This window comes from Apium graveolens, chromosome 5 (assembly GCF_009905375.1).
Source record: "Apium graveolens cultivar Ventura chromosome 5, ASM990537v1, whole genome shotgun sequence".
NCBI classification, from domain to species: domain Eukaryota; kingdom Viridiplantae; phylum Streptophyta; class Magnoliopsida; order Apiales; family Apiaceae; genus Apium; species Apium graveolens.
The window spans coordinates 9,525,645-9,597,733 of record NC_133651.1 but is presented as its reverse complement, the minus strand read 5'-3'; the positions used below and the strand labels follow the sequence as shown (position 1 = coordinate 9,597,733).

The 72,089-nt window shown below is 34.4% G+C and overlaps 2 long non-coding RNA genes across 2 annotated transcripts; both read left to right on the top strand.

Moving 5' to 3' along the window:
• Positions 1 to 49,409: 49,409 nt before the first annotated feature.
• LOC141723321 (uncharacterized) lies at positions 49,410 to 50,710 on the top strand. Its single transcript, XR_012576236.1, has 4 exons — positions 49,410 to 49,557; positions 49,651 to 49,751; positions 50,103 to 50,249; positions 50,386 to 50,710. It is a non-coding gene; the product is annotated as an uncharacterized LOC141723321 (long non-coding RNA).
• A 17,980-nt stretch (positions 50,711 to 68,690) lies between these two features.
• On the top strand, positions 68,691 to 69,990 carry LOC141723339 (uncharacterized). The gene is made up of 4 exons (XR_012576240.1): positions 68,691 to 68,838; positions 68,932 to 69,032; positions 69,384 to 69,530; positions 69,666 to 69,990. It is a non-coding gene; the product is annotated as an uncharacterized LOC141723339 (long non-coding RNA).
• Positions 69,991 to 72,089: the final 2,099 nt, after the last annotated feature.

Sequence of the window (72,089 nt, the reverse complement as noted above, 5' to 3'; positions counted from 1 at the left end):
TTGTTATTACAAATATATCACATCGTCATAACACCATTATCTAACTTCAAGAAATCCCCAGATCCATAATCTCCTCTAATTCCCTTTTCAATACTCATCTAATCCATTACACAACTAATCACGGTAGACCTAATCACTAATAGCTTCTTGTAACATGATAATAGCTATCCTCCGGAACACTTGAATCTTTTTCCTAAACTTCTTCTTACCTTTATTTGTATCTCAATACTCACCATTCAATACAACTCCCGAATCCATACTCATAGGTACAATTACTTCATAGGACAAGTTCTAAACTGGGGGTATAGAACAGGGTGTAGAGTAAACTGAAGAGATATACTCACAACCGAAAGTCCAGTAAAATAAGAATAAACGAATAGAGGTTCTTAAATAGGTAGTCTCATAACAAGAGGTGGTAGAATAGCGTAGAATAACTCAAAGAGGTGCACTGTCATAATAGAAGGTAGTACAATTAATACGGGTGGAGGAACAAGGTGCAAATCCAATCTGAGAGAAGATGACAATCCTCGAACGGAAAGCTCCAAACGATCAAATGACACCGGCAATTTAAGATCTGCCATTGTCGTTGTCTGGAAATCATGTCACAAGCTGAGAATCCCGAATCGCAATATGAATCATGCCGGAGACCTACTATACCATCGCACTCAACCTCACAACATCTTATCTTTTTATTTCCTATTCCTAATCCTAACCCTCTACCCAATCCCGATAATCTAGGCTTGTTTCAGTGACTTAAACCTGTAGCTATGATACCAATCTGTGGCGCCCTCCAAACCCGGGTCAGAAGTTTGGGGTCCATAACATAAACACAATATATCAACCTGCATATGAAATATTAATTGCAATGACCCTGCTTTATATAACCACGGATCACAACAGGTTAAAGTATGAAAGCAAGCCATGACCTTAACTTTAATTACAACGTATCAAATCCCAACTAATTTAACTTATAACTGACAATAAAATTATCCTTACAATCTTACTATTTCACTACCACAATAAGCTCCTGCTAGCTCGATCCAACTCAATCTGGAATCCTAGCTCGTACATTGAACTGGGAAACTTCGCTATCAACCATATCCTTCTTAACTATAGAATACATAAAAAGATTCGCAAGAGTGAGCTAACTAGCTCAGGAAGGCATAATAACGATAATTGAGGTTAAACAATGATCAAGTGAGATAATTCAGATGAATCAAGTTTCTTTTTAACTAATTATTAAAATTGGATACTCATTTTAAGTTTTAAAAACCAAGGTTAGGCTGCTGATTAGTCACGCACTAACCCCGAGCAAAGCACACAGCTCTGCTCTACGAACTGAATCCAAGGCACACATTGGCCTAATTCGACCACGAACCTGGTCTAACCACGAATCTGGTCCATATAAAGAAAACTATCCAATTCTAAAGCAATTTAGTATAATAAACAATGTAATTCAATAAGCCAGATCATAATCAACAGTAATAAAGCATTGGAATAAAAATGCAATGTGATTCACGAGTATCATAAAGGTATATCAAGGTATGTACGAGAAAGGCTTTTCAACCTGTAAAAGGATTAGGTATTAGACAAATAATGGTTTTCAAGGTATAATTCTATGATGTTATAAAGAATGGTTGGAGTATAAAAGTTTTTGTGTTTTCAAACAATTTTGCTTCAGTGTTTGGTGTTTGGTAGTTATAAATTTGGGGAGCAGTGTCATATTTGGGTGGCTTGGGATCCGAGAATCAATAAATGATGGTTTACAAAGAACAAGGCTTATGGCTCAAGATCAAAAAAATCGGGGTTCAAGGTTAAATAGTTTAAAACACTTGCAATATAAAACATGATTTATTTTGAGTAATAACAACATGTTATGAGAAAGTTCATAAATATTTACAATATATCTCGAAGAAAGGTTCAGAAGTACTTGCCTTACATGGCTTTACAACTATTACTGATCAACTCTGGGCCGACTCTGCCGTTCAGGCTTTATTGTCTATCCCCTAGATCCCATTGGATTCGACTTCGACACTCAGGTTTTTCTGTTGAAACTCTACCGAGCTTGCCGACTGATCACTAGGTTATCTTTAGTCCATCGTCCACTTTCAGGTTCCCGACTATAACCTACAGGGTCGAAATACCCTACGTTAGACGTCTATGTATGCTTGACATATCCTCGATACAAATTTTACCCCACGATATTCAAACCCGACTCGTAATTATGTATATTATATTAACACACATAACAAATAGGGTCCACAATCTCAAAAATCAGTTCGGTGTTCGTTTTCGGAAAATAGGGTTCACAATCTCAAAAATCGGTTCGGTGTTTGTTTGATTGGAATATGAATGTAGTAAAATTTCTATGTAGTAATTTTATGTCTTCTACATCTCATATGAAAGTGGAAAACTACTTATAGACTTATAGTATTACGTGATAAGCTGGGCAATGAAAAACAAATTAAAATAGTCGGGAAAATGGGGAATTTTGAGAATTAAACTCGGAACCTCTCACTACCTAAGAGAGAATCATACAACTAGACCAAATGTCATCATGTGTGCAAACCAAAAAATAGTTTAGAACATCTCTATCACCCCCAAAAGCGGAACAAGTAACAAAAAAAAAATTTGAATAATCCCATTGTCTGGTTTTTGTCTTTAATCCAAAGAGTTTATGTCAGAGAGCATTAATTTTGTAGCAAACAACATTAATTTGGCAGTAAACACTTTTCTAGTTGTTTTTCCTTTTTAGACGATTACTGGACAAACTATTTTTGTAGGAAACTTTCTATCTGTGTTTTGTTTAAGTTTTGGAGTGAGTATCAATAAAATCTTTAAGTTGTTCAACACTTACATTCTCTGTTTTACAATCATACATTATGAATATTGTTTGTGTTTAAATTGTAGAGGCAATATGTGTAACAGGTTTTATAAATTTTCATTTGACATGTAATTATGGACTACCAGATAATGAGTTTTACTTATGAAACTAAAAATATAACTTGACAACATAATATTTCAACCAAACAAACATCAAAATATAGGAATTGTCTAATATAAGGAAAGCAAAATCTAAGTAATATAAAAATTTAAGGTGAAAACAAAACCAGTTCACTTGCAAACAAAGCACTAGCAACTACTTACTAAATCTCTTAAATTAAGCTGACTTGAAAAATAAGAAATTTTTTTATCTCGCGGCCTTAAAGAAAATCTTACGTTGAAATTCTTAAATGGTGTCTCTGTTTTAACCCCCTTTACGCACCAAGCACCCTTAGCACATGTTATGGTCACAATCATTTAGGGCAGTACAATATTGACACTGCCAGGCATGTGTCAATTGGACATGTTTTTCTTTCACTAGAGTAACATCAACTTCAGATAGCCCATTTTCTAATCCTTTTGGAAAATTTGAAAAATATCATCCAGTTACCTTAGTTAAGTTTATAAGCTCCTTACAAATTTTTTTATTAAATTCTTCTGAGCTAGCCTCATCCCTAAAGTATTTTAGCAGCTTATTCTCTGTATAATCATGGAGCCTTTCTAAAGCCACCTCAGACTCACCTTGTGGTTACTCAAATAGTTTTGTTTTCGTATATGCTTCTGGTGGCATAGAATATCCATAAATATAAGTCCATTTTAACACTAGCCTTTATTCAAAAATCTGCTCCCAAGCTTCGGTAAAAAAGCTTAGGTGTTCTCGCTCACAAGTTTTTTTTCTCGAGTTTCTGAAGTTTCTTATTTTATATCTCGCTTAGATCTGCTAATGCTATCTCTCTTGACTTTTGATTTAAAGCCCACCTTTCACAATAATAAGTATATCTCTTGATGTATTCGAGAGCCGATGCTCTAAGCCTAACAACTTCACATTCTCCTCTCCTCACAGTCTCCTAATAACCGTTACACACCTTAGGATCATGTGCATTCCATGGTCCTAGTCATATCTAACAAAACTCGTGCTTGCAAGGACGCTTATAAGTACTCAGTACTCCAGCTGTACATACAAACATCAAAAGATAGTGTTCTCTTATTTAGATGACAGATGCATCTAACATGTTTTGAAAACTTGAGGTGTATCATTATTGATTTCTGTATTCTCTCGACAATAACAAGAAAGATTCTATGATTAAACAACAATGCCATCATAAAATCTTACATAAGTTATCACCATTTCCCTGTATATATGATAATTAAAAGACTTGGCCATACTTGTTGGAATTAATCTAAATGTTTTATTTGTTTTATTATTTAAATAAATCAGCTGGTCACTAGTATTAGTATTACAGTAAGACTAGGACTCTAGAGTTATTAGGATGTGTAGTCAGGAGAATAAGTCTTGGGGAAAACTAAGGTGTTTAGCCCTGGTTTAAATCTATCAGTTTAGGCTCAGTAGTTTTAGATAAATTTGCTTCAGTTGCATTTGTTTTTAGTTAACTCTCTCAGATTGTAAAACTCATCAGTTATCAATATAGCTGCTTTCATTTATGTTTAACAGTATTGTTCTTGTCTATATTTTACGCCTGGTATCAGAGCTTCACTCGATCGCAAGCCACACTTCAAGCAAATGGAGACAAATAAGGGAAAAGAAAGTTCTTTTGGTTTAAGCTACCCAATTCTAACTAAGACAAATTACACAACATTGGCTATGAAAATGTGTGTGTTCATGTAGGCCCATGGTGTATGGGATGCGGTTGAACCCAAAGACGTAAATACTGCAATTGAAGACAAAATGGATAAGAGAGCTTTGGCTATTATATATCAGGGGATAGGTGAAGATCTGTTAATGTCAATAGCTAACAAAATGACCTCAAAGACAGCTTGGGAGGCAATAAAAATAGTTCACCTTGGAGCAAACAAAGTTAAAAAGGTGAAGGCTCAAATTCTTAAGGCTGAATTTGAGTCTCTTGTCCTGAAAGATACAGAACAGCTATATGATTTCTGCATGAAGATGAATAGCATGGTGACTAACATCCGGATGTTAGGAGAGAAGGTTGAGGAGACGTATGTCGTCAAAAAGCTCTTGAGAGCAGTACCTGTGAAGTTTCTTCAAATTGCATCAGCGATTGAGCAATTTGGAGATTTGGAGAAAATGTTCGTTGAAGAAGTTGTGAGATCCCTCAAGGCACACGAGGAGAGAATATGTGGACATAATGAAGTGAATAATGGCCAGCTCATGCTTACTGAAGAGGAGTGGTCACGACGTGAAGGCACTGAGACCAAACTGTTGTTTACACGGGATGAATGGTTGAAGCGAGCTAACAAAGGAGGAAATGGGGGCAATGGAGATTACTGTAATGAAGGTCGAATGTTTCGTGACAGGAGCAGAGTCAAATGTTTTAACTGCCATAATCATGGACATTTCGCTTCTGAATGCCGTAAGCCAAGGAGAGAGAGAGAACAACGAGCTGAGGCAAATCTGACTCAAATCACTGATGATGAGCCTGCATTGCTTGTGGCTGAATTCAACAAGATCGACAATAGCAGAGGCACTAAACTTAATACGGAGGAGGATAACACGTGGTATCTAGACAATGGTGCCAGCAGTCATATGACTGGGCATCGTGGAAAGTTCAAAGATTTAGATGAAACTGTTATGGGTTAAGTGAAGTTCGGTGACAGGTCTATGGTACACATAAAAGGCAGAGGAACTGTGAAGCTTGTGTGTAAAAATGGTGAAGAACGTGAACTGAAAGACGTATACTATATACCAACCCTCAGAAACAACATAATTAGCCTGGGTCAGTTATTCGAGGAAGGTAATCGAGTTGTTATTGATGGAAACATGTTGTGGGTATACACCGCAAATGGGAAACTCTTAATCAAGGTACAAAGAGGTACGAACAGATTGTACAAGCTATGTGTCAAGGGAGTTCGAGGTGACTGTTTACTATCAAAGGTGGAAGAGGAGACACGACTTTGGCATCTATGCCTTGGTCACGTCAACTTTCCAGCTATGCAACTTATGTCCCAGAAATAAATGGTTTGTGGCCTACCCAAGGTGATGCAACCAGCAGGAGCATGTAGTGGCTGCCTCATGTCGAAACAATCACGTAAGCCATTCCCTTCTCACTCTGTTTTTTCTGTGAAGCGTGTTTTGGAATTAATGCATGAAGATTTATGTGGCCCTATCACTCCCATAACACCAGCGGGGAATAAATATTTTATGTTGCTAGTTGATGATTTTACTAGAATGATGTGGGTTTACATGCTCAAAGCAAAATCTGAAGCACTGACAGCTTTCAAGGGTTTTAAAGCTCTAGTTGAGAATGGTGTTACATCAGGAATCCAAGTATTACGGACTGACAACGGAGGAGAGTTCTGCTCAACAGAGTTCAATAAATTTTGTGAAGAGATGGGCATTTTGAGACAGCACACAACACCATATTCTCCGCAACAGAACGGGGTGGTCGAAAGGTGTAATAGAACAGTGGTAGCTATGGGCAGGAATATGCTAAAAGAGTGGAATGTTCCATCTGAAATATGGGGAGAAGCAATTAGACACACAGTTTATGTACTCAACAAATTGCCCACTCGAACCCTCTCAGAAATCACGCCTCACGAGGCCTGGTATGGTGAAAAACCTCATGTTGATCAGCTTCGTGTGTTTGGGTGCGTAGCTTACATGAAAATTCCAAATGTCTATGTTACAAATTTGGACGACAGAAGCAAACGAGTTGTGTACTTCAGTAGAGAACCGGGCACAAAGTCCCATCGGCTGTATGACCCAACCACAGGAGTTATACATGTCAGTCGGGATGTCTATTTTGAAGAAGAGAAAAGCTGGTCCTGGAATTATAGTGAATCGACAAGTGCCGAAGTAGGAAAGTTCATAGTGGTGGGAATAGAAGATATTGAACCTGAGGATGAAACCATAGACAGTGAAGACACCATTGTGACCACACCGCAATCAAGCAGTCGTACCTCGAGTCAGAGTCAGATGGTAACTCCTCAAACTCTTGCGTCTGTCATTCAGAGTACTGAATCTAGATCTGAAACAAATGAAGGAAGTATCTCAGCTACCTCGAGCAAAAGCAGTGTATCTCTGAGGTTCAGAAATCTGAATGATATTTATGCTCAAGATAAAGACTTAGAGTTAACAGAGGAATTGCACTTGTTGAGCATCGATGAACCTGTGTTATATGAGCAGGCTGCTAAGAGTCGAATCTGGAAGGACGCAATGAAAGCTGAACTCGATGCTATCGAGAAAAACCATACTTGGGTTCTTATAGACCTGCCTAAGGGGCATAAAGCCATCGACTTAAAGTGGGTTTTCAAGGCTAAGAAGGATACTAATGGCGAGGTTGTAAAATATAAAGCTCGGTTAGTGGAAAAGGGCTATGTTCAGAAACATGGGATAGATTATGAGGAGGTTTTCACCCCGGTTACACGGCTTGAAACAGTAAGACTTTTACTAGCTCTTACGGCAAAGAATTCTTGGGGAGTACACCATCTTGATGTAAAATCAGCTTTCCTCAATGAAGAATTACAGGAAGAGGTGTATGTTGTGCAGCCTAAAGGGTATATTAAAAGAGGACAAGAGTCAAAGGTGTACAGGTTGTTAAAGGCCCTTTATGGTTTATATCAGGCACCGAGGGCCTGGTATGCCCAGCTCGATAAATGTTTTCACAAGTTGGGGTTTGTTAAATGTCCGTTTGAGCACGCTGTTTACACCAGAAGAGATGGAACCGAGTCACTGGTCATTGGTGTCTACGTTGATAATCTTTTGATCACCGGCACCAGTACTTCACACATAATCAACTTCAAGGAGCAAATGGGCAGGGAATTTGAGATGTCTGATTTGGGACGGCTCACTTATTATCTTGGTCTGGAAGTCGAGCAAGGCCAGGGGTTTATTAAACTAAAACAAACGGCTTACGCTAAGAAAATTCTGGAGAAGGCGAGTATGAGTGACTGTAATCCCGTCAGATATCCTATGGAACCAAAACTGCTATTGCACAAAGATGAAAATGGTGAACCTGTGAACCCGACATAATTTAAATCCATAATTGGAGGTTTGTGCTACCTAGTGCACAACAGGCCTGATATCGTCCATGCAGTAGGAGTGGTCAGTCAGTTTATAGAATGCCCAACTATGTTACATCTCTCTACAACTAATAGAATATTGCGTTATGTACGAGGAACCTTGGATTTTGGATTACTATACAAGGCTGGAAAAGGTAACTATTTGCTGGTAGGTTATTCAGATAGCGACTTGGAAGGATGTGTGGACGATCGTAAGAGCAGTGGTGGAGTAGCATTTTACTTGGATGACAGTCTCATAACTTGGATTTCTCAGAAACAAAGATGTGTTGCATTATCGTCGTGTGAAGCAGAATTTATGGCAGCCACAGCAGCTGCTTGTTAAGGGATATGGCTGTAATGAGTTCTTAGTTACATTTCAGATGTTGAGCCCGGGCCTGTCATGTTATATATCGATAATCGTTCTGCTGTTGATCTCGCCAAGAATCTGGTCTTCCATGGCAGGAGCAAGCACATAGACATTCGCTATCATTTTATACGAGAATGCGTGGAACAAGGTCTGATCAAAATTAAATATGTTAGCACAAATGAGCAGCGTGCAGACATTTTCACTAAAGCACTGTCCGTAGCAAAGTTTGAGAAAATGAGGAACCTGTTGGGTGTTAAGCAGCTCAATGTGTAGTCACGAGAATAAGTCGTGGAGAAAACTAAGGTGTTTAGCCCTGGTTTGTATCTATCAGTTCAGGCTCAGTAGTTTTAGATAAATCTCACAGATTGTAAAACTCATCAGTTATCAATATAGGTGCTTTCATTTCTTTTTAACACTATTGTTCTTATCTATATTTTACAATACTTGAATACCCAGATACATTTATTTGAATTTCTAATTTGTAAAATATATTATATTAATTATGTGTTAAGTTGTATAAAAAAGCTATTAGAAGAACTAATGCAACGCTTCATCAGGGTAATCTTTAACGTAAATAATGGCAAATTGGGAATGATTACTAAAATATAGCTTGTAAAGAAGCTAAAGAGGCTTGAGAAGCTTGATAGGTAAATAGTTATAATATCAGTGATTGATTAAGCCTTCAAAATGTTAGAGACCATCCAATTTTTAGAGGCATATGTCTATAACTTGTGTGGAAAATTTGGCATTGGTGACTTGATGCAGCTAAATTTTATGGTTTGAGGCTCATAAATATAGGATTAAGTAACAATCAAATCTTAATTTATTGAGAATTAAAAGATATTTAAGTTTTAATTAAACAACTTTGCAAACTTAAAGGACTATTCAATTTATTTCTAAAGAGATTAAAATAATATTGTATTTTGACAATTAACAATTAGTCATTTACCCTTCCATTAGGGACACTTGTATAGTCCACTGTCAAAATAGCTCATATGTCCTTTTGGTGAACCACCAACAAATCATGAGTATTCATATATCTTAATAATCTAAAAATCATTGTTTCACTTTAAAAGTATATTATGGATAAATATACATATTCATATATTACTACTTTTTTAATATTTTTCCTTATCCTTTTTGTAAAAAAATGTGCCCCTTACTACTAAAATAATTTATTTCTGGATATAATATCTCTTACTATCCAAAATTGCATAATATTTAAAAATGTTTATTTTATATTGTAGTTAAGTTACATTGTACATAACATTAAAAAAAGTATATTGTGCATTATATTCAAATAATTTATTTTTAAATATATAAATACCTCTCATCAATTAAAATTGCATAATATTTAATAAAAATGTGTCTTTCATATTATGGTCATAACAAAAAAGTCCAACTATATTATATATAAATATATGTAAAAAATTGTACTTTATTTTTCCAATTGTATACGATATCACAAATTAAATGAGTATTTATGAAATTTGTATTTAGTGGATGTTATCCAACTGTAAACATACCTTATACTTTGAAATCAATGGTAATGTTATTGACTTATTTTTTCATATGCCTGTATTCTACTATAAATACGAGCACAATCTATTTTCCTCATACACAAATTACAAATCAAAGAGTGTCCTTTTTTTTGTATTCTTGTATAGAATGATAGTAAGAGGACTTCTCATATGATTATAGTGTAAAAATAATTAAATTTGTAAACAAAAATGTGTTATAGTTTATCAAATTCATATAATTTGAGCATGTTCATGGTATATCATTATATTGAAAATAAGTTTTTTAAGATGAAAATGTTTCATGAACAATGCTAAGATTATATAGATTTGGTTTTTTAATAGTTGTATTCATAGAAAATTAGTGATACAATTTTCTTTTATATTATTGGTTAGTTATATTATCCAGGATTTGTGAATGCAATGAGTTGTTTCAATAATTTGGAAACTTGAGCTAATCTGATCCTTAACCATATGTATGGGAGATGGGATTGCAAAGTCTTTTTGCCAAAAATTTTATTGTTGTGTTTATCAATTTTAATGATGTATGTTTATATTCATAGGTGAATATAATAGTGGGGTAACAGTGATACATCATTATATCAAAATTCATATATTTAAGTGATGATTTATCATACTTTAGTTTCAAATATAAATATGTATCAATGGTAGAAAAATAATTAGCTAATTTTGTTAATGTGGCTTTTAAGTACTTTTATTACAATCTATTTTTCATTTGATGAAAAGGTCTTTGGAAAAACATCTAATCTCATTATTGCCTATATGCTATCTCTATCTGACACCCGTAATTTCATTTTAATCGGCTGATGTGTGTGTAATGGGTTTTATAAATTTTCATTTGACATGTAATAGTGGACTACCAGATAATGAGTTTTACTTATGATACTAAAAAATATAGCTTGACAACTTTCAAATGTGGTATAGGAGTGTTACAAGCTACTATTTAAAAATGCTAGTTTATTATGACTACTTGTGAAATGAGAATTTTTGAAATCAATTATCCACGGGTCTACATATTAGAATGAACTCGGGTGCCTGATACTAAATAACACTAGGAGCTACAGGGGATTGAAGTTTCTACTTCATGATGGTGATATGTAAGTAAACCGCATATATATAATGACTTGTAATTTAGAAATTCAGTTTAATTAAATTGATTTGATGGACCTTTCTTAGTAAAATGAATAATGATACCATGAATAGAGGAGATAACTCAAAATTATAGGGAATGCTAGGATTGATTTGCAATTGTTGTGATGGAACCATTGGAGAAGCCGTGTGCATAAACTACACGGGTTCAGTCTTGCTCTAGTCTGCATTGTAATCCATGGAAGCGACCAAGACCAATTTATACTTATGGTCCCTTTACAATTTTCTCTAAAAAAATTGGTTGAAACATTAAAGAAGCACATATATGTGACTGAATGCATAAATTGTATAACATTATATGGTAGATTCTTCACTTTATTTAACAGCCTCGCGTATATTCCTTTCTATTTTTGCCTATGTTCATTGGTGCTTTGAATTATGTTTGTATTCTCAAGCGAGTCTGGATATGAAATTTAATAATAAAAAAGAATATGAAATTGATGGATTTCATTTATGACTATACAAATATGTACTAATGGTATGTCACCATTTACATGTATAATAATTTGAATTGTGAGTAGGGAATTGGACATCTATCGTATGAGGATGTTTCTGTTTCTATTAAATGAACGTGTTCGAAGTGGATTGGTAGCTCCATTTGTGGTTCGAGATGTAATGGGCGTTTGCAGCTCTTCGGCTCCTCATCAAAAATCAATTTCTTAATGTCTATATTCAATTATAATTTACAATAATATTTTAGCTCCTAATACGCTTGACCCCCAGGCCACAACTAACGGTTAGAAATTAAGAGGTGTAAGGTAAGTGCAGTGCCGGTGAATTACAAAAGAAACTATGATGAATACTTTAAAATAGTTTGTGCAATAATCGTCTAAAAAGGAAAGACAGATAGACAAGTATTTTGCTACCAAATTAATGTTGTTTGCTACAAAATCATTGCTCTCCGATATAAACTCTGTAGATTAAAGACAAAAATCAGACAGCGAGATTCTTCAAATCTTTTTGTGTTACTTGTTCCTCTTTTGGGGATGATAGAGATTTTCTAAACTATTTTTTGGTTTGTACCCATGATGGCATTTAGTCTAGTTGTATGATTCTCTCTTAGGGCGCGATAGGTTCTTAGTTCAATTCCCGGAATTCCCTATTTTCCTGACTATTTTAATTTGTTTTTCATTGCCCAGCTTATCACATAATACTATAAGTCTATAAGTAGTTTTTCACTTTCATATGAGATGTAGAAGACTTATAATTGAAGAATCAGAACTATATATTTAAACTCTTTAATAGACAAAATAGATATAGCTGAAGAGCTCAATATGATACTCCTCTTTTGTTATTGAGAACTAAAGATTACAAGAAGTACTTAAACATAAACAAGAGTTAGTGGTTCCTAAAAAATAGCAACTTCATTCCTACTCCTGATCTACTACTCCACGATCCTATAAAACAGGAAACAAACACCTGACTAGGCCTTAGCTACAGACTTGGCTTAATATCTAATTTATTTAAAAACAAACTTCAAAATATAAAAACCAAATTTAAATTAAAACCAACAAATACCTCCTTAATCTAAATTTGGTTTCTGCAAGTTCTTCATGCCAAGCAGTGCCCGTAGTCTCTCGAAATTGACAGTGGCCATAGCTTTAGTCAAGACATCTGCACGCTGATCCCCAGTTCTAATATGCTCAACCTTTATCTCGCCTTGCTCAACACATTCACGAATAAAATGGTATTGTATATCAATGTGTTTACTTCTCCCGTGGAACACAGGATTCTTAGCTTAATCGATCGCTGACTTGTTGTCTATATACAGGACCTACCTTCTCTTCTGTAATATTTCCCAACAAATTTCGTAACCATATACCTTGACAAGCAGCCGACGTAGCTGCCATAAATTCTGCTTCACATGATGATAGAGCTACGCAACGCTGTTTCTGAGACACCAATGTAATCAAACTCTCATTTAAATAGAAAGCCATTCCCCCAGTAGATTTCCTATCATCTATTGACCCGCTAGATCACTATCAGAGTAACCCGAGAATATGTTATTTCCACTTCCCTTTGAATAGATTAGACCAAAACCAAGCGTACCTTTTAAATAATGGAGAATTCTCTTCACAACATTCCAGTGCATGACCGTGGGTCGCTCCATGTTGCGGCTTACAATTCCAACAGGATAGGAGATATCTGATCGCGTATGAACTAGATATCTCAGACCTCCCACAACACTTTTAAACTTAGTTGAGTCTATTGGCTTTCCGTTTACATCCTTATGCAGCTGTAACGTTGGCTCCATTGGATATTTTGTAGGCTTACATTCACCCATACCACACCTCTGTAGCAGTTTCTTTTCATATGAAGTCTGCTTTGCCTCAATGAACTCTTTTCCTTGGCTTACTTCTATTCCGAGATAATGAGACAATCTGCCAAGATCGCTCATATCAAATATCTGACTCATATGTTCCTTGAACGAGTTTATGAGTGATATGCTGGTTCCTGTAACCAATAAGTCATCTACATATACTTCAATTATCATTGTTTCATTGCCTACCCGCTTCGTATATATTGCATGCTCATATGGGCATTTAGTGAAGCCCAGAATTTTCACGCCCAGAATATCAAAGTCCATACAACGCTTTCAGTAACTCGTACACCATCTATTCCATGCCTTTTTACACAAAACCCTCTGGCTGCATAACATATAAGTCTTCTTGCAAATCACCATTCAAAAAGGCTGACTTAACATCAAGATGGTGGACTTCCTCACAATTTTTTACTGCTAACGCCAACAATAAACACACAGTTTCAAGACGGGTTATTTCTCACAAATACCTCCTCAAAATCGACTCCCTATTTCTTCACATATCTTTTTGCGACAAGCCTCGCTTTTTCCTTCACCACGTCTCTTTCAACATTTTTCTTTATTTTGTAGACACATTTTGAACCTATTGGTTTCTGGCCAATGGGAAGCTCGACTAACCGCCATGTATTATTTCTTTCAATAGCTTCTATTTCGATTCACATAGCATCATTTCAAGCCTGTTCTTTGGTGGCCTGAATATATGTAACTGGCTCCTCCACCCCCAAGAATAACAAGTGATCATCTTCTGCCTCTATTTCTTCTGTAGTGCCATAGATTGAAGACAACGTTCTGAAACATTTTGGTGTGTTGCTTGCACCTGATGTCTGAGAACTGCTGCTACCTGTCGATATTGATCCACTGAATGGGAGTGTCTCACTCGATTGGATTGATATAGTCTGGGATAATGGTGTTGCAGGTTCTTCTACCACCTTTGTATCAGCTTCACTAAAAATATGTTCATTAGCCGTGTCGATAGTAAAGAACTGAGTATGGACTTCATTTGTTTTTCCCATGATGTTCCAAACCCACGAGTTTGACTCCACGAATTTTACATCTCTGCTGACAGACACCTTCTTTTTTCCTGGGTCATACAGTCGATGGGCTTTTATGTCGGGCTCCCGTCCAAAGTACACAACATATTGACGGCGATCATCCAATTTTTGAGTAAGCACCGATGGTACCTTCATATATGCACAAGAACCAAACACTCTGAGATGAGAGATATCAGGTTTACTCCCTGTCCAAGCTTCATATGGTGTATAGATTGACAAGGCTCATGCAGGAAATCTGTTTAGCACGTATACTGAGTGCCTTACTGCTTCGCCCCAGAATTCTGACGGAACGCCCTTCTCCTTTAAAAAAACTTCGTGCCGTGGCTATAACTGTTCTATTTCTTCGTTACACCGCACCATTTTGTTGTAGAGAATAAGGAGCAGTGTATTGCCTAAAAATTCCAGCATGTTCATAAAATCTTTTTAATTTCAGGGAACAAAAAACACCACCTCTATCAGTACGGAGAGTTTTAATTTTCTTGTCTGAATCATTTTCAACCGGTACTTTAAATTTTTTAAAACTTTCAAAAGCTTTATATTTGGTTGACAGAAAGGAAACCCACATCATACGACTGAAATCATCGACTGCAAGTAATAAATACCTCTTTCTAAATGGGGTCGGTGGAGAGATTGGTCCGCATAAGTCACCGCAGGCGAGCTCTAACCCTTTGCTAGATGTATAGTTCGTCTGAGAGGGAAACCGAGTCCGTGTTTGCTTCGCCATCAGACATCCCTTGCATGCTTCAGTAGGTTAAAGTAATCTGGGTAGACCCACAACCATATCATTTTACTTCATGGTGGACATTGAATTAAAATTGACGTGGCCTAGGCGACATCGCCATAGCCATGAGTCTTCTTCCATCTTTGTATTCTGTGTATGTAAGCAGGCACCTGGTGACTCTTCCAGCATAATTTTATAAAACCGATTCACTGACATCTTAACTTTCATCAACGCCCTCCCATCTTTCTCATAAACCCACAATAGTTCACGAAGTATTACCACCTTGTTTCCTTCTTCCGACATATATCCAAGACTTATAATATTGTTGCACTGGCATGGAATATAGAACACATTATCAAATATTCTTTCTTCTTCGTTTTTACACTTGAAAGTGATTGACCCTTTCCCTTTGATATTCACGGTTGACCCGTCTCCAAACTTTACCTCACCTGTTATTCCTCCATCCAGCATCAAGAATTTTGTTTTATCTCCGGTCATATAATTACTAGCTCCATTGTCCAAGTACCATACTTGTGACGTTCTCTTCGCTGTTGGGTCTTTCTCCAATCTCGGGATTACTTTCTCATCGTTCAGCAACACCATTGTTGTTTTACTTTCATCTAGCTCAGACAACAATAATGCAGGCTCGTCATCTTTGATTTCCACCAGATTTGCTTCAGACTTTTGATTTCTTTCTCGACGAGGCCTCTTGCAATCTGCAGCATAATGCCCCAATATAATACAGTTGAAACACCTCACAGTGCTTTTGTCTCGACTCGTGCCTTTGAAACCACGACCACTTCGCCAATTGCTAGTCCCATCATTGTTGCCTGTATGCTTCAGCCAGTTCTTGTAATATCCGGGATATAGCGTATAATTATTTTTATCAATAAATAAATATTATGTGATTATTATGTGATTTTTCGTGAATTATCTGATGATTGGTGTTGATATGTGGATGTTTATATGTGATAAAGTATAGGTATGTTAATTTTATTATGTCCAGAATAAAATATAGATAATTATAATATTTTTCTGGTAATTTTTGGAGGGTAATATGATTTTATATTAATTTATGAATTTATTAATTATTTTCTGAATAATTAATGTAGATAATTTTTTTGTGCTTTTCTGAATCAACCATCCATTTTTGTGCAGGAATCAAGGTATTTTTTTATTTAATTTTTTTAATTCGAATTAATTAAAGTTTAAATTAGGAATTTTTGTTCTTGATGTTTTTGATGTAATTTGATGGTATAATCATGTAGATAATTTTCTCCTGTTTAATTTGGTATATAATATGTAAAAAATCGAGTTCAATAACATATAAAAATTGATGTTTAATTATGAACACTTGAAAATTAGGGTTTATGTTCATGAATAAACTCAATCGAAATTTGGGATATTTATAACGGTTGATTCTAGATATGTTTGATGAGTACCATCTATTAGATCATTTTATGAGCAATCGAAACATGTAAAGAAATCAAAGTTTGGACGCCGGAATCAGTTCGCCGGAAACCTTCGAAGTCACTGGCGTTAATGGCGAGTTCGCTGGGGAACTGGTTCCAGGGGTTGTAAGCGATACAAAGGAACGTCCCTGGGTTGCTGCTAGGCCCAGAATTCGTTTGATATGCATAATCGTTTAACCCGGTTCGTGTTTGCTGTTAAATTGCCTCGCTGGATTCTTTCCCCGACAGCCGTGTTCTTCAGAATCGGGTGACCCATTCGGGTCAATTTTGACCCGGGGTTCGACCCGGTTTTGATCTGTTGTGGTTCAAATTCCTTTATGAAATTATGTTTTTATAAGTTGACCCCCAAAGTTTCTGGAATCTTGCAAATAATGGATGCATGTTTTAAAAACTTCTAGAAAATGGATTACTGTTTTGAAAATGATATGTTTATTATTTTAAAAATCAGAAAAAATAGTTTTTTAATTATTTTAAATTAAGAAAATTGTTTTAATTTTTTACTTATCTAAAAATAAATCTGATTTATTTTATTAAATAATTTTAATTAGTTTTTAATTTTTTTAATTAATCGATTAATTTAATATTAATTGATTTATTCATTTAATTAATTATTAACTAATTTTAATTGATTTAATAATTCATTTGATGGTCCTCTCTTAGTAAAATGAATAATGATAAGATGAATAGATGAGGTACCTCAAAGGAAAACTGGGATTGATTTCCAAGTATTGTGATGGAACTAATGGAGAAGCAGTCTGCATAAACTACACGGGTTCACTCTTGCTCTAGCCTTTAGTGTAATCCATGGAAGCGACCAAGATCAATTTATACTTATGGTCCGTCTACAATATTCTCTAAAAAAATTGGTTGAAACATCAAAGAAGCACATATATGTGACTGAATGCATAAATTGTATAATATTATGTTTCTAGATTCTTCACTTTGTTTAACAGCATCCCGTATATTCATTTCTGTTTTTTCCTATGTTCATTTCTGCTTTGAATTATGTCTGCATTTTCTAGCGAGTCTGGATATGAAATTTAATAATAAAAAAGAATACGAAATTGATGGTTTTCATTTAAGACTTACCAAATATGTAATAATGGCATGTTGCCATTTACATGTATAATAATTTGAATTGTGAGTAGGGAATTGGACATCTGTAGTCTGAGGATGTTTATGTTTGTATTAAATGAATGTGTTCGAAGTGCATTGGTAGCTTAATCCATTTGTGGTTCGAGAGGTGATGGATGTTTGCAGCTTTTCGGTTGCTCATCAAAAATTAATTTCTTAATTTCTATATTCAATTGTAATTTGTAATTTGTAATTGTAATTTCGAAGTGCATTGGTAGCTTAATTGCTTTACGCTTGACCCCCACGCCACGACCAACGGTTAGAAACAAAGAGGTATGAGGTAATTACAATTCTAGTGAATTACAAGAGAAGCCATAATGAATACTTCAAAATAGTTTGTCCAATTATCGTCTAAAATGGAAAGACAACTAGGAAAGTGTTTGCTGCCAAATTAATGTTGTTTGCTACAAAATTAATGTTCCCCGACATAAACTCTTTCGATTAAAGACAAAAACCAGGCAATGGGATTCTTCAAATCTTTTTGTGTTACTTGTTCCGCTTTTGGGGGTGATAGAGATGTTCTAAACTATTTTTTGGTTTGCACCCATGATGGCATTTGGTATAGTTGTATGATTCTCGCTTAAGGAGTGAGAGGTTCCGAGTTCAATTCTCAGAATTCCCCATTTTCCCGACTTTTTTAATTTGTTTTTTATTGCCCAGCTTATCACATAATACTATAAGTCTATAAGTAGTTTTCCACTTTCATATGAGATGTAGAAGACTTAAACTTACTTTATAAAATTTCTACTACATTCACATTCCAATCAAACAAACATCAAAATATGAAAATTTAAGGTAAAAACAAAACCAGTTCACTTGCAAACAAACGTAAATAAATGTTGTACCTACCCAAGAATTAAGGCGGGACATGAAAGGCTGGATGGATACTTTTCGCTAGGAGACGTCGTACTGAAATCACCTGAAAATTAAAGGTGAGGAAAGCGTTAATTGCATCATTATCGATAGGTTATCTAAACCTAATAATTCTCTTTATTTAATAAACAGTTCATCCAATAAGTGGGTTAGTTGCTGCTTAAAGAAATGGTGGTACGTCATCAGATCATTTATTGTAAATGATCAATATTGTTTGATTTGAGATTTGACAGGAGTATTCAGAATTCGATGAATTATGTCGAACCAGAATACTATATACCACTCCTAGATGAACGGGCATTAAGTAAGGCGGAACTAAAAGATAGGAATTCAGCTCAACGTCGCTAACTCAAGTGATTCAATTTATTTCAAGAATATGATACAAGATATAGATGTAAAAGAGGACTTTTGGATAATATGGCATAAAGAAAGAATAAGTGTTATATGTGACTAAACGTCAGGAAGAGCATTGCATCCAGTTTCATATGAGAACTTCCTAAAACCAAAGTAAATAATAATATAGGTTAGAATATGCGAGTGATGCCTCAATATTAGTAAATTGTCTTATAAGTAATAAGAGATGTTCGCTCGACAAATATACTCAATTGTGATTCAAGGAAATTAAGATATGGTGATAAGTTTATGCGGCAATCATATCCAGTCAAGCTTTCTCGTTGATTCTTAATTCGAAAGTAATTTCGAGAACGTTAGAAATTGAATGTTATGATTTCAGTATATCATTCGCAAATAGACATGAAGGTTAAGGGAACGATTAAAGAGCCTTGAAGGCGATTGGAAGCGATTACAAACTAGGTTAATTGAACAAAGAAACATGTGGGAATGAAGTTCAACAACCAGTTCTATTGGAAGCGTTCATGAGCACGAATTACTAGAAATAGAAAGAAAAGAGAATTAATATGCATTATGCCGGTCCTTTAGAAACAATAAATAGGTAAGATAAATGTAAGTGGGTTGGCTTCATCGCCAGAGGTATAACTGGTTCACAGAGTATTATGTGTGTATAATCAGGAAAAATAATTAAGCTCCATCATATATATATAATGGGGAATTGAGTTGAATTATGTGAGCGACTAAAAGAGTATGTTATCAGCAAGAGGTTGTTAAGTAATGAGTGATGCTATGAGTAAAAGTTTTAGAAAAGTTGTAAGGTTGTGGAATCAACCTGGGAAAATAGAAGTGAGATACTTGAGTGTATCATTATCTGATCCTTAGTGTGATTCTGAGGACAAAATCCTTTTAAGGGGGGAAGGATGTAATATTCGGGATATTGCGTAATTATTTTTATTAATAAATAATTTTTATGTGATTATTATGCGATTTTTGGTGAATTATCTAATGATTGATGTGGATATGTGGATACTTATATGTGGTAAAGTATAAGTATGTCAATTTTATGATAACCAGAATAAAATATAAATAATTACTGTATTTTTCTAGTAAATTTTGGACTGTTATATGATTTTATATTGATTTATAATTTTATTAATTATTTTCTGAATAATTACAAAATTATTTTATAAAGCCGGAAATTGTCCAACTTCAACCGTTTTTACGTTTTTACAACCCGAAACTCTTCCAAAAACTCTTTCCTAACCTAATTTGGTAATTCCAGACATTTTCTGTGTTTGGACTTTTTCAATCTGGATTACGGTTTGACCTCTGCGCGGCCCGACGCAAGATTTTCGATACGATAATCATTTCGGTGAATCATCAAAACCTGTATTCTCAAAAGACGGGATATTATTACAATATTTTCATATCAAGTGTTTTATAAGAAGCCCGGTTTGGATAATTATCCAGTACGGGTATCAAATCGGATCATTTTCGCAGTTACTTAAAGGCTAAGTAACTAATTTAACAATCCTAAACGAACCAATATTCCAAAAATATATATAGCCCTTTTATCATTTCATTTTATTCGTATAATCATAATCAGTTAGTAAAACCCCGTAAAAACATCGAATTAATAACCGTTCTTGAGAATCAAACGCACGGATGAAGGCGTTATCGAACTCCGATTCAAGCGTGCAATATATCAAATCGAAGCTCTCAAAAATACCTTTCTGAATCAACCATCTATTTTAGTGCAGAAATCAAGGTATTTTTCTTATTTAATTATTTTATTTTGAATCATTTATGGATTAAAATAAGAATTTTTGTTCTTGATGTTGTTTGTGTGATTTGATGCTTGAATTATGTAGATCCTTTCTTCCTGATTATTTTGGTATATTATATGATGAAATTGGAGTTCAGTAACATGTTTAATTTTGAGTTTGATTTTCGAATTTAAAAAATTAGGGTTGAATGTTCTTGAATGTTCTTAATCGATTTTTGGGTATTTTTAAACCATTAAATCTGGGTTGAAATTGAAAGCATCATCATATAGATCGTTTCATTTACAATCGAATCATGTAAAAAAATCAGATGTTGGTAGTCGCTTTAGTCTTGCCGGAATTCTTGAGCTTTCGCCGGTAAAAATGGCCTTGCGGCTGTAATGAACGAGTTTTAACTCGTCTGTAGGTTCTGGCTGCTGGACTGAATACGTAATTCGATGTACAACTGTCTTGGGGGGGAGATGGGACCGTAATCCTGGAGATTGGTCACCGATTGAACCTTGCCGGAAATGGCAGTTCATCGGATTCTGGGCGGATAATCCAGCGGGTCGTCTACCCGGTTGCCGACGCGTTTACCCAATTGCCAAAACCCGGTTTTGATCCCCTAAAACCCATTTGCAAAATGTAATTTTTGTTTCTAAATTTCTATTATTTAAAAACGGTTTTAAAATTCTATTTTTATTTCTAAAAATTTATTTTAAATTCTAAAAATCAATATTTAAATCTGAAAAATTATTTTTAAATTGAAATTAAATCTAAATTATTTATTTAATTAATTTTAGTTAATAAATAATTATTAAATTAGTCAATTAATTTAAAAATTAATTGATTATTAATTCAATTAGTTATTAATTAATTTTAATTGATTTAATAATGAGATTTAATTATTTATTTTTCATTTAAAAATTCCAAAAAATAGTTTTGAGCTTTAAAATATTATTTTAAATTATTTTCAAGGCTCGATAATTATTATAAAATTATTTTAAAGTCAGATTCGGGTGTTCAAACCCTATTAATTAAGTATAAAATGATCCGGAAACCCATTTAAATTCCGAAAAATGTTCTAAAATTCGTATTAAATACTTGGAAAATATTTTTGACTCTGAATCCTATTTGAAAAATTATTTTGATCGAATATCTTACGTGCTATGTGCTACGTGCTATCTGATTGATGTGTTATATGCCTATGTGATTATTATTTGACTATTTCAGTCATAACTTTCAATCCGTAAATCAGATTTGGGTAAAACGAAGGGTAGATAAAAGTTTATGACGTCTATGTGACGATTATAATGATATGAGATTGATTATTGATAGATACTTGTGATGCCTAGCAGAGTATGCGTGGCATAAAATAGAAGGCCAATGATCAGTAAATATAACTGGAGTGTAGAAAAAAAGCAAGTGATTGATGAATAGAGGCAAGGCGTGGAAAAAGAAGGAGAGTGATGGAAAAGTAAAACTAGTAAATGGGTACAAGTAAAGTTGGAAATCATCGGTGATAAGGCAAGTACTTCTGAACCTTTCTTTAAGATATATTGCAAATATCTTCGAACTATCTCGTAACATGTCGCTATTATTCAAAATAACTCATGTTTTATATTGCAAGCGCTTTAATCTATTTAACCTTGAACCCTGATTCTTCTTGATCTTGAGTCATAAGCCTTATTCTTCATAAACCATTGATTGTTGAATTCTCAGATACGAGCCATACACATACGACAATCCTTGGAACCCTTGAACCCTTGGTCTTCTACTTTCTGATTTTTCCTTGATTGAAAGCCAATTTTTTTGAATTTCTTGTTATACCTTCATGGTATTGTGAATCACCCTATGCTTCAAGATAAATGTTGTATATGATCCAGCTTATTGATTTACATCGGTTATCATTTTCAATTGTTTTAGAATTCGATGATTTTATAAATATGGACCAGATTCGTGGTCAGACCAGATTCGTGGTCATAATAGGCCAATGCGTGCCTTGGATCCAGTATATAGAGCAAAGCTAGGAGCCTTGCTTGGGGTTAGTATGTGACTGATCAGCAGCCTAACCTTGGTTTTTAAAATGAAAAGTGAATATCCAATTCAGAAACTTGATTCTTCTGAAGCATTTCAATGGGTTATTGTCTAACCTCAGTTATTGCTATTATGACTTGCTAAGCTAGTTAACTCACTCTTGTAAATCTTTTTATGTTTTCAACAGTTGAAAAGGAAATTGTTGGTAATGAGGATTCCCAGTCCAGTGTGCGAGCTAGGATTCTAGGTTAAGTTGGATCGAGCTAGCATGAGCTTTATATTGTAGATGAGTTATGCAAGATTGTAAGAATGATATTATTATCACTTGTAAGTTGAACTAGTTGGGATTTGGTACGATGTAATAAAAGTTAAGGTTGTGGCTTATTTTCATACTTTAACCTGTTGCGATCCGTGGTTGTGTAAAGAAGGGTCAATCCATATAATATTTCATATAAAGGTTTATATATTGGGTGTGCGTGTTGTGAACCCCAGACTTCTGACCCGGGTTTGGAGGGCGTTACAAGTACAATATTGACATTGTCAGGCATCTGTCAATTGGACATGCCTTTCTTTCACTAGAGTAACATCAACTTCAGATAGCCCATTTTCTAATCTTTTGAGAAAGTTTGAAAAATATCTTCCAGTTACCTTAGTTAAATTTATAAGCTCCTTACGAATTTTTTATTAAATTCTTCTGAGCTAGCCTCATCCCTGATGTATTTTTGCATCTTATTCTCTACGTAATTATAGAGCATTTCTAAAGCCACCTCAGCCTCACCTTGTGGTTACTCAAATAGTTTTGTTTTCGTATATGCTTTTGGTGGCATAGAATATCCATAAATATAAGTCCATTTTAACACTCGCCTTTATTCAAAAATCTTCTCCCAAGCTTCCATAAAAAAGCTTAGGTGTTCTCGCTGACAATATTTTTTCTCGAGTTTTTGAAGTTTCTTATTTTATATCTCGCTTAGATCTGCTAATTCTTTCTCTCTTGACTTTTCATTTACAACCCACCTTTCATAATAATGAGCATATATCTTGATGTATTCATGAGCCGATGCTCTAAGACTAACAACTTCACATTCTCCTCTCCTTATAGTCTCCATATAACTATTACACGCCTTAGGATGATGTGCATTCCATGGTCCTAGGCATATCCAACAAAACTCGTGCTTGCAAGGACGCTTATAAGTACTCAGTAGCATGCTCCAACTGTACATACAAAAATCAAAAGATCATGTTCTTTGATTTCGATGATAGATGCATCCAACATATTTTGAAGACTAGAGGTGTATCATTATTGATTTTCGTATTCTCTGGACAATCACAAGAAAGTTTCTATGATTAAACAACAATGCCATCATAAAATCTTACATAACTTATCACCATTTTCCTGTATATATGACCATTAAAAGACTTGGCCATACTTTAATACCCAGATATATTTATTTTATTTTCTAATTAGTAAAATATATATTATATTAATTATGTGTTAAGTTGTATAAAAAAGCTATTAGAAGAAATAATGAAAGGCTTCATCATGGTAAGCTTTAAAGTAAATAATGGCAATTTGGCAATGATTACTAAAAGTTGATCCCCCAAACTAGAGTTCTAGCCACCACTTCTCCATTTTTCAACCTTCATCCATCAATCGATCAAGCCCCACTTCACTCTCCCATCTCCTCTTTATTTATCTATCATTTTCTCAATAAAATAAAGAGCTAATTTTTTTCGGGTGAGATCTTGTCGAGTACCTTGTTATCAAGGTTGTTAGTCGTGCCCATCTTTTTGGGATGTTAATGTTTTATGTTATGATGTTATTTTATCTTTTGTTGCCCTGAAAAGGATTTATATGATATTTTTTGAGATCCGTAAGGCTTGTATCAGATCTGAGACGGTGGTGGATATCGCAAAAGCTCACCTTTCACAACAAAAAAATGTCCGTATTTTAGGGGCTTTTGTTGCTCTAATATCAATTGATATAATTGATAGTTCAAAACATTGGGCTACAGATGATACTTATGTGAAGGTCAATTATGAAACTGCTAATTTTAGAATTGATGTAGGTTGGATTACTCGAGATGTCATTGTAATACTTTTTATATTAAAGAATTTGAATATTCTATGCGTTAAACAATCTGAAAACAAAACAGCTATTTGGTTAGCTCGATTTTTGTTTCACAATCAGGCTATAATTGACCGTTCAAGGGTTTGTCATGGCCGGGGTTCAATGTTTTAATGAATTCTTCATTTTGTTCGTCGAAAAGAAAGATATTCAAGTTTTAATTAGACAATTCCTAAAAAATAACTTAGAGGACTATTAGAGGACTATTCAATTTATTTCTAAAGAGATAAAAATAATATTGTATTGAGCCAATTAACAATTAGTCATTTAACCTTCCATTACGGACATCGAGTTTCAAAAAAGCCCATATGTCCTTTTGGTGAACCACCAACAAATCATGAGAGTGCATATATTTTAATAATCTAAAAATCATTGGTTCACTTTAAAAATATATTATCGATAAATATACATATTCGTATATTACTACTTATTTAATATTTATCCTTATCGTTTCTGTAAAAAAAATGTGTCGCTTACTACTAAAATAATTTATTTTTGGATATACTATTTCTTACTATCCAAAATTGCATAATATTTAAAAATGTTTGTTTTATATTTTTATTAAGTAACATTGTACATAATATTAAAAAAATAAGTATATTGTGAATTGTGCATTGTATTCAAATAATTTATTTTTAAATATATAAATACCCCTCATTAATTAAAATTACATATTATTTAATAAAAAAATGTGTCTTTCATATTATTGTCATAACAAAAAAGTCCAACTATATTATATATAAATATAAGTAAAAATTTGTATTTTATTTTTTCCAGTTGTATACACATATTACAAATTAAATGAGTATTTATGAAATTTGTATTTCATGGATGTTATGTAGCTGTAAACATACATTATACTTTGAAATCAATGGTAATGTTATTGACTTATTTTTTTGATATCCTTGTATTCTACTATAAATGTACACAATCTATGTTCGTGATACATAAATTACAAATCATAGAGTGTCCTTTTTTATGTATTTTTGTACAGAATGATAGTAAGAAGATCTCTCATATAATGAAAGTGTAAAAATATTTAAATTTGTAAACAAAAATGTGTTATAGTTTATCAAATCTATATAATTTGAGGATGTTCATGGTACATCATTATATTAAAATTAATTTTTTTAAGATGATGATGTTGTTGGGCTTGCTGAGCATGCCTAACTCCACATCTAACTCCACATTAGTATGATGTTGTCCGCTTTGGGCCGAGCCCGCACGGGTTTGTTTTTGGGCACCTCCCAAAAGGCACAAATAATGTGGGACAACTCCTAACAATCTCCCCCTTCACACATCGGGCCCGACACCTGTCGATTCTTCCTCCTTCAGTGTGACCAGGCTCCCCCTCGACCTATACTGAAAGTCTATCTGGCTATCTACTCCCCCTAGGCCCATACTGGAAGGCCCATCTGCCTTTTCCTTGAGCCCATTCTAGTGCAAGCCCATCTGCCTCTTCCTAGGTCCATTCTGGAGCCCACGTGAGATTGTTATGGACCGTTTCAACCATAGCTCTGATACCACTTGTTGGGCTTGCTGAGCATGCCTAACTCCACATTAGTATGATATTGTCCGCTTTGGGCCGAGCCCGCACGGGTTTGTTTTTGGGCACCTCCCAAAAGGCCTCACACTAATTGGAGTTGTCTGACTGCTTATATTCTAGCAAACTGCCTGTCCCACAAATGATGTGGAACAACTCCTAACAATCTCCCCCTTCATACATCGGGCCCGACGCCTGTCGATTCTGCCTCCTTCAATATGACCAGACTCCCCCTCCACCCATACTGAAAGTCCATCTGGCTATCTGCTCCCCCTAGGCCCATACTGGAAGGCCCGTCTGCCTTTTCTTTGAGCCCATTCTGGGGAAAGCCCATATGCCTCTTCCTAGGTCACTTTTGGACCCCATCTGAGATTGTTATGGACCGTTTCAACCATAGCTCTGATACCACTTGTTGGGCTTGCTGAGCATGTCTAACTCCACATTAGTATGATATTGTCTGCTTTGGGCTGAGCCCGCACGGGTTTGTTTTTGGGCATGTCCCAAAAGGCCTCATTACTAATGGAGATATCTGGCTACTTATATTCTAGCAAACTGCCCCTCCCACAAACGATGTGGGACAACTCCTAACAGATGTTTCATGAACAATCCTTAGATTATATATATTTTTAATAGTTATATTCATAGAAATAAAAATAAATATTAATTGAAGAAAAATAATGATACAATTTTCTTTGATATTATTGGTTAGTTATATTATTGAGCATTTTTGAATGCAATGAGTTGTTTTAATAATTTGGAAACTTGAGCTAATCCCTTAACCATATGGGAGATGGGTTGTAAAGTCTTTTTGCCATTATTTTTATTTTTCTTTATCAATTTTAATCATGTATGTTTATATTCATTGGTTAATATAATAGTGGGGTACCCATGATACATCAGTATATCAAAATTCAAATATTTAAGTGATCATTTATAGTACTTTAGTTTGTAATATAAATATGTATCAATGGTAAAAAAATAATTAGCTAATTTTGTTACAATCAATTTTTCATTTGATGAAGAGGTCTTTGGAAAATCATCTAATCTCCTTATTGGCTATATGCTATCTAGTATCTCACACCCATAATTCCATTCTAATCCGCTGATGTGTGTAACGGGTTTTAAAAATTTTCATTTGACATGTAATCATGGACTACCAGATAATAAGTTTTACTTATGATACTAAAAAATATAAATTGACAACATCTAGATGTGGTATAGGAGTGTTACAAACTACTATTTGAAAATGCTTGGTTATTATGACTAAATGTCAAATGAGAATTTTTGAAATCAATTATCCACTAGTCAACATATGAGAATGAATTGGGGTATCTGATACTAAATAACACCGGGAGGGGGATTGAAGTTTCTACTTCATGATGGTGATGTGCCCGGAAGTAAACCCGATAAATATAATCACTTGAAATTTAGAAATTCAGTTTAATTCATTTGATGGTCGTCTCTTTGTAAAATGAATAATGATATTATGAATAGAGGAGGTAACATAAAGGAAAGCTGGGATTGATTTGCATGTGTTGTGATAGAACCAATAGAGATAAATTTCACGGGTTCACTCTTGCTTTAGCCTTTAGTGTAATACATGGAATCCCCCAAGATCAATTTATACTTATGGTCTGTGTACAATATTCTCTAAAAAAATTTTTTGAAACATTAAAGAAGCACATATATGTGACTGAATACATAAATTGTATAACATTATGTTTATAGATTCTTCATTTTGTTTAACATCATCCCCTATATTCCTTATTGTTTTTGCCTATGTTCCTTTCTGCTTTGAACTATGTCTGTATTTTCTAGCGAGTCTGGTTATGAAATTTAATAATAAAAAAGAATACGAAATTGATGGATTTCATTTAAGACTATACAAATATGTAATAATAGTATGTCCCCATTTACGTGTATAATAATTTCAACTGTAAGTATGGAATTGGAGATCTGTGGTCTGAGGATATTTCTGTTTGTATTAAATGAATGTGTTCGAAGTGGATTGGTAGCTTAATCCATTTGTGGTTCGAGATGTGATGGACGTTTACAGCTCTTCGGCTCCTCATCAAGAATCAATTTCTTAATATCTATATTCAATTATAATTTACAATAATATTTTAGATCGTAATATTCTTGACCTTCAGCCAACAAAACAAAGAGGTATGAGGTAACTGCAGTTCTAGTGAATTACAAGAGAAACCATAATGAATACTTCAAAATAGTTTGTCCAATTATCGTCTAAAATGGAAAGACAACTAGGAAAGTGTTTACTGTAAAATTAATATTGTTTGCTACAAAATTAATGATCTCCGACATAAACTCTTTGGATTAAAGACAAAAACCAGACAATGGAATTCTTCGAATCTTTTTTTGTTACTTGTTCCGCTTTTGGGGGTGATAGAGATGTTCTAAACTATTTTTTGGTTTGCACCCATGATGGTATTTGGTTTAGTTGTATGATTCTCGCTTAGGGAGTGAGAGGTTCCGAGTTCAATTATTAGAATTCCGCATTTTCCCGATTATTTTATTTTTTTTTCATTGCCCAGCTTATCACATTATACTATAAGTCTATAAGTAGTTTTCCACTTTTATATGAGATGTAGAAGACTTAAAATTACTTCATAGAAATTCTACTACATTCACATTCCAATCAAAAACATCAAAATATAGGAATTTTCTAACCCAAGGAACGCAAAATCTAAGTAATATGAAAATTTAAGTTAAAACAAAACCAGTTCACTCGCAAACAAAGCAGTAGCAACTAGTTACTAAATCACTTAAATTAAGCTGACTTGAAAAATAAGAATTTTTTTTTCTCACTGCCTTAAAGAAACTCTTACCTCAAAATTCTTGAATGGTGTCTCTTTTTTAACCCCGTTTACGCACCAAGCACCCTTAGCACATGTTATGGTGACAATCATTTAGGGCAGTACAGTATTGACACTTCCAGGCATCTGTCAATTGGACATGCTTTTCTTTCACTAGAGTAAAATCAACTTTAGATAGCCCATTTTCTAATCATTTGAGAAAGTTCGAAAAATATCTTCCAGTTACCTTAGTAAGTTTATAAGCTCCTTACGAATTTTTTTATTAAATTCTTCTAAGCTAGCCTCATCCCTAAAATATTTTTGCAGCTTATTCTCTTCGTAATCATGGAGCCTTTCTAAAGCCACCTCAGCCTCAGCTTGTGGTTACTCAAATAGTTTTGTTTTCGTATATGCTTCTGGTGGCATAGAATATCCATAAATATAAGTACATTTTAACACTCACCTTTATTCAAAAATCTGCTCCCAAGCTTCGGTAAAAAAGCTTAGGTGTTCTCGCTGACAATATTTTTTCTCGAGTTTTTGAAGTTTTTTATTTTATATCTGGCTTAGATCTGCTAATACTTTCTCTCTTGACTTTTCATTTAAAGCCCACATTTCATAATAATGAGCATATATGTTGATGTATTCGTGAACCGATGCTCTAACCCTAACAACTTCACATTCTCCTCTCGTCACAGTCTCCTAATAACCGTTACACGCCTTAGGATCATGTGCATTCCATGGTCCTAGGCATATCCAACAAGAATCGTGCTTGGAACGACGCTTATAAGTACTCAGTAGCATGCTCGAGCTGTACATACAAACATCAAAAGATAGTGTTCTGTAATTTAGATTATAGATGCATCTAACATGTTTTGAAGACTAGAGGTGTATCATTATTGATTTTTGTAATCTCTAGACAATCAAAAGAAAGTTTCTATGATTAAACAACAAAGCCATCATAAAATCTTACATAAGTTATCACAATTTCCCTGTATATATGACCATTAAAAGACTTGGCCATACTTTAATACCCCGATATATTTATTTGATTTTCTATTTAGTAAAATATATATTATATTAATTATGTGTTAAGTTGTATAAAAAAGCTATTAGAAGAAATAATGCAAGGCTTCATCAGGGTAATCTTTAATGTAAATAATGGAAAATTGGCAATGATTACTAAAATATAGCTTGTAAATTTCTTTCTAAGAGAAATTTTAAAGACCATCCATTTATTCGAGGCATATGTCTACAACTGAAAAATTTGGCATTGGTGACTTGATGCAGCTAAATTTATGGCTTCAGGTTCATAAATTTATGATTAAGTAATATTCAAATCTTAATTTATTGAGAATTAAAAGATATTCATGTTTTAATTAAACAACTTTGCAAACTTAAAGGATTATTCACTTTATTTCTAAAGAGATTAAAATAATATTGTATTGTGCCAATTAACAATTAGTCATTTACCATTCCATTAGGGACACTTGTATAGTCCAGTTTCAAAAAAGCCCATATGTCCTTCTGGTGAACCACCAACAAATCATGAGTATGCATATATCTTAATAATCTAAAAATCGTTAACCACCAACAAATCATGAGTATGCATATATCTTAATAATCTAAAAATCATTGTTTCATTTTAAAAATATATTATCTATAAATATAAATATTCATATATTCCTACTTATTTAATATTTGACCTTATCCTTTTTGTATAAAAAATGTGCCCCTTACTACTAAAATAATTTATTTTTGGATATAATATCTCTTACTATCCAAAATTACATAATATTTAAAAATGTTTATTTTATATTGTAGTTATGTTACATTGTAAATAACATTAAAAAAATTATATTGTGCATTGTGCATTGTATTCAAATAATATATTTTTAAATATATAAATACCTCTCATAAATTAAAATTGCATATTATTTAATAAAAAATGTGTCTTTCATATTACGGTCATAATAAAAAGTCCAACTGTATTATATATAAATATATGAAAAAAATTCTACTTTATTTTTTCTAGATATCACAAATTAAATGAATATTTATGAAATTTGTATTTCCTCGATGTTATCTTGCGCTAAACATACCTTAGAGTTTGAAATCAATGGTAATGTTATTGACTTATTTTTTTCATATCCCTGTATTCAACTATAAATACGTGCACAATCTATGTTCCTGATACACAAATTACAAATTATAGAGTGTCCTTTTTTATGTATTCTTGTATAGAATGATAGTAAGAGGACCTGTCATATAATGATTCTGTAAAAATATTTTAATTTGTAAACAAAAATGTGTTATAGTTTGTCAAATCCATATAATTTGAGGATGTTCATCGTACATGATTAAATTGAAATTAATTTTTTTAAGATGATGATGTTTCATGAACAATCTTTAATTTATATAGATTTCGTTTTTTTAATAGTTGTATTCATAGAAATAGAAATGCATATCAATTGAAGAAAATTATTGATACAATTTTTTTATATTATTGGTTAGTTATATTATTGAGGATTTGTGAATGCAATGAGTTATTTCAAAAATATGGAAACTTGACCTAATTTCATCATTAACCATATGGGAGATGGGATTGCAAAGTCTTTTTGCCATAATTTTTATTTTTCCATTTTAATCATGTATGTTTATCCGAATGTTTTTGGTTTTCTGAAATATAAATTCAATTAGGTACCGAGGTAATATTTGTGCTTGTATGGGTATAAAATGGAAAATTAATTCTAGAACGACACACCTTTGATGGAATTTTAGAAGCATCACTATTGCTAGCTTCCTCCTCAGGTTCTCGAACATAATATTCCCTATCATTTTCTATCCTTTCTTTTCCGTTCACTACGCCATAGATTATCACAATGGTTTAATCGTATGTGTTACAAAATTATATTACCTTAGATATGCTCATCTTAGCCTACCGCAACATAGTATTTTTTATGTTACCATAGCCTTTGTAACATATTACTATAGTTTCAAAGTGTTACATATGGTAACATGTAAAAACTTATATTACAATAGGGTGTTAATAGATAAAAAAAATAACATTTTAAAAAAAATTAAATATATATAATTATTTGACTTGAAAATTAATCAATATTGATAATATAATTAAACAATAATATTAATATTAGCTAAGATTGATAAAAAAAAATTTGTTAAATTTTATTAACTATACTAATTAGTAACTAATAATTTTTATTAATAAAAAATTCGAACACTATTTAAACTTAAAAGTTTATTAAAAAATAAAAAATAACAGTGAATAACAACAGTTTTTTGGAGTCTCGTTGGGCTATAGTTGGACTCTGAAGAGGCGGGTTCAAAATTTTTAGAAATCGGGCTCACAATTTTGGAGAAGCGGGCTATCAGCCACTCTATTACACTCTAAACATATCTCTCTCGGTCTCTCTCAGTTTTCAATCGATTCACGCCCTATCTATTTTATCAATTTAGGGCTTTACTGCAAAAGGATTCAATACAATTGGTTTGGGGCTTCACGGGTCTTCCCGCTTGCGCAATGTCTTTACCAGAAGAAGACAAATGGGAGCTCATCAACGACGATGGCTTCGTCTACAAGCGCAATAAGCACCCTCGCCTCGATATCACTGCCGCCACTTCTGTTCCCCTCCAGATCCACTTGTTGAGGACAACAATCGAATGATTCGGAGAAGAAATGTTCTGTTAAAACCTAAAGACAAGTACCAAGCCGAGCTTTCTCGTTGGGAACTTTTGTCAAACACCTTGAGGGACTTGAATTTGCAAAACCATAATGTTGAAAAGAGGTCTGAGAAGATTGATGTGGGCTAAAGGGGATATGAGTTCTCGGGTTTTAGCGGGTGTGCTCTTGTTGATGAGCTTCTTGCTCAGGTAGTTTCAAGATCTTAGTTTTTTCCTAAATTTGACTTTTTTTTTGAATTTTAGAAACTTTTATCTGCTGCAACAGGAGATAAATGGATGAATTATAATTGTTTTTATTTAGAAATTTGGAGAATCCATTTGTTCAATTGAGCAAGCGGAGAGATGAGTTTATGCAAAATTTAATTGATGAGGTCCGTGGCTCTGGTAATGAAGGGGAGGCTAAAACTTTGATTCAGGTGTTGCTGGATCTAAATGAGGCCAAACCTGATTACTACAAAGGCGATGTTATTATGAGCCTGATGCAGGTACCTCTTTAATCTTTTACCTATTAGCTTAATATTCATTTGTATACAGTGGTGTTAATGATGTCTAAGATGATTAAATTATCTTTAATGTGATCCGTAACTGAAATGTCTTGTTTGTTAAATTATTCATTTAGATTTCTACAATCATTGTTTCGACATTTTGATGTATTTTTGAACTATGAGAACCTGAGAGTCCAGATAGTCTGCAGATTGCGGAATAATTTTTTTCGTCATTGTTCTAATGTAGTTTGCTGTATAGTTTACTCATTGTTGCCAAATTAACTGTTAAGTATGGTTTATGCATACCATATAGTTGCGTGATGCAGTGACTCTGAGAATGTATCTAGTAGCCCGATATCTTATACCCCATGAGTCAGCAGAGGAATGTATAATTGGTGGATATAGAGTTCCCCATGGAACAATGTTGCTGGTTGCTGGTTGTGACTAGTGTACTTGAATTTTGTCTAGAAAAAGAAAAATTAACCACTTCTGTTATACTGCAGGTTCAAATAAGTCGGATATGATTGGGGAAGCAGGTAGTAGGAGCTTCACTCTTCGAAAGAGCAATAGTAACAGGGAAGGAGAATCTGCATCTTCCTCATTTTTTCAGGTCTTTTAATTTGAGACTTGTTTTTTTTACACTAGAGTTTCTTATTTGATGAAGACACTTCTGACTTTGTACACATACTAAGAACACAATCATAATATAAAAGAAATATATGTGCCAGTATGTGAACTAGTGAAACTGTTGTAAAATGTAACCTCTCACAAGTAATTAATAATCCTCTGGGTTTTATATGAGCAGATTAACTTGCAGGTGTCATGAGATGCTCGTATATCTTTTTACAGTTTGTTACAATTTGGCACCCACAAATGAATTATAACTTACTTGATATTACATTAGCATATTCGTTTTGACCACACACATTTGAATATTTAAAAATAAATTAATTGTATTTTTCTGATTGAGTTTCTTATGCAAAAGACTGGAGTTCATCATGCCATGAACCCAGACCCATATAAAGGAGTTTTTGGTTCTGATGGTGAAAAGTATGTTAAAGACGTTGATGATCTCATTCATTTTGGTACTTCAGGCAATGTTGCTGGTTTTATTTGTGAAGCAAGTCAGGTAACCTTATTGATATATTTTTGCCCAATAGTTAGTTCCTGCAAAATATAAAGCAAATATTTTGTGACAACTGAGGCACCTCCTTTTTGTGGCAGGGAGTTGGTGGTATTGTTGAATTGGCTCCAGGTTACCTGTTTGTTGTACATAGCACCATCAAGAAAGTAGGAGGCCTTTTTATATCTGATGAAGTTTAGTTAGGATTTTTCAGGATAGGAAGCCATTTTTTGGGGATTTGAGTCCAATGATGTTGTGCCTGACATTGTTACAGATCAGGAAGCTCTGGTTAACATTATAGAGCATATTTTTGTTTATTTTGTCGACTTGTCTGAAAAATAGGTTTATGGCATGTTCAATTTACAAACAAATCGTTTCAAGTTTTTTTTTGAGAAATATGTTACATTAGGTACATAAGTGTTAGAAAAAAATTGGTTTAATATAATACAAATAATTATAAAACTTTTACAGTACGAAGAAAATATTACAATGATTTTGTGGCCCACCAATGGGGCCCACAAGTGGGCCATATTTTTTTGGATATAGACATAGATATAGACATAGATTGATGTTACCTTTGACAGCTATTCTAACACAAATGTGAATGTTACACCAGGACAAAAGTAATGTTACCTTAGGGGCCAAAGGTAACTCCAAAAAAAACAACTTAATTTTTATGTTACCTTAGGCCTTTTTCTGGCTGTGGTAACACTTTTTTGGACCTGTTGTACCATTTTCTTGGTGTTATTGTAGGCCATTTATGGTGTAGTGCTTTCTCTTTGTGTTAGCATATTTCAAGGAATCTGCTAGTGTAGGAAAATTTAGAGCTATTAAAACTTCATTGTTCTTCTTCACATTTTTAGCTCTCTGCATTTCGTATTCGGTCAGATTCTTTTCATATTCCTCAACATGCACAACTATCTTTTTGTTTGCTGGGGTTAAAGGGGGTGGAGGGGGTAAACAGGAAACCTGCAAGACAGTTGCTTATGATGTTGCCAATAATTTAAAATCATGCAAATAATTCTAAAAAATGCATGTTGCCAATGTATTTCTTATACTAGCACTTGCACAACTTTTAATCACACATGCTTCAGTTATTTCTTGCAGCTTATTCAGTCGTGGCGACTTTCTAGTAGGCGTTTTTATTGTCTTATCAACACGAACAAATTTCTTGTTCTTTTGTTGTTCTTGTTGTTGTTTCAAGTGATGAGCAGTAATGTACTTGCACTTCGTTGGCTTTTGAGCTAAAAACCACAAAAAATTGAGTTACAGGAGTGCATAAACCATATTTATGGATAGATTGGATGCATAATTTAGCATAAATAAATGCAATAATATTCTTCCTTGGCCGTATAACTACATCAGGCTGCATTTGCTTGAGTGGTTCAGTCTTACTATCAATAACCGTATCGACAAAAAAATCTACATGGTCGCCACTCTTTACTTTATCCACTATTGCATCCAGCTCAGCATCATTACCCACCATCTGCCAGCCCCCGAACTCCACGCCTTTGTTTATATAAATACCTCCAATTTCTGAATTTTGAAGGTCCTCTTTTACATGCTCCATCAATACTGTGAAAGAGAACACATCAGAACAGATGCCCTCTACCACTGTTTGTACTCCACCAACATATCGAATTTCTTGAAATTCGCCTTTGTGATGAAATCTAAGGTGCAAGATTTTATCTTCCATCCTACAGAAAAAGCAGAAAACAACATTAAAACAAGTTGAATATGAACAAATAACTAAGAAATCAAAATATATTCGCAACTCAGCAATAAATAAACTAACCATTTATCTACTTAGAAGCAGTTAATTTGATGAAATAAATGGGAAATACAAGAATGATGCAATTAGCAAAATATATAATGAACATATTTAGAACAAGTTACTCATTAAGTATCAAATAATTAACTTAAGCCTCCTTTTCGACTATATTTAGAACAAGCAATATATATAATGATTCAATTGCATTACAATTTTAACTAGTATATTATTCAGATTCTAAAAAAATATTTTAAGCATCCTTTTTGACTTCTTTATGGCTCGGCGCGGAAATGTGTTGATGGGACATCATCTCTACGCCAACTAAAACTGCTGACTTCATTTTCCATTCCAACACCACTTTGAAATTCATGTAAGATTGGATCATTTTCATCTTCATTTGTTTGTTCAGTCTCGAAGTCAGACCAGTCCCTCGGCAATCTCTTGATAACATTATACATCATTTTTTTGTTGGATCTTATACATAGAATACTTGGTGAACTTGTGACGCCATAACGTGGGGATCAGACTTGTGGAATAATCTGTTAAAGTTTACTCGAGTCAGACCATATAAGTCTTTTTCCTCTTGATACCAATAACAATTAAATAATACAACATTAAATTCTCCCCAATAGTCAACTTCAAATATGTCCTCAATTGCTCCGTAGTAATTGACATCCCCAACCAGCTGGTTCTGATCTTTCGAACTTGTAAAACTAGTCGTCAATGAAGTCAATAATACACCACTATTTTGTGTCATACATTTACTATCCCTATACGTCGTATGGAATCTGTATCCATTAATTATATATCCACTAAACCTTTTAACTGTTGGATTTGGTCCCATTGCGAGGACTTCTAATTTTTTTGAAACCTTTTTTTCGGCAACTTTTTCCTTTAACCACTTCCAGAAATCGTCAGTATGTTCTCTCTCCATCTTGTATTTTTTAGGTTTGTTTGACCATCAACGAGAGCTCGATGCTCCCTACAATAATCAGGTTTCTTGGTTAGAAAGTAAATAAATTACATGTTACTTTCAAATTACTAACACAATTTAGAGTTCGTAAACTTACTCAATCAAACTCTCTATTTCTTGGTTTTCATAATTGAACAAGATATATTGATGACAAGCTTTCAATTCAGAATCTTTTAAGTAAACGGTTGTCCCATCTTTGTTTCTTCTTGTACCAATATGATATTCTGATTTCTGTGGACAACTTCCAAGTATGGTAGATAAATTATTAGCTTCTTTTCCCTCGTCGCCATTCAAGAATCATGAACAAAAGGTTAAGCACTAATCTGCTAAATAACCCTCAGCAATGGAGCCCTCAGGCTTGCTTCTATTACGGGCATAGGACTTTAATTTAGCAAGATATCTCTCAATTGGAAACATGCACCGTAAGTGTACTGGTCCACCTAACTGTACTTCTCCGCATAAGTGAACTAGCAGGTGCACCATAATGTCGAAAAATGCATGTGGGAAAATTATTTCAAATTGACAAAGAATTTCGATAATTTCTTGTTGCAACCTAGAAAGCTCACTCAAATCAACGACTTTGGCCCAAATACCTCTTAGAAATGCACCTAATCTAATAAAAGGGACCGCAACCTCAGGTTTCATTGACTTTTTCACGGCAAATTGTAATAAATAGTTCAGAATAAAATGCGCATCATGGATCTTATAACCGGTTACTTTTCTCTCCTTCGTGTTCACATAACGACTAGTGTTAGATGCACAACCATGTGGCATTTTAGCATTTTTCAGCACAGTGAAGAATATATCCTTCTCCTCCTTTGTCATATCAAAAATGGCAGGAAAAATTTCAACATAGCTCCCGTCACTTGATTCAACGGGATGAAGATCCTTCCTAATTCCCATTTCTTGTAAATCATATCGAGCATTGACATGGTCTTTTGACTTGTGAGCAATATTTAGCAAAATACCAATTATGTTATCACAAATATTCTTCTTGATGTGCATAACATCAAGATTATGCCAAGTAAATTGTGACTCCAATATGGTAAATTAAAAAATATTGACTTCTTCTTGAAAGGCAAATCAATCTTACGCTTTTTTTGCCCTAGTTTTCCCCCAAAATGATTTCTAAAGCCTGATAACAATTCCACACAGTCTGTTCCTGTCAAAATTTCAGGGGTGACTCCCATTTCAACTTTGCCGTTCAATCTTTTTTTATCGAACCGCCACTTTTGATCGGGATCCAGAAATTTCCTATGGTTCATGTAGCACATCTTTTTACTATACTTTAGATACATTGAAGAAGTCTCGTAGTTGCAAACGGGACAACCGAGTTTACCTTTGGTGCTCCAACCGGATAACATTGCTTATCCGGGGAAATCGCTGATGGTGCAGATGACACCGACACGTAACCTAAAATTCTGATCAATAAATACATCATAAGTTTCTATCCCTCCTTCTCATAACTCTTTTAACTCGGCAATAAGAGGTTGCATAAAAACATCTATATTATTTTTTGGAGATTCTGGACCAAAAATGAGTGTTGAAAGGATAAGGTTTTTCTGACGCATACATAACCAAGGAGGCAGATTATAGTTAACAAAAATTATTGGCCAGGTGTTATGTAAAGTATTCATTGTTCGGAATGGATTGAATCCATCAGCAGCGACACCCAACCTAAAATTTCTAATTTCAGACGAGAATTGAGGATACCTAGTATCCATTTCCTTCCAAGCTTCGCCATCTGCTGGATGTCTAAATTTCCCGTCATTTTTCCGTCCAACTGCATGCCATGTCATTATTTCTGAAAACTCCTTGCACATAAACATCTGTTACAGTCTTGGCTTTAGTGGAAAATATCGTATGATATTTGCCGGCACTTTATGAATCAATTTCTTTGCATCATTGTCGCTGGTCCCTTCTTTTTCCACTATGGTCCACCTTGAAGCACCACAAGTTTTACAAGAATCCTCTTTTTCATTCTCACCCCAATACAACATGCAATTATTAGGACAAGCGTGTATTTTTTATAGTCGAGACCTAGATCTGTAATGACAGTTTTTGCGGCATTGAAAGATAAGGGTATGTGTTCCTGTGGAAAGGCTTCTCTTATCAACCCTAGTATATCCCCAAATCCCGAATCTGAAATCCCATGGGCACACTTTAATGAATACAACCTAATGATAAAACTTAATCGCGAAAACTTTGCGCAACCTGGATATAAAGGCTGCTTTCCCTCCTCGACAAGGCGATAAACATTTTTGACATCGTCATTTGGTCCACTAGTACAACGCAACATCTCATCTAGGTTATTTCCAAAACTCACATTGGTTTCAAAATCCATATGTTGTTCATCCCTATTTTCGTCGCTCTTAAGTGAAACCTCATAAATCTAATTAACATATAATTGAGATGGACCACTCCAAATAAGATGATTGTTGATCACATCTGCCCTCTGCCACTTGCGATTAATAGAATTCTTGCAAGGTCATAGTAATTCATCACCAACAGAGAATTTGGCAAATGCATTTTTAATAAATGTCTATACCCCTCTAATATACCGTCCACTATACTTTGGGAGATTTATCCAAATAATTTCCTCATCGTCTATCACTATAATTAAGAAGGATATAAATATTATAATATCATAATTTGTTTGTTTGTATGTTTGCAAACTCAAACCTAGGCAGGCCTAGTCGAGAACACTAAATGACTCTGTGTTTTCAAATTGGTATCTAACAAAAACAGAACACTAAATGACTTTGTGTTTTCAAATTCCAAATTCTACATCAGTCATGATTCATCACAAACATAATTGTATAAATCTTCAAGACTTAATGTATCATATTTATATAATCTTATTGTTACTAGAAAGAACATAGGAAATATAAGGCATCTGATAAACACATCTATTTAACCAACAAGCATAAATCTATCATCATTCGATCATATTATGAAGCATGATAAGCAAAGGTGCCCAATTCAGGACGAAAATTGTACATCTTGCAGCCTTCACTACGCCATATATTGGATTATGCAACCCTTCACGGTGGGGTTGCAAAGAAAAGTGTAATAGTAGCCTTCAAAACCAATGTCTACCGCAGTCCCTCTCTTTTGATGTTGGCGTAGAGTCAAAATGTGTTTCCAAAATGACATATATAATTAAAGATGATTTTTTTGAAATTACCTAATTAGTAATTTTTTACATAGAAATGAAATAATAATTCAAATATATATTTTATTTATTTTTAGAAGTTAATAGTATTAGTGCAGTGATTTTAAATATTATAATGATAAATTGAATGCTTTATAAAACTTTACAAGTGATTAATGGATTTATTTACAATATTCACTGCGCCATAAACGACCTTCTACCATATTATTAAGTGATGTTGCCATAGAAAATGTTGCCCCAACACAACATTAATCTAACCTATTACAACATATTTTAATTATGTTAGCAAAGAAGTAAAAAATGTTGTCAAGTCTATTATAAATAAAAATATTTATTTTTTATTAAAATTATGCTGACGTGTCACTGGGTTCTTAACAAGTGGGTCACATACTGCTGATGTGGCAGCTGTGAGAGAAACAATTAATTTTTTAGCTAATAAAAAATTATAAAAACTTATGAAAATAAAAAAGTAAATTAAATATATTTAATAAAAACCAAACAAATGTTATAAAATTAATTAAAATATTTTAATTTTAATAATGTAAATAGTTGTAGAGGGATTTGGTGAGCGCGAAATATACGGCCTACTAACTTTGGGCAAATTATTAAGGCCCCTCCTCTCAAAACCCTACCTACCAGCTCCAAACAGATATTACAATTCTATCTCTATCTCTATCTATTTACTCGAAGCTATACAACACACACTTTCTCTCTTCACAATAATCAGTTTTATTTCTATAGAACTCTAGTGAATCATATTTGATTTTCCCATGATTTGATTGTTATTTAAATTGGATTCAGTCAGAAGTCCAACAATATCAGAGATTAACTCAATTACTCTGCTCAGATGCTCTCCCAACTTCGCACTTCGAGGCGTTCTATCTCTCTGCCCCTCTGAGTCACCACTGTATTAGAGATTAGAATTTAGGTGATGTTATATTGGAGAACTTGGTTTCTGTGTTTTCTTGTTTCTACTACTATTTTTGTTGCTTTAAATGTTTTGTTGTATTTCATTTTCTCGGGACACTGGTTTGTGTAATTTGGTGCTAACGAGATATTGGGGGTGGGGATGGAGTGTGTTAAGTTAGGTGATGTTAAGTTAGAGAACTCGGTTTTTTAGGGTTTGTGTTACATTGTTACTGTCTATTCTCCTTTAATGTTTTATTGTCTTTCAGGTTTTTTAGGACACTGATTTTTATAATTTGGGGCTAAAGAAATATGACTGACTTATTGTTTCGCGCCTTGCTTGGTAGTTTGCTTGGTAGTTTGCTTGGTAGTTTAGGTGAAGCTTTATATGTCCTTTACGCATTTTTTATTTATAACACCTCCAGATATTACATTTTATTGTTTGGGTATGTAATATGATTGATTTGGGAGTGTGATCTTAGATTTAGTATATTTATAGTTTATGAATGTTGATCTCTTATTAATTTGTGTACACTTGTTTTAGTTTTTGAATTTTTGCCGAATGTTTTATTAATTTGTTTATGACTCAGACACCTTTGTTCTTTTCCAATCTGTTCTGTTTTTCTAAGCCAAAGTTTTGTCAGAGGTAATGCTGGATTTATTTTCGTCAGTACTACTCTATGTCTGTTATTAGTAATTCAATATTTTTATTGAATATCTTAATAGATACAGTAGGTCTTCTCATGCTTAAAAATAATAAAATCTAGGCTGTCAATTGAAGTTATAAAGTCATCTTTTCTAGTTGTTAAGCTTTAAATTCATTTTGCAGGGTAGTAGACTGGGCATAACAACTGTTATATCAACAGACTCAATTCGACATATGATGAGGAGTTTTGTTGATGAGAAGCAAAATCCCTTAATTTGGGCTTCCACCTACCATGCTGGGGAATATTTTGATCGTGTAGCTTTCGGAGAAGCTAATTTTGTATATAACAGATATAATAATACATCAGTTTGTGCTTACCTTTCTTCTTAAACAGTCATGGTGACCAGTGAAATTTTGTAGAGTTTTTCCACAAGGTTATTGGAGGAATGCTAATATTGTATCGATTTTGCAGATAGGAAAGCTGATATCGAGCAAAACTGTGAGAAAAGAACTTAGAAAACATCAACGTGTAGCTGCAGAAAGAATGTGTGACATCTATCAGCACAATGTGCTCCCTGGTAAAGATGTGGCAACTCTTATGAACATGCAGACCGGTAGACTCGTCTGCAGTAGCAGGAATGTGAATGGGGTAAATTTCTGCCATGATATTTTTTAGCAGTATGACCATGTTTTTTCGTCTTGTTTATTCTTTTCTGTTTTGTAATATGCTTCCACCTGCAGGCTTTTCATGTATTTCATACATCCTGCCTTGTGCACTTGATGCTTCTTACTGAGTTAGAAATTCATAATAATCAGAATGCTGCTGGTTGTAAAGTGAAACAGAGAGGTCGGAAAAAGGTACCAAAGGAAATATAAAATCACACACAGGCGAGTACCAAAGGAAACTTCAGAAATCTTCTTGTAAGTTGTAAACCAGTTGAGCTAATTACTTAGACCACTGCTATTATATGACAACTCCTTTCCTAGAGCAAGCACAATGCTAATGGTAATATGGATTTTAGTATTTATATATTTTGGCTACGAACGTGATTTTGCTGCTACACTCGAACTTGTAGTCCAGTGGTTATGCTAAAATGGCTACACTTATTGAGTTTATTTGTTAAAACTCATGTAACAAACATATCGTCCCTTTTACTTATTTGAAACTAATATGGAAAGGATGGCTATAGCAATCCATTTAAGCAACATATACTAGTTTACAACTGAACTCTTTCTAACAGATATCTGATCACTATTTACAAGGTTTGCACCCCTGTAAAGGAAGGATGCGTGTATATATAATTATTTTAAATTTCAAGGTTCGCACCCCTGTTATGGAAAATTGCGTGTATATATAAATTATATTAATTTAAATATCCGTGATTGACATTTACCAAAAAAATTAAGTCAAAGTACTGGTAGTAAAGCATTTATTTTGGCAGGGTGGTGATGCTCTGGACTTTAGACTAGCAAATGCTGCTTCACACACTGTTCAGTCTACTTCCTTGACAGATCAACAACCTGAGCAATTTGTGATCAGGTATAGCACCTTGTTCTGTCACTATTAAGTCTCAAGTAATATAAGAAAATTATAGCATCTAGTTCTTGTTGGAAACGGAATGAGCTTGGGCTTATAAAATACTTACACAAGTTGGAATAATAAATTGTATACTCACGCCTGTTTGTCCAAATGAAAAACAAAACACAGGGATGTAAAGCTACAACTTTTGATTTCACTACAGGAACAACAACATAGGCTACAGCGTTTTTCTATTACACAGAATAGAGCTTCAGCTCTGTTTTTTAATCTTTCTAATTCTTTCACTACTTCCTCATACAACACAGCAGCTCAAGCTATTTATATACATTAAACTAAAATACACATCATGCCTTACATCACATTTCATTTATTTCCTAGTTTTCTGGCCAACCTTGCATCTGCAGAATTCAACAGATAGCCTACCTTAATTCCAGGAGCTGCTGTGGTTTCTTTTGTTCACATGTTTCACCACCTTTTGATTTTACACCAACAGCTAAAATTAGGCTGCTTGTTATTATGTCCAGCACACCACAGTTGACTTTCTTTATTATTGTGAGCATACTTAGCTGCTACATGCATGTAAATACGTTGTATGCTCCTAACAATCAAGCTATCTTTTGATACCTGCCTCTTATTTCTTGTCTTGATATTACTGCTTCTTTACACCAAGCTGTTTATTTTTGACCAAGCTGCTATTCTTTTATTTGTCAACCTTGAATCCAGGATTTGAGGGCATTTGTTTCTTGCTGCTGCATATCTTATTTCATACGGGAGAGTTTCAAAACTTTAACACTCCCCTTCAAACTCGACTTTGCATTCCAAGCATTGGTTTCATTTTCTGAAACACTTCCGGCTTCAATGGTTTCGTAAATATGTCCGCTAAATTGTCTTCTGTCCTGCAGTGCACCAACTCCACAATTTTGTCATTCACCTGCTCTCGAATGAAATGATATTTGATGTTGATGTGCTTGCTTCGACTATGTGACACTGGATTTTTCGTGAGTGAGATAGCAGATTTATTATCCACGTAAATAGTAACCGGATCAACCTTTGCAAGATTTAACTCGCCCAATATGTAGCCTAGCCACATAGCTTGACATGTGCATGTTGCTGCTGCCATATACTCCGCCTCACATATTGACAGAGCCACTGTCTGTTGCTTCTTTGATGACCATGAAAATATTGCTGAACTGATATGCAAAGCATATCCCGAAGTGCTTTTCCCGTCATCCAAGTCACCGCCATAATCACTGTCTGAGTAGTCAACTAATTTTGAATTTTGAGAATGCATGTAAAACAGACCATGATCAAGTGTACCTTTTATGTAACTCAAAATTCTTTTAGCTGCCATGAAATGATCTTGCTTCGGCTTCTCCATGTACCTACTAACCAGTCCAACTGCGTACATAATATCTGGACGAGTGAAAGTTAGGTACCTCAGACTTCCAACCAAACTTTTGAACAATGTCGAATTTACCGACTCCCTTGTTGAATCAATTCTGAGCTTTATACTTTCTTCAGCTGGCGTGCTCACTGGCTTGCATTCTTCCATTCTGAATTTCTTTAAAATCTGTTCCGCATATTTTTTCTGTGACATAAAAATCCCGTCTTTGCTTTGCTTTACCTCGACTCCAAGAAAGTACGACATTTGACCAATATCTGTCATCTCAAATTCGTTAGTCATAACTTTCTTAAAATCATCAAACATACCAGGGTTGTTTCCAGTAAAAATCATGTCATCCACGTATAAGCACACGATCATAATATCTCCCCCTGAATTTGTTTTCGTGTAAAGTGCATGCTCGTAGGGACTCTTCACAAAACCATTTTTCTGGAAATATTCATAAACCCTTGTGTTCCATGCTCTCGGAGCTTGCTTTAAACCATACAAGGCCTTCTTCAATTTGTAGACTTTGTTATTCTGGCCTTTCTGAACATATCCTGGTGGTTGCTCGATATAGACTTCTTCTTCAAGATAGCCATTCAGAAATGCAGACTTGACATCCATCTGATAAATCTTCCACTGATTCTGAGCTGCAATTGCTGTAAGCAGTCTTATGGTATCAACTCTTGGAACTGGAGCAAATACCTCGTCATAGTCAATTCCATATCTCTGCTTGTAGCCTTTAGCCACTAGCCTCGCCTTGTATTTTTCCACTTCACCATCCTGATTTGTCTTTGTCTTGTAGACCCACTTGACACCAATTGCTTTGTGTCCTTCTGGAAGATCTGTGAGCTCCCAAGTGTCATTCTTCTTGATTGCACCAATTTCTTCATCCATGGCTTTATTCCATTTGCTTTCTTTAGAAGCTTCCTCAAATGTAACTGGATCACACTCAGCCATTAAGCAAAACAATGAATAATCAAAGGTAGTTTATACCGGACTTGTTGCTTCATATATATTATCCAAACTCCGCATTTTCCTTGGCGCTCCCCCTGAACTGCTGCTTCCTCCAGTCGATGGTGTCGATGCAGGAGTTTGTTGATTTGGACTTTGGGGAGGAGTTGGATCATCATCTTCATCATCCTCAATGTTGGAATTATTACCGTCATCATCATCATCATCAAAGAACAGACCTGCAACTTTTCTTTCTTCGTCGCTCCATTTCCAGTAGTCTGATTCATCGAACTCAACATCTCGAGAAATGATTAATTTCTTCGTGAGGGGATTGTAGAGTCTGTACGCCTTGCTTCTTTTGTCATATCCGGTAAAGATGCACTTCTCGCCTTTATCATCCAGCTTCTTCCTTTTCTGATCTGGAACATGTGCATATGCAATGCACCCAAAATTTCTGAGATGTCCAACAGATGGTTTGCTACCACTCCATGCTTCATTTGGAGTTTTGTTTCTGACACTTTTAGTTGGACAACGATTCAACAAATAAACTGCACATAGAACGGCTTCAGCCTAGAAAGTTCTCGGCATATGCTTTGCTTTGACCATGCTCCTTGCCATGTCAAGAATAGTGCGATTCTTTCTTTCTGCAACGCCATTTTGTTGAGGCGTATATGCCGCTGTCAACTGATGATTGATTCCATGTGCTCTGCAGAAGCTTTTAAATAAATTTGAAGTATACTCGCCTCCTCTGTCTGATCGGAGTACCTTCAAATAATGACCACTTTGTTTTTCTGCCAAAGCTTTGAACTCCTTGAATTTATCAAGAGCCTCCGCTTTTTATTTGAGGATATACACCCAACTTTTTCTGCTGAAATCATCAATAAATGTTAGGTAATACCTAATACCTCCAAGTGATGGAATATCAAATGGACCAGCAATATCTGTATGGACAATCTCCAATGGCCTTCTGGCTCTCTATGATTTTCCAACGGGAAAACTTTGTCTGTGTTGCTTCCCCTTAACACATGCTTCACATATATTTTCTGGTACATTGATTTCTGGCAAGCCGTCCACCATCTTTGTCTTTGACAACAATTTTAAACCAGAAAAACCAAGATGACCATATCTTAAATGCCATAACCACGAGTCATTTTTAATGACCGTCTTCAAACACCTCTGCATCTTCGTCTGTATATCAAGTGTAAATAAACGATTCTTTGACATCTCCACATCTGCAATTAATTCTTGATCCCGATTCCTGATGACAAGAGAATTATCCTGCATCTGTATATAATGTTCTTTCTCCACAAGTTGGCCAAGACTGATGATGTTACTTTTCAAAGCAGGTATATTGTACCTTTACCTTTGACTGGAATCTTCGATGAATCACCAAACGTAACTTCTCCACTGATGGTCTCGTCTATCTCCGTAAATAAATCTTTATGGCCCGTCATGTGGTTGCTTGCACCAGAGTCAAGATACCAAACATTTTTCTTGCTCTCCTCGTTGCCATTATAAGTGAGGAACATAGCAGTGCCAATATCTTTGTCTTCTTTTGCTCCTGCAAAATGACTTCTTTCTTCCACTTTCGGTGATCTACATTCATAACTGAAATGGCCAAATTTATTGCAATTATAGCACTAAAATTGAGACTTGTCACCTTGTTGAAATCCTCCTCGTCCTCGTCCTCTAAAATTCTGACCACGGTCAGATGGACGATAACCTTCAGTGTTCTGGCTTCTGTTGAAGGACTGTCTTCCACGTCCTCTTCCACCACGGTAGCAACCTCTAAAGCCACCTCTTCCACGACCAGAACTGCTACTGCTTGAACTTTCACCAATGGACACCTTACTTTGCAACGCCTTTTCTAAATGGCTTGTATCATCATACTGGTTCATCCGCTGCTCATGCGCTTGAAGTGAACCAACTAGCTCATCAATGGAAATTGTGGAGAAATCTTTTGACTCCTCGATAGAAGTAACCACGTAATCAAATTTTCTCATCAATGAACGAAGTAATTTTTCCATGACCCGAACATCATCGAGACTTTCTCCATTTCTCTTCATCTCATTTGTCACTATTTTTAAACGAGTAACATATTCACCAATATTTTCTGAGGCCTTCATTTTAATATTTTCGAACTCACCACGAAGAACTTGGAGCCGCACCTTTTTTACTTTCTCCACGCCTTGGAATGATTTCTGCAAAATCTCCCACGCATCTTTTGCTGTTTTTGCATTTGAAATTTTTTCAAAGGTTGATTCATCAACTCCTTGAATAATTGTATATAACGCCTTTTTATCTTTTTTCCGGGTCTCTTTCAAAATCATCTTCTCAGCAATTGACAGGGCTGCTTCAGCGGCTGCATCTGTGGGCTCGTCATACCCGCTTTCGATAATATCCCAATTATCGTAAGAACCGAGTAATACCTTCATTTGAATACTCCAGTTCCCGTAATTTATACTCGTCAATTTTGGAATATTTGGTTGCACCATCGTCGCCATTTTTCACGAACGGAACCTTAGCTCTGATGCCACTTGTTGGAAACGGAATGAGCTTGGGCTTATAAAATACTTACACAAGCTGGAATAATAAATTGTATACTCACGCCTGTTTGTCCAAATGAAAAACAAAACACAACGATGTAAAGCTACAACTTTTGATTTCACTACAGGAACAACAACATAGGCTACAGCCTTTTTCTATTACACAGAATAGAGCTTCAGCTCTGTTTTTTAATCTTTCTAATTCTTTCACTACTTCCTCATACAACACAGCAGCTCAAGCTATTTATATACATTAAACTAAAATACACATCATGTCTTACATCACATTTCATTTATTTCCTAGTTTTCTGGCCAACCTTGCATCTGCAGAATTCAACAGATAGCCTACCTTAATTCCAGGAGCTGCTGTGGTTTCTTTTGTTCACATGTTTCACCACCTTTTGATTTTACACCAACAGCTAAAATTAGGCTGCTTATTATTATGTCCAGCACACCATAGTTGACTTTCTTTATTATTGTGAGCATACTTAGCTGCTACATGCATGTATATACGTTGTATGCTCCTAACAATCAAGCTATCTTTTGATACCTGCCTCTTATTTCTTGTCTTGATATTACTGCTTCTTTACACCAAGCTATTTATTTTTGACCAAGCTGCTATTCTTTTATTTGTCAACCTTGAATCCAGGATTTGAGGGCATTTGTTTCTTGCTGCTGCATATCTTATTTCATACGGGAGAGTTTGAAAACTCTAACAGTTCTGTCACTATTAAGTCTCAAGTAATATAAGAAAATTAGTGATCACGTAGATCAGATCATTATACAAGGAAGAACATGATACAAAAGTATAAGTACCACTTTAGTCGTATAATAAATCCACTTATCATTTGTAGATAGAGTGTTAATATATAGTTTTACGACATAATTATGACTAATTTGCAAGTGCTCAGTTATTTGGCTAGTATAAATTTTGGATACGTAGAATATATTGTGCTTAAGTTGGCATTTTATCAGATTCCGTCTTCCAAAGTTTTGCCTTCTGAATCACGAGGGGGGGATATTGTAATATAAGTAACAACAATACTATCATCTGAGATGTGGCATCCCAACGGTATCTCTGTAGTCTAGTAGTATTTATATATAGAGGTTTATATATAAGTTTATAAAGTCCGGGAAGAATCTGAAACTAATCCCATCATTGCAGTTTATTCTAATGGAAAGTTTTGTATCTCAATTTTACATCCTCCTGGTGAGGATCCAAATGGTTATGAACTTGCAAGTGAGCACTGGACACCTGTCCATACGGTACGATCTTAGCTTTCTTTTCTGTAACTTTTAGCCTCCACCTAACTTTTGCACTCATCGTTTATGATATATATTGTAACAGTAACGGAACAACTGATTGGGTTTCATTCATTTCAATCTATTTGGATTAGCTTCTTATAGTTTAATCTGGCTGGATTTGTGGAAGTCCCACAAACCTCTAGACTTGTGTGTGTTTCACTATTTGTGTTTCTTAAATGATATTACATCAGAATATATAGTTATTACATCAAAATATATTAATACTAGAGAAACACTCTATGGTAGTATATCTTTTTATTGATATGGGCCCTTAATTTAAATTAGTGGCCGAACTAATATCTTTTGTTGTAGGTGAAGAGGAAAAAGTTGCTCAAACAACAAATTGATATGGATGATGTAGATAAAACTATGGATTAAATAAGCGAGCAAACAGAAAACATGAAACAGATTCAAGAAGTACTAGCCACTCCCATTGGTGCAACAGCTGATTTTGATGAGGTATGTTGTTCACCTATATCACTAATTTTATTTTTTGATTCTTGTAGTCCCAGTTAGAATACATTCTTTTCTGCTTATCAATGTTCCTTTGATTCAGAAAGTATTCTTTTTTCTGAATGTCTTCTTTATGTTGCAGGATGAACTAGAAGCAGAACTTGAAGAAATAGAAAGCGCTGAGTTGGAGGAAGAAATTCTTCAGCCTGTAGGTAAACCACCTCCTATTACTGGAGGTGGTTCTACCTAGTCAGAAGTGTTCTAGCAGCATTCTCGTTCTACTTTGTTTTTCTCAGTACTACAATGTTTAGATTTTGAATTGTAACTTTAACTTGTTTAAACTTCCGCTTTTATTTTAAGGTTGGTAGACAATTAGTGGTATAAGAATGGTAGTATGGTGATGGTGAAGGTAGTGGTAGTATGGGGAAACTGATGTTGTGGTTGGTGGACTGATGTTTATGATTTGTGGATTGTGCCAGTTTTAAGACAATGGTCTTAGTTATGGGCATGTTAATTTATAAACAGTTCCTACAATTTTTTTTTGTAAAAGCGTTGCAATAGGTCTTTATAGTGTTGCTAATAATCACTAAAAAGCATTGCTAAAAATACTAAAAAGCATTGCAAAAAATACTAAAAAGCATTGCAAAAAGGTTGCATCGATACCCCATATGTAGGCCTCATTGTGGGGTCCACAAATATTGTACTGATAGCCCAAACCCTACTGTAACACTTTTCAAGACCTATTGCAACCCCATTGGTGTTGCAATAGCACGTTTTTGTAACGGATAACCAAGGGTTGCAATAGGGTGTCACCGGGGTTGCAAAACACTATATTGCAACGCCTAAAATTGCAACCCCCAAAAAGAGTCTCCATAGCCTTTTTTTGGCCTTTAGCAACAATTTTTTGGCCTTTAGTTACGGTTTCTTGGGGTTGCAGAATCCAATCTATGGCGTAGTGCTTTAAAAGATCTACTAATTATTCAAAGGTGCCCAATTAAGCATGATAAGCAAATGACCAACACGGTTCGTTCCTTTTGCTTGTTCTAATAGATCTACTAATGATGATACGAACAGATTCTTTATGAATATCTAATTTCATTTCTTTCTAGTTCCTAAACAAAAATATAATGATATTAACAAAATCAAAGAACTTAAAATAAAATCAAAAACTAAAATGGAAGAAGCTAGGGGGGACAATGCCAAAACCAATTACCACTAAACATCTTTGAATAAAAGTGCAAAATAATTAAACAACCAGTTCACTATAATCAACTGTAAACCATCTAAAATGAAAATAATCAACCAAATCCCCAATTCGACATCTCTAACCAACCAATTGACATTTACAAAAATTAAACACCTGAACTTATATCTAGTTATACTTAACATTTACCCTAATTTAGCATATACAACTTCTAAAAAAAATACAAATAACACAAATTCTAAAAAACAAATCGAAACCCTAATTTCAAAATCAAAATCTAAGAGAGAATAGAAACCCTAAATTCATAAAATAGAAGAGAGAATTACCTTTAACTCGAAACCCTTCAAACCGAAACCCTAATTTCAAAATCAATCTCGAAACCCCAGTTCGAAACCCTGAGAAGAGAACCCTGAAAAGAGAACCCAAAATCAATGTGAGTGAAGAGAAGAGCCTAAGAGAGAAGAGCAAAGATTAAAATGAGCGAAGATTAATATGTGTGTGTGTATTTACAGAGAGAAGAGCTAAGAGAGAGGTGCTCAGTAGAGAGGAGAGATTAATTTAGGTAAGTATGCTCACTAGAGGGAATTTCACTAAGTGAAATTTGGTAGATTGGATTGGGCGGTAATTTTGCCGCTCATCCAATTTTATATTACTAAATATATATTAATAAATATATATTAATATTTTAACTTATTAATTATTCACTTGAAAACATAAAATAATAATTAACTATTTTATCTTCTTTTTGATAAATTATGAAATTTAGTAGAATATTAATTATATTTATAAAATCAATATTTGACTGTTTTGACCGATATAACCGTTTTGACCCTATTTCGGCTGATTCAAATCGAATTTTTCCAACCCGATATATATTTGGGTTGGAAAAAAGTCAACCCAATTAAATCACCACTGTTTTCGTTTACCGAGTTCAATGTTTAAACAATGTTTAAAAACTACAAATTGGTTTGGGTTATAAATTTGAACGATTCGATTTGGGTTGAAATTTTGAAAATCCGAATTAATTGGTTTGGGTTGCTAAAATGGGTCTCACCTGTACGGATACACAATACGTATATTGGACCCACATCATAAATTCAATATCAACGTTAATCGTTATAAAATTTAAATTTTAGGTTTTACGGTTTGGGGTTTGGAATATTATAAAATCTACAAAAATAAATCTTAAAAAATGTGTTTTAAAAATTAACATCATTAAAATTAACATCCATACAGATTCATCTTCAAAAAGTAATTTTAAAAAAATGCAACCTTCCTTTGTAACACTAACTAACTAGTATCCATATAAATTAATAAAAATACCTTGAATATTACAAAATTCAACCAATTATATATAAATAAAAATAATCACATTACTAGAATCATTGACTTTAAAAATATGTAATGATGCATTGTCAAAAAAAAAAATTTAAAAAAATTAAATAGTTAAAAGCCTCATATTTATTTAAATCAAAATTTTAAATGCAACATCATTTTACGGTTTAATCATGCAAAACAGAACACAAGTACTGCTTTGGTACAGTGGTTGGCTCGTTACTTTGTTATAGTGGAGATGCTGGGTTCAATTCCCATTGACTTCTTAATTTTTAAAGTGACAAACAAAGAGTCTGAGGTGGCACAAGTAACCAATAATATGTTGCCACATGTACTATAGTTGATTGTTTAAAATTAAAATCTATTTTTCTAATAAAATTGGATTTTTTATTACTTTTTAAGAATAAATCATTTTTTTAGGAAAATCCTATAAACAGTTTCCATAAAATGGGTTTGGATGATTTTGGATTGAAACTAAGTCAACATCGGGTTAGGAAATCGGGTTAATGGGTCGTCAACAACACAACAAAATCACTGGAAAATTACAGAATCCAGCGAGTCTCATCTTCCTACCTTCGCACAACCACGAATCATGGTATTATACGTATATCAATCCCTCTATCAATTATCTTCAATCCCTCTATCAATCATCTCACTAAACAACCCTCCACCACTCTTTCCCTCCCCCTACACAAAAATCTCCGAAGCACAATACCCACTCTTATCAAAGCAGAATAAGCATAAATTAAAGCAATCTCGAAAAGTTTTTCAGCTATTTTACCAGATTCATTTCAACCACAACAACAAAAGCCGGAAATTCAAAACTTAAAAACAACCATAAAAGCCGGCAAGTCGAGCTCTAAACTCGGCAACACTCAATTTTTAAGCAAATTCAGAAAACAAATAGAAAATTGAAGCTTTTACATACACTCATTTATAAACACATAAAAACACATAAACCCGAAATTTAAAAACAAGTTCTATACCCGGAGAAGAATATATTTGTATTCATATTATGTTTGCAAATATACAAGGTGATTATGGGCCGGATTTGCAGCAGGGCCGGATTTTTAAGCCCAACACAATATGCAAGTGCAGCAACACAATAAACCCAATAATTTTTAAGCCCAATATTTAACAACAGTTATTTAAGCCTAAAGTTAAACTTTGTCCCAAGCCCAATATATTGGCAATGTATTGGATTCATTATAGTGAAGAAAAATAGAAAATTATTAACAATTTTTAAGCCAACTGTTATGACAAAGTGCCACATCAGCAGTATTATTATTTATTAAAAATAATTGCAACACATCCTCATACCTTTAGCAACATAACCACACTTTAATTCTTCACCAACAGTTTTTGGATGTCTAAGCCAACATAAAAATGACAACGTTGTATTAGACAAAATATGCATGGCAAATCCAACAAAAGAAATGGCAACATCAACTTTAAATGTTGTAATAGGCCATTTCTGGTGTAGTGAAGTGTTTTCTAAATTTGGAGATATTGCAACAATTTTAAAAAAATGTTACAGTTGAACACTGAGAATGTGTCAAATTATGTGAAAAATTCGAATTCCCTTGCAACAGTTTTCAAAATACGTTGCCAACTCCAAAAATTTTAGCCCATTAGTTTCGCGGGCTCTCAAACAAAGCGGGCTTTCAAATTTTTTTAACCAAAGCACACAGATATAAGCGGGATAAAATAACACTTTACAAGGATACACTTGAACAAAATAAATACAAAAATATACTAATCAAAACAAGAATTCAGAAAGAGGCGAACACCAAATTACTCTCACAGATTGAAATTGGATGAAGAAGAATCTAGCTCAAGCATTTAAGTTTGAAGATTCAAGATCAACTAAGAAGGCATATTCTTCCCTAAATCGATTATTATGTCAATTGAATTTTAATTATGGTTAATTTGAATTTTTTGAATCGATTTTGTATTGTGTGTTTGTGTTTGAGATTGTACATCAATTATTCAAGTGGCTTGCTTCGATTATGTGGAATTGTTTAATTTGTCTTGATGCAAATTGTTATGCTGATTAGCAGTTTCGATGAGTTAGGGCACAATGGTTTGAATGTAAACTTAGGTTAGTCCTTCTGCAAATCTGGTTCGTTTTATGGTTTATAAGTTCCAAGATTGTAATCCTTGTGGTAGCAGTAGTAGTTATAAATTAATGGTTTACAGATAAATTATTGATTGCAGCTGCTGTGGCTTGGGAAGCAGGCAGGCCACTGGTAATAGAGGAGGTAGACGTTGCACCACCGAAGAAAATGGAAGTTCGAATCAGGATTCATTTCACGTCTCTTTTCCATTCTGATGTTTACTTCTGGGAGGCCAATGTATATTATATTGATGAACGTGTTCACTGCTAGCCTAAACACTATAGCTAGTCATTATATGTACGCTTTTCCTAAAGGCTAGAGCAGATTTGTTTTCTCTGTTTTTTATCCATTACACTTCCTTTCATTTTTTAATAGGGACATCAACCTCTATTTCCCTGAATATTAGGTCACGAAGAAGGAGGGTATGTTTGAATTTTAATAAGAAAACTTTTAATACAAGAGAATAAATTTATGTTCTACTGACCTAGACTTCTAATTTTACATGTCCTCGACTTTATGGTGTGCATAATTTTATCCTTGAACGAATTTTATTGATTTATATTGTTGGCTCCAGAGTCATAGAGAGTGTTGAAGATGGTGTTACAGCCCTCAAACTCGGAGAAAAAGTGTTACCTCTGTTTACAGGCGAGTGTGGGGAGTGCCGTCATTGTAAATCAAGCGAAAGCAATTTGTGTGATCTGCTAAGGATCAATTTGGACAGAGGTGTGATGCTTAGTGATGGTATGCCAAGGTTTTCGAAAGATGGCAAGCCTATCTATCACTTTGTTGGAACTTTCACCTTCAGTCATTACACTGTTGTTCACTCTGGCTGTGTTGCAGAGATCAACCTGGAAGCTCCGCTTGATAAAGTGTGTGTTCTTAGCTGTGGTATATCCACATGCACAAAAGTGTTTATCTTACCATGTTCTATATATATAATGGGAGCTCAAGTTGCAGCCTGAACTGAGCATGGTTTTGCTAATGCTTTTGTATCATTAATTGTTTAGGAATGGGTGCGGCCCTGAATGTTTCTAATCTGAAAATAGCATTAGTAGTTATTACCAGTGGCCCTTTATAAAGTTTCAATTATTAATGTAGATCAATTAGCTAGCCTTTTCTGTAAATCTTTTTTGGTATACTTATTTTAACATCCAATTTTATCTCTTATTCAATGGCTGACTTTTATTTTGTCATTTAATCTCTAACTTCTGTCGCAACAAGTATCTGTAGTTGTCAATACCTTATAAATTATGCAAATTTTAGTTGAAAGCGTAAGAGCTACTCTGTGTATCTTGCTCTATCTAAAGTTGTCATTTTAATAAGTTTTTCTTTATAATCTTTCTAAATTTAGTGATAGATTCAAGTTAATATCGATCTCAAGTTAATAATCTTTCTAAATTATGCAAATTTAGTGAAGTTTAATTCTCCCTTGAAATGGGCTAAATATGAATGCATCTGAGAAGTGTTGAATGGGCATATCTAATGCTTCTACTTTTCTCCTTTTTTGGAGCATTTAATTTATATATTCTGACTAACTTGTGCTTTTTGTAGGAATTTTATTTGTGCCAGTAGAAATGGCTGAGTAGAACCAACTTCCAACTTTTTATCAGAAATTTTGTACCCAATACAATTTTGGTTCCAGCCTTTCACATGATGTAAAGGGTATCTATGAAAGCTTTTCTACACAGAGAAGCCATTTTTCCTTTGGGAATTATACTGTTGCAGGATTGCAGTACCCCACGGAATGAACATACCCAGCCACCCAGGACCTTCCATTAGCTTATTCTTCATATGTGAAATTTGTTCAAGAACCAGCTGAGAAAGGGATTGCAGGTTTTGCCATCGATTTTCTCATGGATGGAGTCTTTACATTTGTGTCCAAAACTGTTGCTGCTCCAATTGAGCTTGTGAAACTTTTGATCCAGAACCAAGATAAATGCTTCTCATTTAGCGAAGAAGCTAAATGAAGATTACTACTATTAGTTTTGTTAATTAGTTAATTTAGTGTAGTAATTTATCCTTTTGTATTGATGTACATTCTCAATTATATGCATGATTATGTTGGAACAACCTTTTGAATGGTTTTTAATGGTTATAAAATGACATTGATGTTTGGTTTTGTGGCATAAAACATGTCTGGTTTAGTTTATTTATAGTCAAATCCTACTGCTTTTTTTAAAAAATAATGTTGCAATTGTGTCCAAATATGTTGCCATTTACAATTACATCAGCTATAAAATATTGCAATTAGTTCAAAATTGTTACAATATTTTCAAATTTAACCTTAAATTTCATTGCAATTGGACCAATTAATGTTGCCTTAAGGTGGTTATTTAGCTGACAAAAACAGCTATTACAATAATTTTACCGAGTTCCTGTAAAATACATTTTATTGCTGTATATGGTTTATTGCAATAATATTTTATTGTTGTAATATATTGCTTAAGATGTTGCAATAGGACCTCTATTGCATTACCACCGGATGCAACACCAAAATTTTATATATTTGTTGCCATAAATTCTACTGCAACAGAAATAGCCCATAAGGCAATATATTTTTGTGGTTTCCATAGCCATTCTATGGTGTAGTGCCAGCTACAAACCTTCTCCGGGGCACCAGACAACCAGAAAAATAAATCCAATTAACCCCGCTAAAATCTTCACCCTTGCACACGGACTTCACCTGCAGAAAAGACCATTACGAAGAGACCAAAGAAAAGGAAAAATGCAAGCAAAATTCGGTATTTAACCAACCCAACAAACACACGCTACGCCTTAAGTGGACTATTGTAATGCCTAAATGGTGTTACAATAGGTCTGTTGTAACACCAGGGGGCGTTACGTATAAGAGCATTACCATAGACACCCTAATATAACACTTCGCTCATATATTGTAACAGAGAGGAAAATGTTACAATAGACACCTACTATAACACTAACAAGCCCAAATGTAACGCAAAATGAGTAATACAATAGATTGATCAATTGTAACTTATTGTAACAATCTGTTCTATCAATTGTAACACCCATCTTTTTAATTAAGTAATAGTAACATTTGTAATCTAACACTAAAATAAAACACACAATAAACTTTAATAGGCATATATAATATTTAATTTTAAAATTTGAAATACTTGTTCTATTTAAAATCTACAATACATATCCAAAATATTACAAACACCATATAAAATTACAACAATACGATTGATCAATTAACAATACTCCAAGCATATCCAAACTATAACGAAAGTTATTAATACTTTGCAGCTATGTTGATCCCCTTCTTCCCATAACAAATTCTTGGCTTTTGCTTCTCCAAATAATCATTTCTCTCTGCTTCACCACCTTTTCTTATAAATATCTATCCTCGGGAGAAATATTATTCACAACAAAAACATATCAAAGTAGGTTAGGGAGTAATCAGACTAATTGCACATATTTAGTAAGTTAGGAATTAATCAGACTATTTGCGCATACTTGGTAGTATCAAGAACCTGAAGGAGATGGGGGTGGCTCTCTGGTATTGTGCAAAAATGCAACACCTAAAAGCACAGTTCCAAATCCGCAGGGCACTGAAATAATCAAATATACTAAGCATGCAAACTTTAACTATTCACAGGAGATCTGTATCTCCATCATGCATGCACGTGAATCATCAATTAATTGCATAGATATTTGCAAAAAGGAGAACATGATATATTTATATGTATCTCACATGTTCAGTGAAAGCTAATAAAAATGGAGAATATATCTCCTTCCCATAAGTTCGACGCCACTTAGCTCCCTCACGAAGGGGATCAGTTCTAAGATAATACTTACCTTGTATCAGCAATTATGGATGTGAACTTATAAAAAATATTGTAAATGAAATCATTTACAGCCAATTAAAAGAAAATCATATATATTAGAAGACTACTTCTAGCAAACCAAATGAAATTAGTAGAAAACCCGACATACACGGCTGGGAAAATGTATTGCCCCATAATCAAAAAATTAGAAAGAAAACATCAACCAGAAAAAGACTTACAGTTAACCCAGCGCGCTCGTCAGAAAAAACAAATTGTCTCATTTAGTGTCACTACAACACCTCTACCATCATCTTTAAGTAATCTCCTATAATTTGAGATTGCCACTTCTCCGATTACATAAAGTTATTGCATGAAGATAGCCTAGAGAACAGATACATTAAAGGTTAGAAAGCTTAGTTGAGTTGTTATTCTCACCAATTCCTAACGAAGTTTATTACCCTGCGGAAGTGCAGCAGATTTTTCTTTAGTCAATTTCGAGATACGGGCCCGTACCTATACCAATATAATAAATTTAATATAAAAGTAATCAAATAAGATGAAAAAACTAACCAAAAATAAAGAAATGTAAACTTAATTGGACTACTTGGCAACAAAAAAGTGCCAGCAGCAGCACAGTACAACACATTTTCAAGTCTCTAGCTAGAATATCACTACAAGAAATAAGGCCATTTAGGACGGTTTTTTTTGAACTAAAATCGTCATAATTGAGGCATTTACGACGGAAAAAAATCGTCATTTTTGCTCGAGTAGTAAGTTCAATTTTTCGTCACAAAATAAAATTGCGTCGGAAGTTGGGAAGCAGGGGCCCACATTCTCAATAAAATAATAAATCTACTTACGACGGAATATTCCATCGTAAGTTATCAATATATGACGAATAATAATGTCGTATGTTAGTTACTTATGACGGAAGAAACGTCGTATGTTTTCTTACGAGATCCATCTTTGATAAAATAAAACACAAATTTATGACACAACTATACGTCGTAAATTAGTAACTTACGACGGAATATGTGATAAACAACTGTCATAAGTTTGTATTTCCAGAATAGCCAAATTCTGATTTATCAGTTTCCAGCCATGTTCGGCTTCCAATTTAAATTCTAAATATGTCAAAGTCTAATGCAATCACAAAGTTAACAAAAACTCCCTGGCAAAGTCTAATTTCATTTCCGGTAAGTAATTAAGCAACAATAGCAAAAAATGTGCAAGAACTACAAACATTGGACGAATAGTAAATGATAAAAGCAGAGACATATCTCATATGATTTAGCGAGAAAACCTACATAAAAATTAATCTACTGACATATCTACTTCTGCATAAGCGTTCTTAAGATAGGCTTGCTCGGCTTCCTGAACCTCTTTCTCAGTCTTCCTACATTTCTTACACTTATAGTACACACTCATGAAATAGCTCCATACTTCCTCCTACACTGCTCATAAAGCCCAGTATCAAACACCTTCCATAAACTTTTTTCATTGAGCTCTGACACGGCATGTGGCTGGAACCCATAGTTTTCAATCAACCAGCTCTTCAACAGCATAGTACTAAAATGGACATCGAACCTGATCCCATATATTGTACTTGGAACCTATGAGGTTGGAAGTGACACTTCCCACAAAACTATCATCACCAGGACCTAAAATCCCCTTTGTTGATTGAGCAACTATAAACTCAGATCTTCCATTATGCCTCTTGTGGCGAGCCACTGCAAGTTTTCGATTGTCTTCCATGACCCTCCTGAGATAATCCATTAAAGAGTCAAATACTAACCTTTTCAAGGATTGTGACAGAGTACATGTAATTCTAAGTGCTCCCAAACAACATCTAAATGGTTGATTACATAGAATGACTACTGTGAACTGAATCAAATCATAGGACATATCAAACAAATTTCACCAAGGTCATGTTTATCTTACCTGATTATAATCAGCAGACTGTGAACTTGTTTGCTCTGATTTCCAATATCAACATGTGTGCCAAATTATAACCATTTCTCGGTTCCTATCTATGAGATCACAATGCCTAGTGATAAGGCAGTATTTTTATAATCTCCTCGAAATATACTTGTTCAAGGTATTAGCACAAGTATGATCAAATGAGTACAAATCATAAAATAGCGACTGCTTAGCGAAACATCCATTAATTTAGTGAAGTGTTTGGGAATGAAAGCAAAGTTGGAATGGGAATGAATTCTCAAACTAAGCTGTGTTGCAAGACAATTCTAACTACTATGAGGTACAATCTAAATATTCAAATGGCAAAACAAACATATTGCAACATAACATACTGACAATGGTTATTTTTTACTAATGCTTAATAAATTACAATCCAGGTCACAAACACGAAACATCAACTCAGATATTACATTTTATATGTCCTTTACGCATTTTTTATTTATAACACCTCCAGATATTACATTTTATTGTTTGGGTATGTAATATGATTGATTTGGGAGTGTGATCTTAGATTTAGTATATTTATAGTTTATGAATGTTGATCTCTTATTAATTTGTGTACACTTGTTTTAGTTTTTGAATTTTTGCCGAATGTTTTATTAATTTGTTTATGACTCAGACACCTTTGTTCTTTTCCAATCTGTTCTGTTTTTCTAAGCCAAAGTTTTGTCAGAGGTAATGCTGGATTTATTTTCGTCAGTACTACTCTATGTCTGTTATTAGTAATTCAATATTTTTATTGAATATCTTAATAGATACAGTAGGTCTTCTCATGCTTAAAAATAATAAAATCTAGGCTGTCAATTGAAGTTATAAAGTCATCTTTTCTAGTTGTTAAGCTTTAAATTCATTTTGCAGGGTAGTAGACTGGGCATAACAACTGTTATATCAACAGACTCAATTCGACATATGATGAGGAGTTTTGTTGATGAGAAGCAAAATCCCTTAATTTGGGCTTCCACCTACCATGCTGGGGAATATTTTGATCGTGTAGCTTTCGGAGAAGCTAATTTTGTATATAACAGATATAATAATACATCAGTTTGTGCTTACCTTTCTTCTTAAACAGTCATGGTGACCAGTGAAATTTTGTAGAGTTTTTCCACAAGGTTATTGGAGGAATGCTAATATTGTATCGATTTTGCAGATAGGAAAGCTGATATCGAGCAAAACTGTGAGAAAAGAACTTAGAAAACATCAACGTGTAGCTGCAGAAAGAATGTGTGACATCTATCAGCACAATGTGCTCCCTGGTAAAGATGTGGCAACTCTTATGAACATGCAGACCGGTAGACTCGTCTGCAGTAGCAGGAATGTGAATGGGGTAAATTTCTGCCATGATATTTTTTAGCAGTATGACCATGTTTTTTCGTCTTGTTTATTCTTTTCTGTTTTGTAATATGCTTCCACCTGCAGGCTTTTCATGTATTTCATACATCCTGCCTTGTGCACTTGATGCTTCTTACTGAGTTAGAAATTCATAATAATCAGAATGCTGCTGGTTGTAAAGTGAAACAGAGAGGTCGGAAAAAGGTACCAAAGGAAATATAAAATCACACACAGGCGAGTACCAAAGGAAACTTCAGAAATCTTCTTGTAAGTTGTAAACCAGTTGAGCTAATTACTTAGACCACTGCTATTATATGACAACTCCTTTCCTAGAGCAAGCACAATGCTAATGGTAATATGGATTTTAGTATTTATATATTTTGGCTACGAACGTGATTTTGCTGCTACACTCGAACTTGTAGTCCAGTGGTTATGCTAAAATGGCTACACTTATTGAGTTTATTTGTTAAAACTCATGTAACAAACATATCGTCCCTTTTACTTATTTGAAACTAATATGGAAAGGATGGCTATAGCAATCCATTTAAGCAACATATACTAGTTTACAACTGAACTCTTTCTAACAGATATCTGATCACTATTTACAAGGTTTGCACCCCTGTAAAGGAAGGATGCGTGTATATATAATTATTTTAAATTTCAAGGTTCGCACCCCTGTTATGGAAAATTGCGTGTATATATAAATTATATTAATTTAAATATCCGTGATTGACATTTACCAAAAAAATTAAGTCAAAGTACTGGTAGTAAAGCATTTATTTTGGCAGGGTGGTGATGCTCTGGACTTTAGACTAGCAAATGCTGCTTCACACACTGTTCAGTCTACTTCCTTGACAGATCAACAACCTGAGCAATTTGTGATCAGGTATAGCACCTTGTTCTGTCACTATTAAGTCTCAAGTAATATAAGAAAATTATAGCATCTAGTTCTTGTTGGAAACGGAATGAGCTTGGGCTTATAAAATACTTACACAAGTTGGAATAATAAATTGTATACTCACGCCTGTTTGTCCAAATGAAAAACAAAACACAGGGATGTAAAGCTACAACTTTTGATTTCACTACAGGAACAACAACATAGGCTACAGCGTTTTTCTATTACACAGAATAGAGCTTCAGCTCTGTTTTTTAATCTTTCTAATTCTTTCACTACTTCCTCATACAACACAGCAGCTCAAGCTATTTATATACATTAAACTAAAATACACATCATGCCTTACATCACATTTCATTTATTTCCTAGTTTTCTGGCCAACCTTGCATCTGCAGAATTCAACAGATAGCCTACCTTAATTCCAGGAGCTGCTGTGGTTTCTTTTGTTCACATGTTTCACCACCTTTTGATTTTACACCAACAGCTAAAATTAGGCTGCTTGTTATTATGTCCAGCACACCACAGTTGACTTTCTTTATTATTGTGAGCATACTTAGCTGCTACATGCATGTAAATACGTTGTATGCTCCTAACAATCAAGCTATCTTTTGATACCTGCCTCTTATTTCTTGTCTTGATATTACTGCTTCTTTACACCAAGCTGTTTATTTTTGACCAAGCTGCTATTCTTTTATTTGTCAACCTTGAATCCAGGATTTGAGGGCATTTGTTTCTTGCTGCTGCATATCTTATTTCATACGGGAGAGTTTCAAAACTCTAACACTCCCCTTCAAACTCGACTTTGCATTCCAAGCATTGGTTTCATTTTCTGAAACACTTCCGGCTTCAATGGCTTCGTAAATATGTCCGCTAAATTGTCTTCTGTCCTGCAGTGCACCAACTCCACAATTTTGTCATTCACCTGCTCTCGAATGAAATGATATTTGATGTTGATGTGCTTGCTTCGACTATGTGACACTGGATTTTTCGTGAGTGAGATAGCAGATTTATTATCCACGTAAATAGTAACCGGATCAACCTTTGCAAGATTTAACTCGCCCAATATGTAGCCTAGCCACATAGCTTGACATGTGCATGTTGCTGCTGCCATATACTCCGCCTCACATATTGACAGAGCCACTGTCTGTTGCTTCTTTGATGACCATGAAAATATTGCTGAACTGATATGCAAAGCATATCCCGAAGTGCTTTTCCCGTCATCCAAGTCACCGCCATAATCACTGTCTGAGTAGTCAACTAATTTTGAATTTTGAGAATGCATGTAAAACAGACCATGATCAAGTGTACCTTTTATGTAACTCAAAATTCTTTTAGCTGCCATGAAATGATCTTGCTTCGGCTTCTCCATGTACCTACTAACCAGTCCAACTGCGTACATAATATCTGGACGAGTGAAAGTTAGGTACCTCAGACTTCCAACCAAACTTTTGAACAATGTCGAATTTACCGACTCCCTTGTTGAATCAATTCTGAGCTTTATACTTTCTTCAGCTGGCGTGCTCACTGGCTTGCATTCTTCCATTCTGAATTTCTTTAAAATCTGTTCCGCATATTTTTTCTGTGACATAAAAATCCCGTCTTTGCTTTGCTTTACCTCGACTCCAAGAAAGTACGACATTTGACCAATATCTGTCATCTCAAATTCGTTAGTCATAACTTTCTTAAAATCATCAAACATACCAGGGTTGTTTCCAGTAAAAATCATGTCATCCACGTATAAGCACACGATCATAATATCTCCCCCTGAATTTGTTTTCGTGTAAAGTGCATGCTCGTAGGGACTCTTCACAAAACCATTTTTCTGGAAATATTCATAAACCCTTGTGTTCCATGCTCTCGGAGCTTGCTTTAAACCATACAAGGCCTTCTTCAATTTGTAGACTTTGTTATTCTGGCCTTTCTGAACATATCCTGGTGGTTGCTCGATATAGACTTCTTCTTCAAGATAGCCATTCAGAAATGCAGACTTGACATCCATCTGATAAATCTTCCACTGATTCTGAGCTGCAATTGCTGTAAGCAGTCTTATGGTATCAACTCTTGGAACTGGAGCAAATACCTCGTCATAGTCAATTCCATATCTCTGCTTGTAGCCTTTAGCCACTAGCCTCGCCTTGTATTTTTCCACTTCACCATCCTGATTTGTCTTTGTCTTGTAGACCCACTTGACACCAATTGCTTTGTGTCCTTCTGGAAGATCTGTGAGCTCCCAAGTGTCATTCTTCTTGATTGCACCAATTTCTTCATCCATGGCTTTATTCCATTTGCTTTCTTTAGAAGCTTCCTCAAATGTAACTGGATCACACTCAGCCATTAAGCAAAACAATGAATAATCAAAGGTAGTTTATACCGGACTTGTTGCTTCATATATATTATCCAAACTCCGCATTTTCCTTGGCGCTCCCCCTGAACTGCTGCTTCCTCCAGTCGATGGTGTCGATGCAGGAGTTTGTTGATTTGGACTTTGGGGAGGAGTTGGATCATCATCTTCATCATCCTCAATGTTGGAATTATTACCGTCATCATCATCATCATCAAAGAACAGACCTGCAACTTTTCTTTCTTCGTCGCTCCATTTCCAGTAGTCTGATTCATCGAACTCAACATCTCGAGAAATGATTAATTTCTTCGTGAGGGGATTGTAGAGTCTGTACGCCTTGCTTCTTTTGTCATATCCGGTAAAGATGCACTTCTCGCCTTTATCATCCAGCTTCTTCCTTTTCTGATCTGGAACATGTGCATATGCAATGCACCCAAAATTTCTGAGATGTCCAACAGATGGTTTGCTACCACTCCATGCTTCATTTGGAGTTTTGTTTCTGACACTTTTAGTTGGACAACGATTCAACAAATAAACTGCACATAGAACGGCTTCAGCCTAGAAAGTTCTCGGCATATGCTTTGCTTTGACCATGCTCCTTGCCATGTCAAGAATAGTGCGATTCTTTCTTTCTGCAACGCCATTTTGTTGAGGCGTATATGCCGCTGTCAACTGATGATTGATTCCATGTGCTCTGCAGAAGCTTTTAAATAAATTTGAAGTATACTCGCCTCCTCTGTCTGATCGGAGTACCTTCAAATAATGACCACTTTGTTTTTCTGCCAAAGCTTTGAACTCCTTGAATTTATCAAGAGCCTCCGCTTTTTATTTGAGGATATACACCCAACTTTTTCTGCTGAAATCATCAATAAATGTTAGGTAATACCTAATACCTCCAAGTGATGGAATATCAAATGGACCAGCAATATCTGTATGGACAATCTCCAATGGCCTTCTGGCTCTCTATGATTTTCCAACGGGAAAACTTTGTCTGTGTTGCTTCCCCTTAACACATGCTTCACATATATTTTCTGGTACATTGATTTCTGGCAAGCCGTCCACCATCTTTGTCTTTGACAACAATTTTAAACCAGAAAAACCAAGATGACCATATCTTAAATGCCATAACCACGAGTCATTTTAATGACCGTCTTCAAACACCTCTGCATCTTCGTCTGTATATCAAGTGTAAATAAACGATTCTTTGACATCTCCACATCTGCAATTAATTCTTGATCCCGATTCCTGATGACAAGAGAATTATCCTGCATCTGTATATAATGTTCTTTCTCCACAAGTTGGCCAAGACTGATGATGTTACTTTTCAAAGCAGGTATATTGTACCTTTACCTTTGACTGGAATCTTCGATGAATCACCAAACGTAACTTCTCCACTGATGGTCTCGTCTATCTCCGTAAATAAATCTTTATGGCCCGTCATGTGGTTGCTTGCACCAGAGTCAAGATACCAAACATTTTTCTTTCTCTCCTCGTTGCCATTATAAGTGAGGAACATAGCAGTGCCAATATCTTTGTCTTCTTTTGCTCCTGCAAAATGACTTCTTTCTTCCACTTTCGGTGATCTACATTCATAACTGAAATGGCCAAATTTATTGCAATTATAGCACTAAAATTGAGACTTGTCACCTTGTTGAAATCCTCCTCGTCCTCGTCCTCTAAAATTCTGACCACGGTCAGATGGACGATAACCTTCAGTGTTCTGGCTTCTGTTGAAGGACTGTCTTCCACGTCCTCTTCCACCACGGTAGCAACCTCTAAAGCCACCTCTTCCACGACCAGAACTGCTACTGCTTGAACTTTCACCAATGGACACCTTACTTTGCAACGCCTTTTCTAAATGGCTTGTATCATCATACTGGTTCATCCGCTGCTCATGCGCTTGAAGTGAACCAACTAGCTCATCAATGGAAATTGTGGAGAAATCTTTTGACTCCTCGATAGAAGTAACCACGTAATCAAATTTTCTCATCAATGAACGAAGTAATTTTTCCATGACCCGAACATCATCGAGACTTTCTCCATTTCTCTTCATCTCATTTGTCACTATTTTTAAACGAGTAACATATTCACCAATATTTTCTGAGGCCTTCATTTTAATATTTTCGAACTCACCACGAAGAACTTGGAGCCGCACCTTTTTTACTTTCTCCACGCCTTGGAATGATTTCTGCAAAATCTCCCACGCATCTTTTGCTGTTTTTGCATTTGAAATTTTTTCAAAGGTTGATTCATCAACTCCTTGAATAATTGTATATAACGCCTTTTTATCTTTTTTCCGGGTCTCTTTCAAAATCATCTTCTCAGCAATTGACAGGGCTGCTTCAGCGGCTGCATCTGTGGGCTCGTCATACCCGCTTTCGATAATATCCCAATTATCGTAAGAACCGAGTAATACCTTCATTTGAATACTCCAGTTCCCGTAATTTATACTCGTCAATTTTGGAATATTTGGTTGCACCATCGTCGCCATTTTTCACGAACGGAACCTTAGCTCTGATGCCACTTGTTGGAAACGGAATGAGCTTGGGCTTATAAAATACTTACACAAGCTGGAATAATAAATTGTATACTCACGCCTGTTTGTCCAAATGAAAAAACAAAACACAACGATGTAAAGCTACAACTTTTGATTTCACTACAGGAACAACAACATAGGCTACAGCCTTTTTCTATTACACAGAATAGAGCTTCAGCTCTGTTTTTTAATCTTTCTAATTCTTTCACTACTTCCTCATACAACACAGCAGCTCAAGCTATTTATATACATTAAACTAAAATACACATCATGTCTTACATCACATTTCATTTATTTCCTAGTTTTCTGGCCAACCTTGCATCTGCAGAATTCAACAGATAGCCTACCTTAATTCCAGGAGCTGCTGTGGTTTCTTTTGTTCACATGTTTCACCACCTTTTGATTTTACACCAACAGCTAAAATTAGGCTGCTTATTATTATGTCCAGCACACCATAGTTGACTTTCTTTATTATTGTGAGCATACTTAGCTGCTACATGCATGTATATACGTTGTATGCTCCTAACAATCAAGCTATCTTTTGATACCTGCCTCTTATTTCTTGTCTTGATATTACTGCTTCTTTACACCAAGCTATTTATTTTTGACCAAGCTGCTATTCTTTTATTTGTCAACCTTGAATCCAGGATTTGAGGGCATTTGTTTCTTGCTGCTGCATATCTTATTTCATACGGGAGAGTTTGAAAACTCTAACAGTTCTGTCACTATTAAGTCTCAAGTAATATAAGAAAATTAGTGATCACGTAGATCAGATCATTATACAAGGAAGAACATGATACAAAAGTATAAGTACCACTTTAGTCGTATAATAAATCCACTTATCATTTGTAGATAGAGTGTTAATATATAGTTTTACGACATAATTATGACTAATTTGCAAGTGCTCAGTTATTTGGCTAGTATAAATTTTGGATACGTAGAATATATTGTGCTTAAGTTGGCATTTTATCAGATTCCGTCTTCCAAAGTTTTGCCTTCTGAATCACGAGGGGGGGATATTGTAATATAAGTAACAACAATACTATCATCTGAGATGTGGCATCCCAACGGTATCTCTGTAGTCTAGTAGTATTTATATATAGAGGTTTATATATAAGTTTATAAAGTCCGGGAAGAATCTGAAACTAATCCCATCATTGCAGTTTATTCTAATGGAAAGTTTTGTATCTCAATTTTACATCCTCCTGGTGAGGATCCAAATGGTTATGAACTTGCAAGTGAGCACTGGACACCTGTCCATACGGTACGATCTTAGCTTTCTTTTCTGTAACTTTTAGCCTCCACCTAACTTTTGCACTCATCGTTTATGATATATATTGTAACAGTAACGGAACAACTGATTGGGTTTCATTCATTTCAATCTATTTGGATTAGCTTCTTATAGTTTAATCTGGCTGGATTTGTGGAAGTCCCACAAACCTCTAGACTTGTGTGTGTTTCACTATTTGTGTTTCTTAAATGATATTACATCAGAATATATAGTTATTACATCAAAATATATTAATACTAGAGAAACACTCTATGGTAGTATATCTTTTTATTGATATGGGCCCTTAATTTAAATTAGTGGCCGAACTAATATCTTTTGTTGTAGGTGAAGAGGAAAAAGTTGCTCAAACAACAAATTGATATGGATGATGTAGATAAAACTATGGATTAAATAAGCGAGCAAACAGAAAACATGAAACAGATTCAAGAAGTACTAGCCACTCCCATTGGTGCAACAGCTGATTTTGATGAGGTATGTTGTTCACCTATATCACTAATTTTATTTTTGATTCTTGTAGTCCCAGTTAGAATACATTCTTTTCTGCTTATCAATGTTCCTTTGATTCAGAAAGTATTCTTTTTTCTGAATGTCTTCTTTATGTTGCAGGATGAACTAGAAGCAGAACTTGAAGAAATAGAAAGCGCTGAGTTGGAGGAAGAAATTCTTCAGCCTGTAGGTAAACCACCTCCTATTACTGGAGGTGGTTCTACCTAGTCAGAAGTGTTCTAGCAGCATTCTCGTTCTACTTTGTTTTTCTCAGTACTACAATGTTTAGATTTTGAATTGTAACTTTAACTTGTTTAAACTTCCGCTTTTATTTTAAGGTTGGTAGACAATTAGTGGTATAAGAATGGTAGTATGGTGATGGTGAAGGTAGTGGTAGTATGGGGAAACTGATGTTGTGGTTGGTGGACTGATGTTTATGATTTGTGGATTGTGCCAGTTTTAAGACAATGGTCTTATTTATGGCATGTTAATTTATAAACAGTTCCTACAATTTTTTTTTGTAAAAGCGTTGCAATAGGTCTTTATAGTGTTGCTAATAATCACTAAAAAGCATTGCTAAAAATACTAAAAAGCATTGCAAAAAATACTAAAAAGCATTGCAAAAGGTTGCATCGATACCCCATATGTAGGCCTCATTGTGGGGTCCACAAATATTGTACTGATAGCCCAAACCCTACTGTAACACTTTTCAAGACCTATTGCAACCCCATTGGTGTTGCAATAGCACGTTTTTGTAACGGATAACCAAGGGTTGCAATAGGGTGTCACCGGGGTTGCAAAACACTATATTGCAACGCCTAAAATTGCAACCCCCAAAAAGAGTCTCCATAGCCTTTTTTTGGCCTTTAGCAACAATTTTTTGGCCTTTAGTTACGGTTTCTTGGGGTTGCAGAATCCAATCTATGGCGTAGTGCTTTAAAAGATCTACTAATTATTCAAAGGTGCCCAATTAAGCATGATAAGCAAATGACCAACACGGTTCGTTCCTTTTGCTTGTTCTAATAGATCTACTAATGATGATACGAACAGATTCTTTATGAATATCTAATTTCATTTCTTTCTAGTTCCTAAACAAAAATATAATGATATTAACAAAATCAAAGAACTTAAAATAAAATCAAAACTAAAATGGAAGAAGCTAGGGGGGACAATGCCAAAACCAATTACCACTAAACATCTTTGAATAAAAGTGCAAATAATTAAACAACCAGTTCACTATAATCAACTGTAAACCATCTAAAATGAAAATAATCAACCAAATCCCCAATTCGACATCTCTACCAACCAATTGACATTTACAAAATTAAACACCTGAAACTTATATCTAGTTATACTTAACATTTACCCTAATTTAGCATATACAACTTCTAAAAAAAATACAAATAACACAATTCTAAAAAACAAATCGAGAACCCTAATTTCAAAATCAAAATCTAAGAGAGAATAGAAACCCTAAATTCATAAAATAGAAGAGAGAATTACCTTTAACTCGAAACCCTCAAACCGAAACCCTAATTTCAAATCAATCTCGAAACCCAGTTCGAAACCCTGAGAAGAGAACCCTGAAAAGAGACCCCAAAATCAATGTGAGTGAAGAGAAGAGCCTAAGAGAGAAGAGCAAAGATTAAAATGAGCGAAGATTATATGTGTGTGTGTATTTACAGAGAGAAGAGCTAAGAGAGAGGTGCTCAGTAGAGAGGAGAGATTAATTTAGGTAAGTATGCTCACTAGAGGGAATTTCACCTAAGTGAAATTTGGTAGATTGGATTGGGCGGTAATTTTTGCCGCTCATCCAATTTTTATATTACTAAATATATTTAATAAATATATTAATATTTTAACTTATTAATTATTCACTTGAAAACATAAAATAATAATTAACTATTTTATCTTCTTTTTGATAAATATGAAATTTAGTAGAATATTAATTATATTTATAAAATCACTATTTGACTGTTTTGACCGATATAACCGTTTTTGACCCTATTTCGGCTGATTCAAATCGAATTTTTCCAAACCCGATATATATTTGGGTTGGAAAAAGTCAACCCAATTAAATCACCACTGTTTTCGTTTACCGAGTTCAATGTTTAAACCAATGTTAAAAACTACAAATTGGTTTGGGTTATAAATTTGAACGATTCGATTTGGGTTGAAATTTTGAAAATCCGAATTAATTGGTTGGGTTGCTAAAATGGGTCTCACCTGTACGGATACACAATACGTATATTGGACCCACATCATAAATTCAATATCAACGTTAATCGTTATAAAATTTAAATTTTAGGTTTTACGGTTTGGGGTTTGGAATATTATAAAATCTACAAAAAATAATCTTAAAAAATGTGTTTTAAAAATTAACATCATTAAATTAACATCCATACAGATTCATCTTCAAAAAGTAATTTAAAAAATGCAACCTTCCTTTGTAACACTAACTAACTAGTATCCATATAAATTAATAAAATACCTTGAATATTACAAAATTCAACCAATTATATATAATAAAAATAATCACATTAC